Source organism: Primulina eburnea, chromosome 12 (genome assembly GCF_022965805.1).
Source record: "Primulina eburnea isolate SZY01 chromosome 12, ASM2296580v1, whole genome shotgun sequence".
In the NCBI taxonomy this organism is placed as follows: domain Eukaryota; kingdom Viridiplantae; phylum Streptophyta; class Magnoliopsida; order Lamiales; family Gesneriaceae; genus Primulina; species Primulina eburnea.
Window position 1 is genome coordinate 4,984,044 of NC_133112.1, and position 60,887 is coordinate 5,044,930.

The window sequence follows — 60,887 nt, forward strand, 5'->3', positions numbered from 1 at the left end:
TATATCCCAAGAAATTGAATTTAAAACTGGTTTTATGATTTTCTGAGTAAAATTCTTTTTCCCCAATGGAGAGATACCCCATTCTTCAATAGAATAATCTTTTGATAATAAATTAGAGAAGTTATAACTTCCTTTTTGTTGAGTGATTACTGAAAAGGTGAGTTAATATCAACACTTTTTGGGATATGAGAAGATTCTCATAATATCCTCTTTGCTTATATAAGCACCATTATACAATGATGAGGTTAAAATATCTTTCCATAATAATCCAAGGAGTTTTTTCCCATTGGATATTTCTTCTGTAAGAAGAATTAATTCTTTATGTTTTGACTACTGTAGATAAAGGTCTGATTCATTATCATTGCTTTGATGGATTAGCATATGATGCTGAAGACTGAGAATCAGAATTATTTTTTGCTTTTTGTTTCAAGAATTCTTGAAATTCATTGTATAACCTCATTCTGCTCAGTATACTGGCTGATGAACTGATAAAGGTTTGGGCTATTAGCCATCTGTTTTCCATGTTGTTGCTATAATATTAGGGGTTTTCCCCTACCACCTCGCCCTCTATAAGAGGACTCTCCTCTGCCTCGAGAGTACATATCTGTAGATAAAAAACATTAAGATAAATATTCTCGAGTTAGAAATCTGGGTAGATGATTATCTTCACCTTTTTATACAATAATTTCAAAATCAAAGGAGCTAAATGAGCCTGCCATCTAGCAAACATTTGCTTAGACACATCATGTTTAAATCTTTATTAAAACATAAATTTTGCAGATTTGCAATCAGTTTTTATAATAAACTTTTGATTATATAAATCATCTTGAAATTTTAAAATACATCTAACAATAGCTAAGATTTCTTTTGCTACTGTGGAGTAATTTTTCTGAGCATTATTCCACTTCCCAGAATAAAATCTTATAAGATATTCTTGTTTTGTTTGAGGATCTTTTTGTTTTAAAATTCCTCCAAAACCTATATCTGAGGCATCAGTTTCTACAATTTTATCCCATAAAGGATTTGCCAACATAAGACAAGGAAGATTCTTAACTCTATCTTTAATAATTTGAACAGCTTTAGTATGCTTATCTGTCCAAGGTAAAGGATTTTTCTTCAGTCTATCATATAAAATAGCAGAATCTTTAGTAAGATTTTGAATATAAGGAGAAATATAATTTAAACTCCCTAAGAATCTTTGTAACTGAGTTTTATCAGTTATTATATCTGGAAATTTTGAACCAAATTCAATACTTCTTTGAATAGGAATTATTTTTCCTTTTTCAATCATATGACCAGAATCTAAATTAGTTTGAAAATAAAATCATTTTAGTTTGAAATAACAAGACCATTTTGAATAACAATATTTTTAAAACATTTCTAAATGTTTAAAATGTGTTCAATCATTAATTAGAAACACTAAGAGCTATCATCTATATAAACAATTATAAAATGGCGCTCTAGCAAAAGATCCTTTAGTAAAATCAATCTTTGATTTACTATCCATTAAATACTAAAATTCATTTCTGAAACTGTATCAGTTTCTCTAACTTTTTGAAAGTTACTTTTATGAACTATATTGTTTTGATTTATGATTAAATCATCTACTGTATTAGTAGATTCTAATTCTTCTCTAACTTGAGAAGTAGATGCTCTAGAAGTTTGTGGTATATCTACCATATAATCTAGAGGAGAAATAAAAGAGTGACTAGATCTTGATCTAGCATAAACAGAAGAGGGTAATAATCTTCTTTGTTCATTATTAAACTGTATTTGAACAGATCCTTCATTAGTTTGTATAACTTGTTCTAAATCTCTATTTATTATAGGATTTCTAGGAACAGCTTGTTCAATTATCCAGTTTTCTGGAAATTCTATTTCTTCCCATTTTATAGATCTACGAGTTGTAATATTAGATCTATTAAAATTAGTTTCTATAAGAATAGTTTCATTTAATTTTTTATCTATTCTTTTACACATAGGATTTAGTGTAAATAATGGTTTATAATAAATACGATAACAGATACATATAACTTCTGTTCCAGGAGTATAATTATAACCATGAGTTTTAACATTTAATGTTAAAGAATCTAATATATTAATATCAGACAAAGATAAAGATAAATTTGGATAGACATCAAAATAAACTGGACCATGAGCCAGACTAGATTGAATTATTCCCATAAGGGATTGTTTCCAATTCAAATTTCTTCCATCTCTTAAAGCTGCTATGAAGCTTTCTGGTAAACCTTCTAATGTTAAAGGTCTAAAAGCAATTTGAATTAATCCTATATGAATAAATTTTATAATTTTTCATATAAGGGATAATATCTTTATTGTTTAACAATCTTATCACCATTTCATTATTATGAAGAGGTACAGATGATTCTGTAGTTTTAACTACTGTTTAAAACCAATTTTTTCAAAAGTTCCTAACTTATAGATCATTTTAGAATCTATCTTAGGAATAGTCCATTTATTCAATAAATCTAAATTTTCAGGATAATCATATTCTTCATTTAAACTGTTATGAACAGTTTCTTTCATACTAAAAATATTCATTTGAATAAAAAGTGCTAAATTATTAACCAGACTATTTCCATGGCTCTGATACCATCTGAGGCTTGGAATCACAGATGAATCTGATACGTGGCATTGTTTTACCAAACTTTTCCTAGTGGCTTTCGCACACATGGAGGTTATTGGTTTCCAGCCTATATACAATCTTCAACTCAAATTGAGCTAAGAAAAGGAGAAATTTAAACTCCAGAATAATAATGAATATAAGATTCTTATTTGGAATTTTACGAAACATAAAAGGATTTACGAAAGATATACCAGAGAAATTAAACAACAGAGGATTTATCGAGGGCCCAAAGAATCATAAATTCATAAAAAATCACCCATAAACGCCTTAAACGCCATTTCTCGGCTAAGCAGGCTGAAGGGCTACAACATGAATTTATTTTTCTCGGATAAACTCGAACCTTGTGTTAATCATTTCCTGGTTCATCTTCTTACCTTATGTTCTAACCAAAGATTCTTATATTACATTAGATTCCAGAAATTTAAATAAATCTTTTATTATTTCAATCTGATTCCAAGTTACAAATAAATATAGATCATGTCATAGTAAGGAAAATAAATCTATCCAAATTTATCTTTATCTTTGTCTGATATTAATATATTAGATTCTTTAACATTAAATGTTAAAACTCATGGTTATAATTATACTCCTGGAACAGAAGTTATATGTATCTGTTATCGTATTTATTATAAACCATTATTTACACTAAATCCTATGTGTAAAAGAATAGATAAAAAATTAAATGAAACTATTCTTATAGAAACTAATTTTAATAGATCTAATATTACAACTCGTAGATCTATAAAATGGGAAGAAATAGAATTTCCAGAAAACTGGATAATTGAACAAGCTGTTCCTAGAAATCCTATAATAAATAGAGATTTAGAACAAGTTATACAAACTAATGAAGGATCTGTTCAAATACAGTTTAATAATGAACAAAGAAGATTATTACCCTCTTCTGTTTATGCTAGATCAAGATCTAGTCACTCTTTTATTTCTCCTCTAGATTATATGGTAGATATACCACAAACTTCTAGAGCATCTACTTCTCAAGTTAGAGAAGAATTAGAATCTACTAATACAGTAGATGATTTAATCATAAATCAAAACAATATAGTTCATAAAAGTAACTTTCAAAAAGTTAGAGAAACTGATACAGTTTCAGAAATGAATTTTAGTATTTAATGGATAGTAAATCAAAGATTGATTTTACTAAAGGATCTTTTGCTAGAGCAAAGATCAATGCAGAATTTTATTTACCCAAATGGGAATCTTTCAGAAATTGGTACTTTAAAAGTTTTTCTGAAGAAGAGTTTGAATATATTGTTTCAACATTTTATAAATATTGTGAAAACCAGAATAAATTGATACATTTTGTTCCTTGGTTTTTTAAAACATTTATTATAGATTATATTTCTATTCTTGAAAGAAATTATAAACTTTCTTCAGGACAGATTCAAAAATCTGTTTATCCTCCTCAACAATCTTTTATAATTGAAAAAAATAATAAAATTTTAAATTTTACTGCTTTTTCAAAATTATTTGAGAATGATATGTTACAAATTACTGTTAAACATATTAATCAGATAATTGAAAAACAAAATTATACAAATTTATATCTCACGATTATAGGAGAAGAAATAAATTCTCTTAAAGATCGTATTGATAAAATTATTTTAGCTATTAATAAAATTAAACCAGATGTTCATATAGAAGAACCAGAAAATAATATTGTTTCTGTTGCTACTTCATCTATTCAATCCCCTCCTGATATAAAGGATTTTAAATTTAAATCTTCTGTTTCTGATATAGAAAAATTATTAGAAGAAAAATTTAGAAATCTTAATTTAAACACTCTTAATGAAGAATTTGAGGAATTAGAAAAAATAAATAATTCTGAAGATGAGATTAATAAAATCAAATGGGCTGATAGACCCACTACATCCAAATATTACTATAATAAACCTACTCCCATGGATGTTCTCATTGAAGAAAATGAATATATTTATTCTAATAGTTATAATGGGAAAAATATTTATGAATGGAATATTGATGGTTATAGTGATAGGCAAATTTATAATACTGCTCACAGAATGCTAATGTATAGTACTGTGTGTAAATCATCAGGTAATACTGATAAGAATATTGCTAAAATGATAACAGCAGGATTTACTGGCCAACTTAAAGGTTGGTGGGATAATTATTTAAATTATTCTCAAAAAGATGAAATCTTTAATTCCATAAAAATGGAAAATAATATTCAATTAGAAAATGTAGTATATACATTGATACTAACTATGATTGAACATTTCACAGGTAAATTCACTGATAACAGTGAACAAATTAGAACTTTATTAAGTAATCTAAAATGTAAAACACTTACTGATTTTAGATGGTATAAAGATACTTTCTTATCTCGAATTTATGAAATTCCAGACTGTAATAATAGTTTGTGGAAAGCTAAATTCATAGATGGCTTACCTTTCTTATTTGCTGAGAGAGTTAGAAAAGTATTAAGAAAGGATGATATAAATATATCCTATGATAATTATACTTATGGTAATTTGATTAATACTTGTATTCAAGAGGGTTTAGCTCTCTGTAATGAATTAAAATTAAATAATCAAATTAAGAGACAGAATTTACTAGAGAAAAAACAATTAGGTAAATTTTGTGATCAATTTGGTATGGACTTACCTAATAAAGGTAAGAAGAAAATTAAAGATAAGGATGATAAAATTTATAAGAAAAGACATTTGTCTGAAAGACAAAAAGAAAGAAAAAAGAAAAGAAAAGAAATTCGTGAATCAGCTAAAGCTGATAGGAAAAAAGATAAATACAAAAATAAATTAATAATTTGTAGAAAATGTAAAAAGCCAGGACATTATGCTAATCAATGTTGGGCTAAAAACAAAATTAATAATTTAGATATAGATGATAATCTAAAAGAAACATTATTTAAAATAATAATGGATTCAAATAATAATTCTGATAGTGAAACTGAGAATTCTTCAGAATCCTATAATTCAGAAGAAATTCTGGATAATGAATCAGATATTTCTGATTTAGAAGAATGCAATAATTGTATTCAAGGAAAATATTGTATAAATCCTATAGAGGATAATAATAATAAAAATGATGAGTTTTATAAACTTATGTCTCAATTTCAAGATTTAAATATTAATGTTTTAACTAACAATAATATTCTAGAATTCCTTAAGATGATTAAGGATCCAATATTAAAATCTACTATTATAGATCAAATGGAGAATACTGCTTCAACAAGTAATAATGAAAATAATATTCTTGTTAAACAAGAACAAGCATATTCTATGAAAGAAGTTAAATATCTTTTACAGAAAAAATATAGTCAACAAAATCCAGTTACTATACAGGATTTAGTTAAAGAGATTGATAATCTTAAACAACAAATAAAATTTTTACAGGATAATAATAATAGTTTAAATTATCGTATTTCAGTCATTGAAAATCATAATAATTCAATTTCTGAAAGTTTTGAAAATATTCAAGATATTTCATTTCCTGATAATAATCAGAAACATTTATCTGTTTTGAGTATGATAATATCTCAAAAATGGTATACTAATATTACTTTATTAATTGATAATTCTTATAAAAAGAATTTCATTGCTATGATAGATAGCGGTGCAGATTTAAACGTAATACAAGAAGGATTAATTCCTACAAAATATTTTCATAAAACTACTCATTCCCTTTCTCATGCAGGAGGAGAACCATTAGAAATAAATTATAAATTACCTAAAGCTTATATTTGCAAAGATAAAAACTGTATTCAAACCAGTTTTTTATTAGCAAAAGATATTTCAAGCCAACTAATACTTGGTCTTCCTTTTATTTATCAAATTTATCCTTTAACCTATGTTGATGAAACAGGTATAATAGGAACTTATCAAGGTAATCCTATTTCTTTTCAGTTTATAACTAAACCTGTTCATAGAATTTTAAATGAACTACAAGAACAGATTGAAAGAAAAATCTTTCAAATAAACTCTTTAAAAGAAGAAATAAAATTTCTTACAATTGATGAAAAATTACAGAATCCTAAATTACAGGAAAAAATAAAAATTATTTATAATAAATTTTCTTTAGAAATATGTAATGATTTACCAAATGCTTTTTGGAATCGTAAGAAGCATATTATCTCTCTACCATATGAAGAGAATTTTAATGAAAAAAATATTCCAACCAAGGCTCGTCCTTGTCAAATGAATTCTGAATATTTAGAATTATGTAAAAATGAAATTCATTCTTTGTTAGACAAAGGTTTAATAAAACCTTCTCAATCTCCTTGGTCATGTACTGCTTTCTATGTTAATAAACACTCTGAACAGGAAAGAGGAGTTCCTAGATTAGTAATAAATTATAAACCTCTTAATAAGGTTTTGAAATGGATTAGGCATCCTATTCCTAATAAAAAAGATCTATTAGACAGATTAGTTCATGCAATTATATTTTCCAAATTTGATTTAAAATCAGGATTTTGGCAGATTCAGGTAAAAGAATCTGATAGGTATAAAACTGCTTTTAATGTTCCAATAGGACATTATGAATGGACAGTAATGCCATTTGGCCTTAAAAATGCCCCTTCAGAATTTCAACAAATTATGAATGACATTTTTTATAACTATAGCAATTTTATAATTGTTTATATAGATGATATCTTAGTGTTTTCTAATGATATTGAAACACATTTTAAACATTTAGAAATGTTTAAAAATATTGTTATTCAAAATGGTCTTGTTATTTCAAAATCTAAAATGATTTTATTTCAAACTAATATTAGATTTCTTGGTCATATGATTGAAAAAGGAAAAATAATTCCTATTCAAAGAAGTATTGAATTTGGTTCAAAATTTCCAGATATAATAACTGATAAAACTCAGTTACAAAGATTCTTAGGGAGTTTAAATTATATTTCTCCTTATATTCAAAATCTTACTAAAGATTCTGCTATTTTATATGATAGACTGAAGAAAAATCCTTTACCTTGGACAGATAAGCATACTAAAGCTGTTCAAATTATTAAAGATAGAGTTAAGAATCTTCCTTGTCTTATGTTGGCAAATCCTTTATGGGATAAAATTGTAGAAACTGATGCCTCAGATATAGGTTTTGGAGGAATTTTAAAACAAAAAGATCCTCAAACAAAACAAGAATATCTTATAAGATTTTATTCTGGGAAGTGGAATAATGCTCAGAAAAATTACTCCACAGTAGCAAAAGAAATCTTAGCTATTGTTAGATGTATTTTAAAATTTCAAGATGATTTATATAATCAAAAGTTTATTATAAAAACTGATTGCAAATCTGCAAAATTTATGTTTAATAAAGATTTTAAACATGATGTGTCTAAGCAAATGTTTGCTAGATGGCAGGCTCATTTAGCTCCTTTTGATTTTGAAATTATTTATAAAAAAGGTGAAGATAATCATCTACCAGATTTCTTAACTCGAGAATATTTATCTTAATGTTTTTATCTACAGATATGTACTCTCGAGGCAGAGGAGAGTCCTCTTATAGAGGGCGAGGTGGTAGGGGAAAACCCCCTAATATTATAGCACAACATGGAAAACAGAGGCTAATAGCCCAAAACTTATCAAGTTCATCAGCCAGTAATACTGAGCAGAATGAGTTATACAATGAATTTCAAGAATTCTTGAAACAAAAGCAGAAAAATAATTCTGATTCTCAGTCTTCAGCATCATATGCTAATATCATCAAAGAAGATGATAATGATACAGCTCTTTATACAGAGTCAAAACATAAAGAATTAATTCTTCTTATAGAAGAAAAAGATATCCAATGGGAAAAAACTCCTTGGATTATTATGGAAAGATATTTTACCAATACATCATATGTATATGGTGCTTATAAGCAAAGAGGATATTATGAGAATCTTCTCATATCCACAAAAAGTGTTGATATTACTCACTTTTTCAGTAATACTCAACAAAAAGGAAGTTATAACTTCTCTAAGTTTATTATCAAAAAGATTATATCTATTGAAGAATGGGGTATCTCTCCATTGGTGGAAAAAGAATTTTACTCAGAAAATCATAAAACCAGTTTTAAATTCAATTTCTGGGATTATATTGAAAGTTTTAATAAAACTTTATTATATGAAAATGAAAAAAGGAAACATACATGGTTTCTTAAGATTTGTGAAAATGTTTTCCATTATCCTATTCCAAATTGGTTTTTTATTTGGTGGAAAATATTTGGTCCATCAGCAAAGATTTTGCCAGAGGTTTTTATAAAACCATTCGATACTTGGTTGAATGTTGCACCAATTATTACAAAAAGTTTTTCTGAACATTGGATTGATGGAAAGACTTTATGTCTATTCTTCATGGAATTCGGTATTCCATGGATCTGGAAATGGCAGCCAGAATTTGGTTATACAGATGAAGGTATCCCTTGTCTATGGAGAACTAGCTCTACAAAATTTTGGGATAAAATGTTACGAGAAGATCCAGTATCTGGAAAACTTCATGGTCATGACACCTTACTTCAAATGGAAGAAAAAATTTCTTTATATCAGAAAGATTTGTTGAATCAACAACAAAAAGAGAAAGATGCAATGAGTCCATTTAAAATTTTGACTCAAAAATATTCAGAGATCTATTCTAAAGAGAAGATGGTAGAAATCTACATTGATGAAATGAAAAAAGATCTTTATAAGAATATGGGATGCTCCGATTCAAAATCAGACAAATCCATTGAATCAGACAAATCAATGGCTTCAAATTCCAGTAATAATCAATTCATACATCTAATGAAGATGCATGATGCACAGGATCCAGATGAGGATATTCCTCAATTATCTCAAATTGAGGATATATTTGAAAGTCTGAAGAAATCTCTCAAAGATAATACCAAAGATGATTAGAATCGTTGAAAGTGGAATCTCACTATTCAAGAGTTGGTGGAATAACACATCATCATGGCATATCATGACAAAAAGTGGGTGGCATATCACTATTTACTTTTTGAAATTTGTAACTATGTTACTTTTGCTTTAATAAAGCATTTACTATTTTTATTTTGAGATGGAATCCGGGGTTTGATGTCCGGCTCTTCTATCTATATATAGGCTATTTCTGTGTTCTTGGGAGGACACGGTTGAGTTTGCTCCCCCTCTCTATTCTCTCTTGTATACAACCCTTCTGAAGTGAATCAATAAAAGTTTGAAGTTTCTGTTTACAACCTTGTAAGTTTACTGCTTTTATTTTTTGTTTTTATTTTTGTTTTTAATTTATATATTTCAGTGATTAGCCTGAATGACAGGCTAAAGTATTCGTGCTAAATTATTTTCCTTACTATGACATGATCTATATTTATTTGTAACTTGGAATCAGATTGAAATAATAAAAGATTTATTTAAATTTCTGGAATCTAATGTAATATAAGAATCTTTGGTTAGAACATAAGGTAAGAAGATGAACCAGGAAATGATTAACACAAGGTTCGAGTTTATCCGAGAAAAATAAATTCATGTTGTAGCCCTTCAGCCTGCTTAGCCGAGAAATGGCGTTTAAGGCGTTTATGGGTGATTTTTTATGAATTTATGATTCTTTGGGCCCTCGATAAATCCTCTGTTGTTTAATTTCTCTGGTATATCTTTCGTAAATCCTTTTATGTTTCGTAAAATTCCAAATAAGAATCTTATATTCATTATTATTCTGGAGTTTAAATTTCTCCTTTTCTTAGCTCAATTTGAGTTGAAGATGGTATATAGGCTGGAAACCAATAACCTCCATGTGTGCGAAAGCCACTAAGGAAAAGTTTGGTAAAACAATGCCACGTATCAGATTCATCTGTGATTCCAAGCCTCAGATGGTATCAGATGGTATCAGAGCCATGGAAATAGTCTGGTTAATAATTTAGCACTTTTTATTCAAATGAATATTTTTAGTATGAAAGAAACTGTTCATAACAGTTTAAATGAAGAATATGATTATCCTGAAAATTTAGATTTATTGAATAAATGGACTATTCCTAAGATAGATTCTAAAATGATCTATAAGTTAGGAACTTTTGAAAAAATTGGTTTTAAACAAGTAGTTAAAACTACAGAATCATCTGTACCTCTTCATAATAATGAAATGGTGATAAGATTGTTAAACAATAAAGATATTATCCCTTATATGAAAAATTATAAATTTATTCATATAGGATTAATTCAAATTGCTTTTAGACCTTTAACATTAGAAGGTTTACCAGAAAGCTTCATAGCAGCTTTAAGAGATGGAAGAAATTTGAATTGGAAACAATCCCTTATGGGAATAATTCAATCTAGTCTGGCTCATGGTCCAGTTTATTTTGATGTCTATCCAAATTTATCTTTATCTTTGTCTGATATTAATATATTAGATTCTTTAACATTAAATGTTAAAACTCATGGTTATAATTATACTCCTGGAACAGAAGTTATATGTATCTGTTATCGTATTTATTATAAACCATTATTTACACTAAATCCTATGTGTAAAAGAATAGATAAAAAATTAAATGAAACTATTCTTATAGAAACTAATTTTAATAGATCTAATATTACAACTCGTAGATCTATAAAATGGGAAGAAATAGAATTTCCAGAAAACTGGATAATTGAACAAGCTGTTCCTAGAAATCCTATAATAAATAGAGATTTAGAACAAGTTATACAAACTAATGAAGGATCTGTTCAAATACAGTTTAATAATGAACAAAGAAGATTATTACCCTCTTCTGTTTATGCTAGATCAAGATCTAGTCACTCTTTTATTTCTCCTCTAGATTATATGGTAGATATACCACAAACTTCTAGAGCATCTACTTCTCAAGTTAGAGAAGAATTAGAATCTACTAATACAGTAGATGATTTAATCATAAATCAAAACAATATAGTTCATAAAAGTAACTTTCAAAAAGTTAGAGAAACTGATACAGTTTCAGAAATGAATTTTAGTATTTAATGGATAGTAAATCAAAGATTGATTTTACTAAAGGATCTTTTGCTAGAGCAAAGATCAATGCAGAATTTTATTTACCCAAATGGGAATCTTTCAGAAATTGGTACTTTAAAAGTTTTTCTGAAGAAGAGTTTGAATATATTGTTTCAACATTTTATAAATATTGTGAAAACCAGAATAAATTGATACATTTTGTTCCTTGGTTTTTTAAAACATTTATTATAGATTATATTTCTATTCTTGAAAGAAATTATAAACTTTCTTCAGGACAGATTCAAAAATCTGTTTATCCTCCTCAACAATCTTTTATAATTGAAAAAAATAATAAAATTTTAAATTTTACTGCTTTTTCAAAATTATTTGAGAATGATATGTTACAAATTACTGTTAAACATATTAATCAGATAATTGAAAAACAAAATTATACAAATTTATATCTCACGATTATAGGAGAAGAAATAAATTCTCTTAAAGATCGTATTGATAAAATTATTTTAGCTATTAATAAAATTAAACCAGATGTTCATATAGAAGAACCAGAAAATAATATTGTTTCTGTTGCTACTTCATCTATTCAATCCCCTCCTGATATAAAGGATTTTAAATTTAAATCTTCTGTTTCTGATATAGAAAAATTATTAGAAGAAAAATTTAGAAATCTTAATTTAAACACTCTTAATGAAGAATTTGAGGAATTAGAAAAATAAATAATTCTGAAGATGAGATTAATAAAATCAAATGGGCTGATAGACCCACTACATCCAAATATTACTATAATAAACCTACTCCCATGGATGTTCTCATTGAAGAAAATGAATATATTTATTCTAATAGTTATAATGGGAAAAATATTTATGAATGGAATATTGATGGTTATAGTGATAGGCAAATTTATAATACTGCTCACAGAATGCTAATGTATAGTACTGTGTGTAAATCATCAGGTAATACTGATAAGAATATTGCTAAAATGATAACAGCAGGATTTACTGGCCAACTTAAAGGTTGGTGGGATAATTATTTAAATTATTCTCAAAAAGATGAAATCTTTAATTCCATAAAAATGGAAAATAATATTCAATTAGAAAATGTAGTATATACATTGATACTAACTATGATTGAACATTTCACAGGTAAATTCACTGATAACAGTGAACAAATTAGAACTTTATTAAGTAATCTAAAATGTAAAACACTTACTGATTTTAGATGGTATAAAGATACTTTCTTATCTCGAATTTATGAAATTCCAGACTGTAATAATAGTTTGTGGAAAGCTAAATTCATAGATGGCTTACCTTTCTTATTTGCTGAGAGAGTTAGAAAAGTATTAAGAAAGGATGATATAAATATATCCTATGATAATTATACTTATGGTAATTTGATTAATACTTGTATTCAAGAGGGTTTAGCTCTCTGTAATGAATTAAAATTAAATAATCAAATTAAGAGACAGAATTTACTAGAGAAAAAACAATTAGGTAAATTTTGTGATCAATTTGGTATGGACTTACCTAATAAAGGTAAGAAGAAAATTAAAGATAAGGATGATAAAATTTATAAGAAAAGACATTTGTCTGAAAGACAAAAAGAAAGAAAAAAGAAAAGAAAAGAAATTCGTGAATCAGCTAAAGCTGATAGGAAAAAAGATAAATACAAAAATAAATTAATAATTTGTAGAAAATGTAAAAAGCCAGGACATTATGCTAATCAATGTTGGGCTAAAAACAAAATTAATAATTTAGATATAGATGATAATCTAAAAGAAACATTATTTAAAATAATAATGGATTCAAATAATAATTCTGATAGTGAAACTGAGAATTCTTCAGAATCCTATAATTCAGAAGAAATTCTGGATAATGAATCAGATATTTCTGATTTAGAAGAATGCAATAATTGTATTCAAGGAAAATATTGTATAAATCCTATAGAGGATAATAATAATAAAAATGATGAGTTTTATAAACTTATGTCTCAATTTCAAGATTTAAATATTAATGTTTTAACTAACAATAATATTCTAGAATTCCTTAAGATGATTAAGGATCCAATATTAAAATCTACTATTATAGATCAAATGGAGAATACTGCTTCAACAAGTAATAATGAAAATAATATTCTTGTTAAACAAGAACAAGCATATTCTATGAAAGAAGTTAAATATCTTTTACAGAAAAAATATAGTCAACAAAATCCAGTTACTATACAGGATTTAGTTAAAGAGATTGATAATCTTAAACAACAAATAAAATTTTTACAGGATAATAATAATAGTTTAAATTATCGTATTTCAGTCATTGAAAATCATAATAATTCAATTTCTGAAAGTTTTGAAAATATTCAAGATATTTCATTTCCTGATAATAATCAGAAACATTTATCTGTTTTGAGTATGATAATATCTCAAAAATGGTATACTAATATTACTTTATTAATTGATAATTCTTATAAAAAGAATTTCATTGCTATGATAGATAGCGGTGCAGATTTAAACGTAATACAAGAAGGATTAATTCCTACAAAATATTTTCATAAAACTACTCATTCCCTTTCTCATGCAGGAGGAGAACCATTAGAAATAAATTATAAATTACCTAAAGCTTATATTTGCAAAGATAAAAACTGTATTCAAACCAGTTTTTTATTAGCAAAAGATATTTCAAGCCAACTAATACTTGGTCTTCCTTTTATTTATCAAATTTATCCTTTAACCTATGTTGATGAAACAGGTATAATAGGAACTTATCAAGGTAATCCTATTTCTTTTCAGTTTATAACTAAACCTGTTCATAGAATTTTAAATGAACTACAAGAACAGATTGAAAGAAAAATCTTTCAAATAAACTCTTTAAAAGAAGAAATAAAATTTCTTACAATTGATGAAAAATTACAGAATCCTAAATTACAGGAAAAAATAAAAATTATTTATAATAAATTTTCTTTAGAAATATGTAATGATTTACCAAATGCTTTTTGGAATCGTAAGAAGCATATTATCTCTCTACCATATGAAGAGAATTTTAATGAAAAAAATATTCCAACCAAGGCTCGTCCTTGTCAAATGAATTCTGAATATTTAGAATTATGTAAAAATGAAATTCATTCTTTGTTAGACAAAGGTTTAATAAAACCTTCTCAATCTCCTTGGTCATGTACTGCTTTCTATGTTAATAAACACTCTGAACAGGAAAGAGGAGTTCCTAGATTAGTAATAAATTATAAACCTCTTAATAAGGTTTTGAAATGGATTAGGCATCCTATTCCTAATAAAAAAGATCTATTAGACAGATTAGTTCATGCAATTATATTTTCCAAATTTGATTTAAAATCAGGATTTTGGCAGATTCAGGTAAAAGAATCTGATAGGTATAAAACTGCTTTTAATGTTCCAATAGGACATTATGAATGGACAGTAATGCCATTTGGCCTTAAAAATGCCCCTTCAGAATTTCAACAAATTATGAATGACATTTTTTATAACTATAGCAATTTTATAATTGTTTATATAGATGATATCTTAGTGTTTTCTAATGATATTGAAACACATTTTAAACATTTAGAAATGTTTAAAAATATTGTTATTCAAAATGGTCTTGTTATTTCAAAATCTAAAATGATTTTATTTCAAACTAATATTAGATTTCTTGGTCATATGATTGAAAAAGGAAAAATAATTCCTATTCAAAGAAGTATTGAATTTGGTTCAAAATTTCCAGATATAATAACTGATAAAACTCAGTTACAAAGATTCTTAGGGAGTTTAAATTATATTTCTCCTTATATTCAAAATCTTACTAAAGATTCTGCTATTTTATATGATAGACTGAAGAAAAATCCTTTACCTTGGACAGATAAGCATACTAAAGCTGTTCAAATTATTAAAGATAGAGTTAAGAATCTTCCTTGTCTTATGTTGGCAAATCCTTTATGGGATAAAATTGTAGAAACTGATGCCTCAGATATAGGTTTTGGAGGAATTTTAAAACAAAAAGATCCTCAAACAAAACAAGAATATCTTATAAGATTTTATTCTGGGAAGTGGAATAATGCTCAGAAAAATTACTCCACAGTAGCAAAAGAAATCTTAGCTATTGTTAGATGTATTTTAAAATTTCAAGATGATTTATATAATCAAAAGTTTATTATAAAAACTGATTGCAAATCTGCAAAATTTATGTTTAATAAAGATTTTAAACATGATGTGTCTAAGCAAATGTTTGCTAGATGGCAGGCTCATTTAGCTCCTTTTGATTTTGAAATTATTTATAAAAAAGGTGAAGATAATCATCTACCAGATTTCTTAACTCGAGAATATTTATCTTAATGTTTTTATCTACAGATATGTACTCTCGAGGCAGAGGAGAGTCCTCTTATAGAGGGCGAGGTGGTAGGGGAAAACCCCCTAATATTATAGCACAACATGGAAAACAGAGGCTAATAGCCCAAAACTTATCAAGTTCATCAGCCAGTAATACTGAGCAGAATGAGTTATACAATGAATTTCAAGAATTCTTGAAACAAAAGCAGAAAAATAATTCTGATTCTCAGTCTTCAGCATCATATGCTAATATCATCAAAGAAGATGATAATGATACAGCTCTTTATACAGAGTCAAAACATAAAGAATTAATTCTTCTTATAGAAGAAAAAGATATCCAATGGGAAAAAACTCCTTGGATTATTATGGAAAGATATTTTACCAATACATCATATGTATATGGTGCTTATAAGCAAAGAGGATATTATGAGAATCTTCTCATATCCACAAAAAGTGTTGATATTACTCACTTTTTCAGTAATACTCAACAAAAAGGAAGTTATAACTTCTCTAAGTTTATTATCAAAAAGATTATATCTATTGAAGAATGGGGTATCTCTCCATTGGTGGAAAAAGAATTTTACTCAGAAAATCATAAAACCAGTTTTAAATTCAATTTCTGGGATTATATTGAAAGTTTTAATAAAACTTTATTATATGAAAATGAAAAAAGGAAACATACATGGTTTCTTAAGATTTGTGAAAATGTTTTCCATTATCCTATTCCAAATTGGTTTTTTATTTGGTGGAAAATATTTGGTCCATCAGCAAAGATTTTGCCAGAGGTTTTTATAAAACCATTCGATACTTGGTTGAATGTTGCACCAATTATTACAAAAAGTTTTTCTGAACATTGGATTGATGGAAAGACTTTATGTCTATTCTTCATGGAATTCGGTATTCCATGGATCTGGAAATGGCAGCCAGAATTTGGTTATACAGATGAAGGTATCCCTTGTCTATGGAGAACTAGCTCTACAAAATTTTGGGATAAAATGTTACGAGAAGATCCAGTATCTGGAAAACTTCATGGTCATGACACCTTACTTCAAATGGAAGAAAAAATTTCTTTATATCAGAAAGATTTGTTGAATCAACAACAAAAAGAGAAAGATGCAATGAGTCCATTTAAAATTTTGACTCAAAAATATTCAGAGATCTATTCTAAAGAGAAGATGGTAGAAATCTACATTGATGAAATGAAAAAAGATCTTTATAAGAATATGGGATGCTCCGATTCAAAATCAGACAAATCCATTGAATCAGACAAATCAATGGCTTCAAATTCCAGTAATAATCAATTCATACATCTAATGAAGATGCATGATGCACAGGATCCAGATGAGGATATTCCTCAATTATCTCAAATTGAGGATATATTTGAAAGTCTGAAGAAATCTCTCAAAGATAATACCAAAGATGATTAGAATCGTTGAAAGTGGAATCTCACTATTCAAGAGTTGGTGGAATAACACATCATCATGGCATATCATGACAAAAAGTGGGTGGCATATCACTATTTACTTTTTGAAATTTGTAACTATGTTACTTTTGCTTTAATAAAGCATTTACTATTTTTATTTTGAGATGGAATCCGGGGTTTGATGTCCGGCTCTTCTATCTATATATAGGCTATTTCTGTGTTCTTGGGAGGACACGGTTGAGTTTGCTCCCCCTCTCTATTCTCTCTTGTATACAACCCTTCTGAAGTGAATCAATAAAAGTTTGAAGTTTCTGTTTACAACCTTGTAAGTTTACTGCTTTTATTTTTTGTTTTTATTTTTGTTTTTAATTTATATATTTCAGTGATTAGCCTGAATGACAGGCTAAAGTATTCGTGCTAAATTATTTTCCTTACTATGACATGATCTATATTTATTTGTAACTTGGAATCAGATTGAAATAATAAAAGATTTATTTAAATTTCTGGAATCTAATGTAATATAAGAATCTTTGGTTAGAACATAAGGTAAGAAGATGAACCAGGAAATGATTAACACAAGGTTCGAGTTTATCCGAGAAAAATAAATTCATGTTGTAGCCCTTCAGCCTGCTTAGCCGAGAAATGGCGTTTAAGGCGTTTATGGGTGATTTTTTATGAATTTATGATTCTTTGGGCCCTCGATAAATCCTCTGTTGTTTAATTTCTCTGGTATATCTTTCGTAAATCCTTTTATGTTTCGTAAAATTCCAAATAAGAATCTTATATTCATTATTATTCTGGAGTTTAAATTTCTCCTTTTCTTAGCTCAATTTGAGTTGAAGATGGTATATAGGCTGGAAACCAATAACCTCCATGTGTGCGAAAGCCACTAAGGAAAAGTTTGGTAAAACAATGCCACGTATCAGATTCATCTGTGATTCCAAGCCTCAGAGGTCATGACACCTTACTTCAAATGGAAGAAAAAATTTCTTTATATCAGAAAGATTTGTTGAATCAACAACAAAAAGAGAAAGATGCAATGAGTCCATTTAAAATTTTGACTCAAAAATATTCAGAGATCTATTCTAAAGAGAAGATGGTAGAAATCTACATTGATGAAATGAAAAAAGATCTTTATAAGAATATGGGATGCTCCGATTCATTATATTATATTCCAATATTATAACATATGAATGTATTAAACATATAGGATTAAAGGTCTTGTATGTATTTTACCCTCATCAAATCAAGCGTCACTCCAACCACCAACCAAAACACTTGAACTTCAACACAGCATATATATTGTGGATACAATATATCCATGAAGAATTGCCTCTCATTCTCCTGGTTTTTGTTGAATATTACTCGATTCTACAAGCAACGGTTCTTAGCACTCAACAAGAAAATTTGTTCCATAAAATGGAAAAGGTCAATCAAGTCGCAAGCTTTCTGCGAAATTTTGGTATCAAAACAAAGCTTACAACAACATAGAAAACAAAACTCCTCAATCAATTTTGAGTTTTGAGCCGCGGAGGACGGCAAAGGTGTGGCGGTTTTGACAAGGTCGTGATAAAAGTGGGCAAAATTGATACCAATGGATAGCTCTAGTCAAGAATTTTCCCACCATATATTTACTTATATTTTTCGGCGACCAACGATAATGATACGGCCAATTGAAGATTGGTCATTGGTTTGAAGCTTTTGAACCGGGAGAGAGGAAATTCAAATGGGAAAAAAAAACACAAAAACTTTTGTGAGACGGTCTTACGGATCTGAGATGCATCTCCTATTTGGGTCATTTATTTTTTATGCCAAAAATATTACTTTTTATTGTAAATATTGGTAGGAATGAGCTGTCTCACAGATAAAGATCCGTGAAACCGTCTCACGGATCTTTCTTCGTGAAACGAGCCAACTCCGCTCATATATTACTTTAAAAAATAACATTTTTGACATAAAAGTAATATTTTTGGTATAAAATATAATATTGTTTCATAGGTGACTCAAATAAAATATTAGTCTCGTCAAATCAAGCGTCACTCCAACCACCAACCAAATCACTGGAACTTCAACACAGCATATATATATATATATTGTGGATACAATATATCCATGAAGAATTGCCTCTCATTCTCCTGGTTTATGTTGAATATTACTCGATTCTACAAGCAACGGTTCTTAGCACTCAAAAAGAAAATTTGTTCCATAAAATGGAAAATATAACATACATATCTTGAATGTGGGAGAACTGACTTACGGGTTCGAATTCTACGTTGTATCTATGTACAAGTAGTCATTAGTTGAATTCAAAAAGAAAACAAACTTGACATCCATATTCCAAGTGACACTACGCTGATTGTAGCTAGAGCTTGAACCCATTCAAACACAAAATCCTGTTGTTGTTCGGGTAAGTTCTGCCAATCCGTTCGTCTGTTCAAATACGCAGTTCCGAGAACAAGCATTTAGCCAGTGAAAAGAAGACAATAGAATCACCAGAAACAAATGAAAACTAAGTCCTATTACATACCCCATATCAGCAATGATAATGCTCACGTTATCTTGCGAGTATCGGTTCTGCAAAACATATTTTATTTCATGTTCTAGTGATAATTTGATCTTTATACACTGAAAATTATTAAGGTTTGGGGGAACATTACCAAAGCCAACTGGGCTAAAGCTTCAGAAGCCATCTGCTCGGAAAAGAAAAAGAAAAGGAAACAGGTTAAGTTTTTTTTTTTTTTTTTTTTAAAATTCATAACCGTAAACAATTTTAAGCCATGACAGTATGAACTTAGATTACCTGCACATCTCCATGCTGGCGGAGATGCTTTCTAACAAAGTCAACAGCTTCCGAACTGAAATAATGAAAAATTATTTACAATACTTTACTGTTCTAAGCTGTAGAATGTAGGTATATATCTGACCTCTTAATGTAATCCCACAAGCCATCAGATGCTAATAATATAAATTCGGCATCTGGTCCTAGAGATACTTGAGAAACATCGGGTGATGCAGTTACTAAGTCTCCTTTGAATCGTATCCTGAAAAGTTATCACATGACATACTAACACTGTTATCTGCTGAAATGGATCATCCTAGATTGGCATTTATTATCAGAACTTGGAATTTTACAAGTGATTTATCTATATGTACCGAGAAATGAATTTTTCTGTCCACCGGCCTTCCTCAACTCCCTTCTCAAGCATCCTTTCATCAAGAGAAAATTATGTGAACAAACGAAATGGTAGTCACTCGAGAAGGAAAATTGAAAATCCTTACTCGTGTTTCTTGTTCTTAAAGCGCATGTCACCAAAAGCACGGGAGACAGATATATCTCCACAAATTCTTCCATTTACAATCTGCAGACATCTTTCTAATTCAACACCATCCACATATACAAATTATTGGCATTAAAATTCGAAGTTCTGTTCTATTTAGGGATAAGAAGACGCACATTTTTTCATATTTTCTGTTCTGGTAAAGGAAAGTGAGATAATTGCGTGAGTGGAAAAAATCATTGTTTTGGAATCAGGGTTGGTATTCACAAGGATGCAAAAGTTGTCACGAGAAAGAAAATTCCAGATGACATTGAAATATGATGAATTTAAAGTGACTAAAAAGGTAAAAAAAAGAACACACCCATCCACCGGCTTCATTAATTCGTTTGATTTCTTGAAGAGAAATTTTGTTGTTTCCATAAGGCCGATGAGAATTAGTCAAAACTTCAGCCTTCCCGGATTTTGAGAGAACCTAAGACAATAAAGTTTTCCAAGAATCTACTTCATCAAACAAATTGCGAAGATAGGAAATTGAAAATGATAAAAACATAAGCTCCTACCACACATGAATCGCCAACATGTGTAATAAACATAACATCTTCCCGGATGAAAATTGCAGTCGCGGTTGCACCAGACTCGATTTCGCCACTGCTCGTCTCAAGCCTTTACAAAAAAAATCCTTCAATACAATCAAGCATCATATAAAAGCAAAATATAGAATATTTAGACATTTGATGACATGTTCTTCTAGCAGAAGGGAATTTAACTTCTTTTTTCTTTTTTTGGAAAAGAGAATATAATTTTCTTACCATTTCAAGAGTTCTGCATCAGCATTTTCAAAAGCTTCCGTCAGTGCTTTCTTGATTGCTTTGAAATCATTTCCATTTAAGAGATGTCCTCCTTGTAATGCTGCAACACATTCTTTGTATAATTCTTCCCTGCAATTAATAAGTCGTGTCGCGCTCTTATTTGCTATTGGAACCAAACAGAGTATCAAGATATTCATTTTATCGGAATGTGATAATCCTTAGTAGTATGAAATAAAATACCACTCCTAGGAACTAGAAAAATAAACTACTGCAAACGCCTAAACTTAACACCAGATTCTTGAGTTGCAATAATTTCTGACGCTAAAGATCAAGAAAAAAACAAATGGACGAGAAACTACGATCACGAATCTTGTCGAAAGTTTTCATTTTTACCTACAAAAAACATTCATATTTAACTGGAACCCCGTATAATCTGGTAAGAGCTTAAACCACAGGTGAAAAATAATGACTTAAAACCTCAGTTAATTTTTTTGTTAAAACACAAACCTTTGGTATTTTATCATCAAAATACCATAAGATCGTATAGAACATTTAAGGTTCTTTCGTATGTATTACACGAAGAATTTCAAGTATTGGGCAAACCTTAGGAACTTAACAGAAGAGAATCCCGCGTGCCCATCAAAAACAGCTGCATAAGAAAATCCATCAAAAACACCATCAGAATTGATAATCACTACATCGTCTTCCATCTCATCGCGGGCTCCTTTTAACTTCACAGAACCCCACCGAATCTCCGCCACGCTCCCCAAAGAAGACGGCGGCGTGTCTATGGCGATTGCGGAGCAAAACCTTCCTTCTCCTCCTCCACCCTTTACTCTAACATTCTTTTTGGTAGTTATATTACAACCATAATTGCAGCAGATCCTGTGTAATTGAAACTTATGCAGCTGGGAACTGCACAGGGCCATTTGGTACTGAAAGTGTCGTGTGAAATGATGGTGGAATTTCTTGGTGTGGGTGTTATTGAGCGTATTTTACTTTGATTGGTTAAGGTTGGTTAAGGATGATAGGGTGGAGTAACGGCCAGAATAAATGCTACGGATTAAACGGTCTAGATTTAAAGAGCAATTCGCAGCGACGTCGGTTCTTCAATTTGGCCTTCTACAAACTTTCAACCATTCAAATATCAATTTAGTCTATCTATAATTTATTAAATTTTATTTTAGTCCATCGATAATGATAAAAAAAAATTATACACACGTAACGTGTGTGTAGAGTAACTAGTGTATATTATATATACATAAATACTATATTATTAAATTTGAGATTTTTAGAATAATTAATTGTTAGTATCATAGTCTTTTTTAATAATTATATATATTAATAAAATGTTAAAACTTTAATGTAAGTCACATGTAGTTTAGCATATAAAACTTTTGTTTCCTAAGCATCAAGTCGGTAGATCGATTCCTAATTTATTATTTTTTCTCTTTATATCAAAATTACAGTGTAGTTATTCAATTTGATTTGGAAATAAGAGATGTTTTATAATTCACCTGACTTAAATTTATTCAAGTAATTAAATGGATGAATTTGAGATGAATTTGAAGTACACAATTTCAATTTTTTCGATCTAAATGCAATATGATTAAATTTTGAACTAAAGTTTCAAGTTTCAAACATTAATATGTGTATTTGTGTGTGTATAAATTGTTATATTTACTATTGTTATCATAATTATATAGTTTCTACAAATTTGTTCGAATAATTCTTAGATATAGTTTGAGCAAAAATATGGAAACGATAATTTAATTTGATAGTTTAATTTTAGGTTGTATGAAGTACTTACTGAATGTATTATGGGATAAAATTATGAAATGACTTTGTAGACCATTAAATTAGTCTAAAGAGTAAATTATCGAAAAATAGTTATTGCAAGTTCCGTTTCATATAAAAAAAATGGAAAAGGAAACACATTTGTAAAAAATAATTTTAGGATAATTTTTGTGAGAAAATATTTTGTAAGACGATTTCACGAATATTTACTTATGATTACATAATAAAAAAATAATATTTTTTTACCAAATACCTATAAACCGTACAACACAGGTTTTTTTTAATATGCTTCTTCATTGAAGGGTTTCTTAGATTTTATGCGCTGCCTGTTTGCTTAATTATCGAAATCTAAAACCCAAGGCCAACACCGTAACCTAACCTTTCCGCCGTCGCCGTCTCCGTCTCAGAACCGTCGTGTCGCTGCAATCTTGTTTCAGATTATCATCTTTCTTCAACCTTTTTTCTATCTTTGTTTTTAGTTTATAGCTACATTTGGCGGACATTTAGCGTCGACGAATATAAATGGCTTATCTGCAATACGGTAAAAACATTCTGCGGCGGGGATCAAATGAAAGGCTACATCACCCGCTGTTTTTTGCTGCTCAAGGCGTTCGATATCGCAAGCTGGAAGTCATCCTTACAACTGTCAGTGCCTCAATTTCATACATTTTTGAAGTTTTTTTCCCCAAATTGTTACGAAAATGGTGCAGATGACTGTATTTTTTTGTGATTTAGACGATTGAAAAGCTCGGGAAAGCTGGAGAAACGGTTAAAGTGGCGCCAGGGTATTTCCGGAACCATTTGATGCCAAAGTTATTAGCTGTTCCCAATATTGACAAGTTTGCGCATCTCATTCGTGACCAGCGCAAGGTAGCTACTTCTCTATTTTGATTGGCAGTTTTTAGAGTTCATCAACTTATTGTGCAAGCTGTGTGATTGGAACTGGAATTATTTCTCTGTTTTGGTACGGGTTAGTTGAATTTCGAATTGTGCTACGTTTTGAATAAATATCAGTGTGACTCCAAAGATTTTTTATTTTGATTTATTAAGTGTTGCTGCGATTGATGCATCCATTGGCAAGGGTGGATCCTACATATTTTTGGAGGACTTGTGTATTTCGGTGGACATATCTTATATTTTTTTAAAAGATGGCATTTGAAATTTTTGCCTCTTTGCCAATTTCTACCCTCAACTATGTTCAATATTGTAAACGAGTATCATATCTGGTGAGTGTTTGGTAGAAATGCTTTTAAATGTGAATCTGAAATTATTTTTATTTTCTGTAAGAAATTCAGTGAGTGCTTCATATATAGTCACATGATAGTTAAATTACTCCTCAAAGATAAGTGTTTATCCCTTTTCACTCAGACCACTCCTTGGCTTTTATGTTCATGAATTCACATGTACGATGAAAGGGAGAATAATGTGGGAAGAAAGACTTCCTCTTCCAAACTCATTGAAAGAAAATATGGATACACTCTTTCTCCCATTAATTTTATGTAAATCCATGTAGGCACTGTATTCTGTTGGTCCCTTGGAAAGACTTCATCTTTAAGTGAAATATTACTGTAGTACTTCAAGTATTTAATACTTTCAATTGATATGCTATTTTTCTTCTTTTTCCGATAACTGCATGGTCAACATTTTTTAGTAGCTCTCATGCCAGAACTTTATGCATAAAACATGTAACAAAATAGTACTGATTGCTACCTTGTCCATGTCTCTGATCAGATTTACCAGCCTAAGGAAGTTGAAGAGGTTAAAGTAGTCACGAAGACAGAGGAAAACAGCATGAAAGAGTGCCAGGCGGCAGCAAACCGTCTCGCAAATGCAAAACTGGTCAGTGTTTCTTACTTTTTTGGGGTTTGAAATATCAATATTTCTTACTTGAAGATTTAAGTTTCCCATAAAAATTCTGGAAAGGCGTCTACGCTGACTTAAAAGTTAATGCAGTTTCATCCTTAGAAGTTTATTTCCTCTTTATATATAGTTGTCATTATTTGCACTAGTTCTATGTGCAACGGAGCTCTTGTTTCTCACACTGTTTCTCACGCCGTTTTTTTTTCCAATTTTCGAATTCATAGGAAGGTGTATTGAATTCTTTAAAATCGTTAATTTGGTTATTTTATTAGCATCGGTCATCATTGTCTTTCTTGACTTGTGTCTTTGGTTAGATTCTTGGTTACCTAATATGGGTTGGACGAATCATGTCACTACCAGGAATGTTGAGAGTTATGTAATTCAGTTGGTTCCCTTTTCTACGTTGCACCTTTTTTTCCACATATGTTTGAGTTGAAAGTAATCAGCAGTTTAGATTTATTGCATTTCCCCTTTATGTTCTAGAGTATAAGACGGATCATCATAGAAGGGAAGGGCACTGAGGTGCGTGATCCGGTGACTAAAGAAGAAATTTTGGCCGAGGTATTGTTTTGACCTTTCAAACTTGAAACATAAGCTTACCTTTAAGTTTCTGTCAATCTATCCTGGCTATGCTTTTTCATACCGTTACTTGAGGGGGCACTGCTTTTTTGATGTGCTATCGATCTGACTAATTTCTCTGGTAAATTCAGATTGCCAGGCAACTACAAGTGCACATTGAACCTGAAAATTTGCAACTATCCACTCCTTTATCTGCTTTGGGGGAGTATAAGGTGCCTCTTCGGCTGCCGAAGTCTATACCTAAGCCAGCCGGAAATGAGTGGATTCTTAATGTCAAGATAAGGAAAGGGTGATGGATGACGGATCTTTTTGGTGTTATTTGGTTTAATTAGTGTGGAATGAAAATCGGCCTGACTGGGATTGTTTATTAGTTATATTTCAAGAATAAAGTGGCCTTAAGTTTCTCCTATCATTTTTAAATTATTCACAACGTTTTGTGACGGAAGATCTATGCATAGAGACGTTGTTGGATTTTCATTCACGCTTCTATTTCTAATTCAATCGAAGATATTCGTCGGCCATCAAATTCTGCCAAATCATGGAGGCGTTGTTGGATTTTCATTCAAAACACTGAGGCTGGTGAAGGATAAGGTTTTAATTTATATTTTCTGATTATAAACGGATTGGTTGGCTCGGTAAACTAATGGAAATTAGATTCTTAATAATCACTTCATGTTTTCTGGCTAAATATTTCCAATTCATTGTTCAGCATATGGGTCTTGCAGATTGATTAGTTCTAGAGAATATTATTAGGTAATGTCCTACTTTCTGTTCCCAAATCTCATAAATATTTTTCACTCTTTTTTTTAATCCATTATTGTTTGTAATTTATTAAATTTTAGTATCCAATTCACATCAATTTGTTGGTATACTTTGATTGTACCATAGATTCGTTCTCCAAGGCCAACTAGATTTGATTATATTTTCAAGCTGCTGGTAATTTGTGATGCTGTAGTCTTTTGCTTATCTTTACTTTTGATATTTTCAAAGATTTATCTGTTACCATGGTTAGCTTTGTTAATTATTTCTCACACTTGCACATATTTTTTCACGGTTCGCACGTCACTTTCAGAATCAATTATTTCCTTTTGTTGGGCAAAAATGCAAGGGATTGTGTTGAACACTTGAGATGCATCTTGCTGGTGAAATTTCCTCCAATTCGTGTAGGTATTTGTGTTGTGATAAAATTTAGAATTTGTGTGTTTTTTTTATTTAAAAAAAATCAGCCATATTGAATCAATTTATTTTTCATTGAAGGAACTCCACGAATTATGAGATTATCCATAACTTTTGGATGCACTCTTTGAATGAAATTATGATTTTGGATTGTTATTGAGTAACTGATATTCAATTTTTATATTTCCATGGGTTATTCATATGTTACAATCGTTCTCCCTTCGACCCTTGCATAGTTTTCTATAATAATTTTGTATGAAGATGACAGAGATGTAACTTATTTTAATCTATCCATTATTGTCATTTACATGCATTTTGTAATTTGGTAATGCATGTGTCATCACTGATCCTATATGGTAGCACAGTTTTGAAATCCTGTGATTCAACATTTTGTTGTCAACGATTTTTTTTACTATTGGAAATATGGAGTCCATTGGTCTTTTGAGAAGGTGACATACTGGATGTGCCAACATGACAAATCATTTTTTTTAAGCATTTGATTTTGTTTATTTTATTTCGTTGTTGGATTATGGGTTTTTTCATATGGTTTTTGTGAATTATATTTTAAGAATTACACATCTTTTTTGTTTTTGTGTTGATTCTTTAGGTCTCATGTAATCAACTTGGAAAAAATGGAAAGAGTTGAGAATTTAATTGCGATGAAAATAGTAAAGTTTTGTGTTCATTTTTGTAGCTCATTGTGTTGTATTTTTATTTTTGTTGTGATTTTTTTCCAAGATAATTTGTTAGGATCATATAATGATTTAGAGTGGTGAAATAAATAGTCGCAGTAAATTCTTAAAATATTTCGTTTGGGTTAGTAACACTGAATTGTAATTTTTGTCGATTGTGTATCAATAAGCCAACCGTTGGGGATTGCGCAGGAATGAAAGATTACTGATAGGGGTTGAACACAAAATGACTCAAGTGTATGAACAATTTGGCTATCAAGTATGAAGCTAGAACTGAGTTACTGGTAAGTTAATGATATGAGTTTGTTTCTAGATGTTCGAAACTTCAATATTTATACGTTTCTCATTCTTCTTGCGTAAGGATTCACTAAAACACTTTGACAATTACAACACTTTGAAATTGTCCGCTTCAGCAAGACTTCTTACATTGCCTAACTAATACTCTTAGTATCTCACACAAACTTAACAAAATGCGCAGTAAGACTTGTTACTTTTAATTACAAATATTTCTCAAAAGAAATACTAAGTATAAATTGATCCTTAATAATCAGAATACAAAATATCAGCATGTGCTTGTTATGATCAGTTGGGTCTCGAAAATTGCTTTGAAAACGAAGAACTTTTCTTAGACAGATAAAAATGTTGAAGCGAGAATAAGAGTGTTCTTAAGCATGCATGAATAGTCTATTTAAAGGAATCACCTGCAACGGTCATCATTTTGAATATAGAAATCTGTTACAAATACAGACGTCGTTGTTTCATGTCATCGTTCTTTCTAACAAACAGTATATTTCAGTTAGTGCGCATGTGCTTTTACATTTTACTTACTAAAAATTTAAAATTTGTTATATGAGATTTTATTCAATCATCAACTGAGCTCTGCTCTTTAAGAATGAATATCAGATATTTAGAGAATATTTGTTGATTAGACTAACTGGTCTACCGAGCCAGACTGCTCTATCAGATGACTTTTGACCAGCTTATGTTCGGCGACCATTGTATCAGCTTGCCTACTAGTTTCACTTAAGCAATCGGTAGGATATTAATTAACAGTTTTGTTTCGAAAATATATGTACGCATGAATAATATTTTTTTTTGAATTTATTTTAACTAGACTATGTAATTATTCATTGGATCAGTTAATCTTGTTATATCACTAAAACATAAATATTCTAACATAATTTTTCACATGTTGTCATGAAATACATCACCTTCATGGTGGATGATTAATTTTTAAGATAATTTTTATGTTTTAAAGACATGACATTTGTTATAAATCAATAAGAAGGATTATAATGAAATGAAAAAAAATATGTTCACGTTATCATTTAATAAGGAGACATCGTAGTTGTAATATTTATAAGCAAATTTAATCAACCAAGTCACATAAATCATCTTCCCAAAACAACAGATTTTTTACACTACGGAACAATAACATAGTTTGGATCAAATTTATTTGCTCAATAATTCATTTAGTAAATACATTATTGTTAAAATAAAAAAATAACACCAAACATTGAGAGCCCTCAAAATGAGCCGGTCCAAAACTTGTCACAATTCCTCATTTGACGAGGCGGGCTGGTCCCTCATATCGATGGATTGAGAAATTGCCAATTCTAACTTATCTATAAGATGAGTTACGATGGACCAATCCGACAGAATTAACCATTTTTTAGTTATATTAGATGGGTTGAGACTAGGGGTGAGCAAGATTTCGGTTAAATCGAATTAACCGACCGGACCGAGACAATTCGGAAATTCGGTTTTCAAATTAAAAAAATTCGGTTATATCGATTAATTCGGTTCGGTTATGATTTTCAAAATTTTTAAATCGGTTAATCGAATTAACCGATATAATAAATATTATTATTTAATAAATTTTTTTATTAATGAACACAACAAAAGTATAATGAAGATTCAGATATTATTTCATTAACTAATTCAATATGGTTCAAATGATCGAGGAAAACATAAAAAAAAAAAAAAAGATTTATATATGTTGAAGAAAGAAATTAAATATTATTCCTTTGTACATAAACTTAGTTAAAAAAAAAAGGTTATAATTAAATGATCCCTTTCTTGTTGGCAGCTCTTCACTTTGTATTTAAAATTCTAATTTTAAGTGCAGTATAAAAGAAACCTTTCCTGATGGCAGCTCTTCACTTTGTCTAGCGAGCTCTTGGCGGAGCAACCACTCAACGGAGGGAGATACTGGGCGGCGACCAGCAGCTAAGTACCATGGATGGCGAGCCACCTACCCAGGTCCCTCTATCTCTTTTATTCTTAATGATATTGGTATTTTTTTAAGTGATTTATCATTCAAAACTTTGTGGAAATTGGGGTTTAGGGTCCATTTATGGATTTTTCCGTACACATGAAAGTGAAAGTTGCTGTGGAAATCAGGCGGCAGCCTTGTGCATGCTTGTGATTATGCTTAAAATTAAAACTGATGTGTGTGGTTTCTCCTAGAGTCGAAAAGGATTTGGACTAACCAAATTTTATGTTTTTTTTTTTAAAATGTGAATATGCTTTGATTTTGTTTTACAGTGTGAAGAGTGATTATAGGTTGAGATAAACAGGGAAAAGTCTCAGCCTTTGCTTTTGAAAATTTTAGATGATTTTTTTGGCAGTTTTTAGGGGAAAATGAGGGAAAAGGGACTCGTGTGTGATTTTTTTTTTAAGAAAGGATCCATAACTAAAATTACCTTTATGTCCCAGTGTTTTAAGTTTAAAATCTTTAAACACACGATTAAACATACATCTTTGCCAAAGAAACAACAGAGAACCCTATTCCACCGTAAACCCTCCGTTCCCAGAAAAACCCTTCCCAATAGGCGACGCAAACTCAACCGAAGGAATGGCAAACGAAAATGTGGTAATTTTCGTGTTTATTTCGATTTGTTGCTTTTGATTTTAGTCGTTTTTTGTGACTTATGTTTGCTGCGTATGTGTGCGTATCGACCATGATTTTCTATCATGGTCGACCATAAGAATTGGTCGACCAACTTTTGTGGTCGACCATAAAAATTGGGCGACCATAAAAGTTGGTCGACCACCTTATGTTTAGTAAAGTAATGGTCAACCAACTTTGTTGGTTTGGTCGACCAATGTTTATGGTCGACCAAATGTGTTTTCTGGTACGAATGTATTTATTAAGGTATTTTTAGTAACGTTTTTTCCTAACTTTACTAAGGTATTTATTTTTTGTCACATATCTATTTGCCCAGAAAACTAGGCAGGGATGCAATTTTTCGGTGCAAATTGACTATTCAATCGAGATATAAAGATATTGCTGAAAAGATTCATCGTTATTTGAACAACGATGAGAGAACCCATTTTTTTGAACAGTCGCCTTTTGGTAATTTGGTTAGGTATTATAGAGATTTTAACATTTCCAGTCAAATTCTATGGTATTTAATGAGTAATCAGATAATTGATAGTAGTAGTGATGATTTGTGGATGGTGGTGCGCAAAAGGCCTGTTAGATTTTCTTTGTTAGAGTATTGTTTAATAACGGGTCTCGATTGCGCTATAGAACCCGAAGATTTACCAGGTAGAGGTGTATTTGGCACCACACACTTTCCTGGTAAGGCTGAGATTGTTTTGAGTGATTTGGAGGGAAAGATTATTGTCCAAGAGCAGAATGAGACTGGTATAGACATGGAGAAGATAAAGATGGCTAGTCTATACTTTTGTTGTGCCGTATTCGGTGAGGCGACTAGGAAAAAGACGACGAAGATCGACCCTAAATACTTGAGGCTTGTAGATGATTTGGATAGTTCAACCATTATCCTTGGGGTAGAGTAGCCTATCGGGATGCGGTCCGATGTTTGAAGAAGGACCTTTTAGGGCGATATAATTACCTCACCGAGGCACAGGGTCGGAAAGAAGTTGAGGGCACCTTCCTTGTTGGTGGTTTTGTTCTGCCTTTGCAGGTATATTATTTTTTAAATGTTAAAGTGGATTTATTATCTTTATTTCTACCAGTAACACTGTTTGAAATTTATGTTACAGATCCTCGCTTATGAATGTTATCCGAGTGTGGCACAAAAGTTTGCAAGGAGAAGAGATGTGGACGGTTTGATGTTGCCCAGGATGTTTCAGTGGGTGACTAACACGTGGCCGTCAAACCGTGCCCCAACTAGTGGTGATATCGCTGCAGCCTTTGGTGATTGTGCTATAGATGTAAGTAATATAATTTGATTTTATATAAAAACCGTGGACATTAATTTTAGTTAATCTGATCTTTTAGTAATTATATGTAGGATTGTCTTGGATTTTTGACTCCTACTCCTGAGGAGCTAGTTTCACCGTATTATACGACCGGGCTTTTTGTTGATTCTGCGCCTGATGCGGTCATCACTCGTGTACTCGAGCTGTGGAGGCAAGGTCAAACAGTCATATGTAGCGAGCACCCTCTGGAGTCTCCTTCAGTCCAGCACACGCCTTCTGCACAGTCTTCTCCGGATGTTTCCGGCTCCTTTTATGGTGATATTAGTAGATCAGTCCAGCACACGCCTAATGCACATGCATCTCCGGACGTTTCCGACACCCGTTCTGGTGATCTCAATAGATACAGCTCTAGCACCAGTTCTCCTATGCGTACGGGTCCTAGAGTCCACTTTGGACTCGATCTTACCCGCCATCAATCAACCTTGGAGCATCGTTTCGAGAGGCTGTTGACTGCCTTGGAGGATTCCGTGACGTCTATGCATGTTAAGATGTCAGCAGGATTTATTGAGACCAGGGCGTGTATCAGGGGTATAAATACAGCCTTACATGACATGAAATCGAGTTTTAATCTTGCTCTCGATGAGTTGAGATCGAGTTTGACTGAACAGATTAGAGCTGGTTTTGCTGAGATGAGGTCCAACATGCTAGTTCATCAGGACAAAGATTATAGCATAGCCTATAGCAGAGGGCGGAAGAGAAAATCATCCAAGGCAGATTTTGGTGAGTTAATTTTATTAATTATATTTATGTTTATGTAATAGAATGATTTAGTAGAATTGTCATTATTAATTTAATTTGTTTAATGTACGCTGTTAGGTGTGGATGATAATCTGGCTAGGAAAATTGGCAGTAGTAGCCAAACACAACATATATTTGAGCCTGACCTTCCAGTCATTACAGAGGAGTCCTCAGAAGGTGAGTTAATGCACTTTTTTGATTTTATATTTCTGTATAGTATATTAAACAGTATACTTTTTGTTTTTTAGATATTCAAGTGACTCCGGATGCGCGTATGTCAGGTGGCGAGCCGACCACGTCGAGAGGTTATTACACTACGCTTTGTCTATTCATATTTGCTTTAAAGTTGTTATTATTTTAATTTGTTTAATGTACACTGTTAGGTGTGGATGAAAATTTGGGTAGGAAAATTGGGAGTGGTAGCCAAACCCAATAGATATTTGAGCCTAACCTTCCAGTCATTACAGAGGAGTCCGCAGAAGGTGAGGTAATGCACTTTTTTTATTTTATATTTATGTATAGTATATTAAACAGGATACTTTTTGTTTTTAGATATTCAAGTGACTCCGAATGTGCGTATGTCAGGTGGCGAGCCGACCACGTCGAGAGATTATTACACTACACCTTGTTTTTGCATATTTGCATTAAAGTTGTTATAATTGATCAATTTACGCAGCGAGCCGTCAATTTGGGGCAATTATAGATGAAGGTGTTAGGCCACTTGCGACCGTGAAACTGAAGATAAACAACTCGCTGGCGCGAGTTAGGGCATCGATGCTCGACCGTTCGCCAAGTAGGATTCGAGGTTTTTATGCCGAAAATGAGAAGTCGTTCTACGGACCCTTGGCGATCGCAAACTCGCATCTCACTATCTCTCTAAGAATTTATAGAGCGTTTAAATTTGTAGAGTACTTATTTTGAAACATTGAAAACCTTTTGTTATGTTGAATTCAGCACATCGGCGAAGCTCTCCGTGGATTGCTTGAGATGCAGATCCGACATCCTCAAGTGATGTCGCCAGATGTGTCGTTGATGGACATACATTTTTACACTTCGATCTAAGTATTGGCCAAAGATAACGATTTCAACACAAATCTGGCGAGGGTGGTGAGGATAGTGAAAGGTAGTGATCCACTGATCCAGAATGGCCATGTCTCTCGTGGGAAAATGCACGAAGAATTCTCATCCCTGTCTACAGAGATAGACGCTGGTTTTTGCTAAAACTCGTTACAGGGGTGAATAAGTGCATTATATATGACTTGCAGCGAAGGTACGATCCAAATTCAAAGATCTGAATGAGGAAATAGAGCCTATACTTATAAACGTTGCTCGTCTGCTGTCCATTGTTGGGAACAACCCACACCCCGAGATAAAGCTAATGGTCGACCAAAAATAAAACTTTGGTCGACCTTCAAGCTAATGGTCGACCATCAGCTAGTGGTCGACCAAAAATAAAAGTTTGGTTGACGTTCAAGCTAATGGTCGACCATCACAAACCATATCTTCCAGCATAAGATTCTATCTCTTGCTGAATTCACCTATCGAAGGAATTCTGTTTTGTTTTCTTCTGTCAACTCTCTTCTCTAACAAAGGAGGTAACACCAATGGAAAATTAATGTTGCGTGGCCTATTCATTTTCTTCTGGAACGGGATACACAGTCTCTGAGTAAGCCATGCACCATGACATTGTAGAATAGTACTCTGAACACAAATCATATAAATCAATCTTGGCTAACCAACTGGCTGTGATGGCATGAGCACATGGGATTATATCAATATTAAAAACTCGACATGTGCATCTTTTTTATTCCAGGTCCACTATGGCCGAATGACCACGACTCTTAACATAAAACTCCAGACGTCTTAATTCAAAAACTTGCATTCCTTGGGCATCTGTGAACCTGCTACGAAGAATCCCCTCGATGCTAGGGGTCAGATTAGTGTTACTTGCAATTGATGCGTGGCGATATCGGGCAAACCAAGATGAGGCCAGTTTCTGCAAAGAATCTAACAGGGCAATGATTGGCAGCTTCCTCTCTTCAAGTAGTCTAGTATTGATCGACTCAACCCCGTTTGTCGTCATAATACTGTAACGGGTCTTCGGACAATATGCTCGAGTCCATCTATCAACTGAGTCTCTCTCGTCCAAATATTGCGCTGCCTCAGGATATCTATTCTTAAAATCATTGTATGGAATATGAAACTCGAAAGTTTTATAAATTTTTGCAATGTGCAAAAACATTTCGGTTGCACCCTTCTTTTTTCATCTAATTTTCGTGTTTTGGGATAAATACCACGTACAATGACCATTATGCGCATTTCTATAGATAGTAGAAACCGTATTAATGATCCCCTGATGCCTGTCAGAAATTATCACCAGTTCATCCTCGTCTGATACTACTTCTAACAACTTCGTTAAGAACCAACTCCATGAAGAAGTACACTCGACATCTACGATTCTCCACGCGAAATGATATCGGTGATAATCTCCATCTTGTGCCGATGCCACCATTAAAACACCAGTTAGTCTTGCCGTTCAACCACGTACCATCAATTGATACAACTTTTCGCATACTTCGATATCCTCTGACGCATGCACCAAAAGCAAGAAATATATACTTGAATCAATTTTAGTCGTCGACAAATATGTCTGTTATGCTTCCTCGATTCATCTGCTCAACCATGTGCAAATAACAAGTTAATTTAGTAAAACTCTTCGTAGGATCATCTTTCAACATATTGTCTGCTAGTTCTTTCTCTTTCCAAGCCTTGTAGTATGATATATCAGCATTCATAATATTGCTCATCATCGCCATCACCGCTTTTTGGTACAATTGGCACTGGATGACCTTGGAAATTATCCACCAACATATCACGAACAGCAGAACTCGCTCCACGGATTCTCTTTCGTCTCCCAGTCAAACCACATGTATGTGTATTGCAATATGTTCGAACGGAGAATGCACGTGAATCATTTTTAATCAAAGAGGTCCAGATTCTCCACTTACAATCAGACACTACACATTTTACGGCGTACACTTTTTGGCTACTTTTAACCGTCTTAAATTCAAAGCAACCTTCCAAATCTATTCTAATTAGCTCTTTTTTCACCGCTTCTCGGTTTGGAAACTCTTGACCAACAAACAAGTTTGAACCATCCGTGAATGAAAATGTGTCTTTATCAATATCCACGTCCGCAACCAAATTTGCGTCATTACTTGCAACCATATTTGCCTCGACCTCATTTGCGTCATTACATGCTTCATCATATAACTCCTCTGTGTTACTATGATCCACATGCATGACATCCACATTATGTGCTTCGTCGAAAAAATCATTGCTATTATTACGATCCACAGAAACAATATTCAAGTAAAAATAATCATCAAAATGTCTCTGTTCGTTAATATTGCGATTGTTTTCACCAATACCATATCCTGTGCACATTATCAAAAACATCAAAAGAAGCAACACATTCAATTTCAACTTGAAGCACTGGCTTATTTCTCAGACAACCAAGATACAAAGATGCTTTCAAATCATGGTCATTCTCTATATAAATCGGTTGAATGTTGCACGGCAAATCTAGAAGATAACTCAACCTCAAGTTGGCAGTGTCTTTTTTTACTTTCCCAGCTCTATATAGTTCACTTTTTATATTTTCAAAAAAAACAAATATCATCCTCCACTAGAATAGCAACAAACTTCGCATTGGACCTTGGATTCCATTTATATACCAGCTCCTCTGTCACTTCCCATTTCCCATCGAAATGAACAACAATAACTGTTTGCATATCTACAAAATGCACCAACAAATATAATGATTAGAATGAGCAAAATTTTTTATTAATAAATAAAAACATGTCCGCACAAGGTCGACCATAATTGGACAAAAATTTCTTGGTCGACCACAATTAAGTCGGTCGACCAAGAAGAATACATCACGGTCGACCGACTGAACATAAAGAACTTCATCGACCAATCTTGGCCGACCAATAAGAGTGTGGTCGACCAAGAAAATAATTCTTCTTGATCGACAAAACTTGGTCGACCAATAAGAGTTTGGTCGACCAACTTAATTTTGGTTGAAAAAAACTCTTGCTCTAAATTGGTCGATGGTCAATGGCTACATGAAAACAATGAACGACAAAAAATCTCTGTCTTAATTTTGGTCGATCCCTCCATGAAGAAAACAATGAACCAAGAAAATGGAGAAAACTTACTATGATTTTTCTTCAAATACAGACGAATTGGTCTTCAAATACAGAAGAATAGGGCAAGATATGCAGGAGTAGATTTAGATCTAGATCTGAAGAATGAGCACAACAACAGCTGAGCAACAACAGGTCAATTTCGATTTAATGTTACGCGGAAGATGTGGTAGATGAGGTCTTTAAATTTGGGAATCAGGTAATTGGGGAAAATGTGCGTGGAGTGAGAAGAAAGAGAAGAGAACAATTAATTTATGAAGTTAGAAGTTTAATTAAGGTTTAATGAAGTAATCAAGAGTAACTCCTTTTTTTAAAAAAAAGTCAGAGTCTTTGTTTTTTAAATCGTTTATGTCTTAATCCTATTTTTTTAATTGCCCCAGTTTTTAATGGTTTTGTTATATTTTTTGTTTGGACAACTTAGGTTTTTTTTTTTTTTGAAAAATCTAAGGGTCTTGGTGGATTTTGTGAACGGACAGTTGAAACTTTTCTGCATTGAGTGAAAGTATTCAAACGAGGGTGATATCTAGACCATAAAAAAAATGTGTCACGGCTAAAATTGGATGAGTAAATGTCTTTCCTGACCTCCAAATTTGGTGTTTATTATGCTTGAGTTCTTTACAGGCATCATTTTTGCAACGGTTAAAGGGAAAAACCAGAGGTTAAAATTGCAATTTGTGAATGTGAGATGAAACATTATTCTACAGTAGTACGATATGTTTGTCAAAAGGATTTCAGCATGTTACTTTTATTCAAATTGGATGTTTTGATTTGGTCAATCTTGCTTTGGGAATCATTAAATTTATCTGGTCCTGGATTGGAGTCTGGTTTGTTGAAGGAAGCAAATAAGCATAAAGCTTTTTCTGTTTCAAACCTGAATTTCTATTTTTGCTAAATTATTGATGATTTTTTTTTATTATTACCTATAATTCGCTCTTTATATGCAAATGATTGGAACATGATATCTGAGGCTGTGGTTCGTTTGTTATTCATTTGTGATACCAGCTATCAAATAACTCGAGGGCATTAGTTGTCTCTGATCAGACACATGTTGGTCAAAATTCCCCATATATGATTTCAAAGGACGATATCCAGAATGGAGATCTTATTCAGATCGCTGAATCAACTGCAAACCATTCTAAGGTTTGTCCCTAAAATTCTTAGATTTTTAACTGTCACCTTTAGATGGTTCGTGCATATGACTTGCTTGATACTCAACTTTAGTTTTCCTTTTCCTTTTTAATCAGTAAGAGTATTTGTCTATCAAAAGATCTTCTATGAGTCACCTCGATGACAAGATATTAATTAATGTGAAACTGAGTTGATGTAATGTTTGCAGAAACTTCAAGATGATATGCTGGAGCTTGGTCAAAAAATCAAGCATCATGAAGACAATGTTAAATATTTGAAGCATCATAAAAACAAATTGGAGGAATCAATTGTGGACGTGCAAGGTATGTGCATTTCCATAGTTGGTATTCCAATCTTTCGAGTTATGTGGTTGTGCTTCACACCCATCTTTTAGAAGGAGAAAATGAATTGTTCTGGTGTCCATATTGCCATTTGGATGTAATGGTATTTTTAAATCACGAGGAACAAACTCTTGGTGCATTAAGCTGATAGTCACAGATCTAGAATATATTTTAGAGATGAATGAGTTACCTTACAGCTATTTCTTGAAATTTGTACTGCTAAGATGTTTTCTTAACCTCAATCTCTCCATTCTTTGTTTATTTCCTCTCGAACTTAATCATATCTCTTTTCTGATGGAGTTTTGTTTAATTTATCTTTTTTTTTTTCTAACCATACTTGCTCTTCTAGTCACTATTGGGAAGTATCGCATGAGTTCCTTAATGAAAAAGGAAGACCCTTCTCATAATGAGAAGAAAATCATACAGAATATTCTTAAACATGAGGGATCTGCAGCTGCATTGTGGTATAGAATGAAAAATCGACCTGAAACTCAAGCTTCTTACCTAACATTGACAAAAGATGTCCTCGGCATTGTTGCTACACTTGGGATGGTTGATGATGGTAACCTTAGCAGGTGGCTTCAATTCTTTTCCGATGTTCCACTATTTCCTTCTTGCAAATATATTACTGGCTCCAATTTTTATTTGGATGTACTCGCAAATTCGTATGATACTACTTATTATGTTTTATTTAAGCAGCAGTAATATATTTTATGTATTATTTAGTATCTTTGGACAGTAACATGTATATATGGCAGTCTCGTGTTTTACTTCTTCTAGCAATGGAGTATGCACTACTATGTATTGCAAGTTGCCACTGCAGACATATTAATTGTGCTCTATGTTTCGCTGCAGCAGTTGGATGTAAATTTACTCCTCGTGGATAGCGCACTTGTAAATTTAATTTAAGAAAGTGAGTGAACTAACAGTTGACCACTAATCCTAATCTGGCTAACTTATTTGCTATTTAATTATGGGGCTTAGGCTTCTTTCAGAGTATCTCGGCCTGGATACAATGTTAGCAATTGTCTGCAAGACCTATGAGGGTGTCAAAGCCCTGGAAACATACAACAGACAAGGTTTAATAGATAAAAGTTTGGGTCTTTGTGCCCTTGGAGTATCTAGTGGCAGACCCTTGGATGGTCGATTTCGTATCATTTGTCTTGAAAAACTAAGGTGGGTGTTTTGCTGTTATGATCAAACCAGGTCTCATTTAAATTTTACCTCATTTTTTATACTCACTTTTGTGTATGTCTAGACCATGTGTTGGCGACTTTATTGATGATGACCCTCAACAGAAGCTTGATCTTTTAAAGCCAAGATTCGTCAACGGGGAAATTCCTCCTGGGTTTCTTGGATTTGCTGTCAATATGATCACCATCGACAGCACCTACTTAAATGGTATCTCAAGTGATGGACACAACCTAAGAGAGTCACTGTTCTATAACCTCTTTTCCAACTTGCAAGTATACAGATCAAGGGAAGACATGCTTAAGGCTCTCCCTTTTATATCGAATGGAGCTGTATCTCTGGATGGAGGTGTCATTAAAAGTCCTGGGGTGTTTGATATGGGTCAAAAGCGGTAAGAAGCAAGGCTTAAAGTTAGAGCACGAGTAATTGATTTATCTTTTTAATTTACATAACCAATGTCCATATTTCGCTTTTCATTATTCAAACGAAGACAAGGATTGATGTGGAGAATGTTTTATCCATTTATATTTGGATTTAAATATCAAGCATGTTTTTAAAATTGGAATTTCTCTAATTGAAGGGGAGAGATGGATGTCATGTTCCCAAACGGCTCCGATAGATTCAACATGCCCGTGAACTATTTCGAGATTGAAAATCGTTTGAAGGAGACAGAATGGGAAAAAACCAGAATTATGGGTGATCTGCAGATAGAGCAGTCACTGTTAGATCTCGCAAGATTCAATTATGAAAAAAAGAAACAAGAGTTTGTCCAGTTTCTTGCACAAAGCTCGTCTTATGCAGCGCAGGTAATGACTCGATCGTGCTCTACACACTTTTATGGTTTTCTTGGCTGTCTCCCTCTTGATGACAAGCCAATAAAATATATACTCATTTTGATTCCTTTTTATTTGTAACTATCATGAACAAAAACTGAGTTTCCTTTGTATTGTAATCAGCATCAGATGGGAATCCACTCCGAGATGATCACATAGAATGAGTATTCAAGAAATGGCTTGGAAGCATGGTGACCGTCCTTCACCTACATTTTTTCATGTACAGTTGAATTCTGGTTTGCGCCAACGCTATTCTGTTTTCGATGGGATAACCAGAGTATGTGTATTCAAATTTTAGGGTAATTTATGTTTGATAAATACCCCGTTTAGCAGATATATAACCATGATCTTGTTAGAGGGTGTAAATCGATATATCAACCAACATATACTCAATTATGTTAAATTTTTTTGGCAAATATTTCTGTGAAACGGTCTCATGGGTCGTATTTTGTGAGAGAGATATCTTATTTGAGTCATCCATGAAAACGTATTATTTTTATGCTAAGAATATTATTTTTCATTTTGGATATCGGTAGGGTTCACCTGTCTCATAGATAAAGATTCGTGAGACCGTCTCACAAGAAATTTACTCAATTTTTATATATTTTTTAATCTATGTATTTTTATTTTAACTTTTGATACCAATCTGGCTCATACTAATAATGATAAAATAAACTAAATTTCATTTTATTAATATTTTAAATTTTATTATGTCATTATTGTTCTCTGAATTTCAATTTAAAAAACATTATATTATATTTTAACAATTAAATCTTGTTTTAAAAACAAGTGTGAATTTTAAATTGGGCAAATAAATATTCCTTCTCAGAGTTAATATTTGTAATATGGTGTTAAATTTTGTAAATTCAATTTATATTAACTTACCACGGTTGATACATTGTTCAAATTATGTCACTTATATAAATGTTTTTACATTTTATGAATCAAATCAATAAAGTTATGCCGAAATTAAATAATTAATTAACTTGAGCAGACCTATTAGTAATATAATTTTATATTTAATTAACATATTTATCATATTGTTTCATATCCAACACATTATAGCCAATTTATATTTTGTACGAGTTCATCACTCTACTATAACCAAATTAAAGTCCCATGAAATAATGCACAACCCATATTTATTCAATTATTTAACTAGAGCTTAATATATATAATATATTGTTATGATAATTGAAATCACATGTCTCAACAATGATATTTTTTTAATTTGGACCTAAATCTTTATTGATTTTCGTTACTTTATCGAAGAAGCTTCGTACTGATGGAGACAACATTTCATCTTATTAACTTTTAATCTTCTTCGTGTATTTCTAATGAATTTTTTGAATGAATTCCTAACATATATATGGTCTATATGACTCTTAGAATTTTTGCATATCTCATAACACACAAACGGGACTTGATCTAGAGTTAACCACCACCTATCTCATCTATTTTTCTCACCTTATTTTTCAGATTGTGTGGTTTACAAAAAATTATAGTTGACAGTAGACCTAACCACAGGAAGAGTTCGGTCCGTGTCAGGATTACCTTAACATACTCTCCCGTGGTCGGTTACGGTTCGGGTCTGGTTAACCGCTGGTTCCAGTTCTGGTTTTACCCTTTTATTTTTTAAAAAATATTAAAAAATTTAAAAAGTAGAAAATAAATTTTAAAAAAAAGTTTGCACAATTGAACTTATAAAATATCTATCAAATATTTCATTATCTCAATAAAAATTCTATTATATTTCAACTTTCAACATCTTATATAAAAAATAAGATTTCACTATGTTCAATAACACTCACTCGCATTTTGTCTCATAGTTGTTCCGGATGTTCCCTCGATTTCGTCTTGATCTTCTTCATTACTTTTAATATGTTGTGTTCGGCTAGCGACTTTTAACCAATCATTCAGCAAATATTGGGCTTCCAAATTTTTCGATTTGAGGCTAGAATTTCTCCTATTCAATATATTTCCTCCAAAACTAAAATCATACTCCATTGCAACCGTTGAATGGGTCAGCTAGAATTCCTTTTCCCATTATAAACAAAATTGGATATATTTGTATTTTGCAACCACCATCGCAAAATGTCGAAAGCTTCCTTATCTGTATCACTGAAATCAAAAGTAGTGGTAAAATAATTATCAAGTTCTTGACTAGAACTCGAGGATTCTTGTGGACGTTTCGTCCATTCTTTTAATAAAATTTGTGATTTAGTAAGTTTAGAAGTAATATTATTAGTAGAAAAGGATTGCGTTGTGTTTCATATGGAATAATTTATCCGCCATATTCGATATTCTATTAATTATAAATACTATATAAATGAGTTTTATTAATAAACAAAATCAATTAGATTTTAGATATTAGAAATTGTTTCCATAACATAATCAAAATATTCATAATATAATGTTAATATTTCTCGTAAATCATTTAGTTTAATTCTAAGATCTAAAACAGAAACACATAAAATATTTCAGGAATTTGTAAAACATATTTTTCCTATTTTCTCTCATGACATAAATGCATTGAACTAAAACATCATCATTAGATTTAATATGTTAGCTGAAAAAACATGCAATGTTACAACAATTTGTTAAAACTAAATGTGAAGTAAGATAATAACACCAAATAATTGGTCACTGACATCATTAAAAACTTTTAAAATTTCACAAATACTAGTGCATATGTTCTGTTGATTTGAAAATAAATAATTATTATAAACTTGAACATATTGATGATATAATATACATAATAAATTTTCATATTCAAAAGACGATAATAACAATTTATATGTTGAATTTCAATAAGTTGGAATATCTCGTGCAAACTGTTTAGGCTTCATACCATTTATTTTGCGAAATTTGCCCTATTGTGTCATAAAATGAAAATGTGTCCATAAATAATGAATTGCGTTCCTAATTGGTTGAAGGCAAAAAATTGTGTGAGACGGTCTCACGGGTCGTATTTTGTGAGACATATATCTTTTTGTGTCATCCATGAAAAAGTATTACTTTTTATGCTAAGAGTATTACTTTTTATTATTAAAATCGGTAGGACTGACATGTCTCACAGATAAAGATTCGTGAGACCGTCTCGCAAGAAACCTACTGTAGTATCCCGATGCCTAATTTGAGTTAATTATTGGATTAATTATATTTCGGTGGGATCGGAAGGACCGAACCGGGTTCGAATCGTCCGAAGAGGGTTCGGATCGTCCGAAGACAGGTGGCTGGACACGTGGAAGACATGCAGAGTTCGGATCGTCCGATCAGGGTTCGGATCGTCCGAAGACAGGTGTCTGGACACGTGGAAGACATGCAGGGTTCGGATCGTCCGATAAGGGTTCGGAAGGTCCGAAGGGTACAGGGTTCGGATCGTCCGAAGTGGATCGGATCGTCCGAAGAGGATCGGATCGTCCGATCGTTGTCTATAAATAGAGGCGCGAGGCTTCACTTTTTACTCGCCAATTCCGAGTGTTCCAGAGCGTTTTAGTCGTTTCTGATGGGTTTCTAGTCTTTTCCCGAGGTTTAGGCACTAGCGGGGAGCTACTGGTTTTGTAGCGGAGCTGTGCTCTAGTTGGGAGCTAGCGGCATCAGTGGGCTGACTACGGACGCAGGCTTGATTCTAGGGCTGATTGCTAGGATCTACTGATTTGAGGTACGAAAGTACTATCCGAGATAGCAGGATTGGGTATGCTTTACTATGTGTTGCATGTTTATATGTTGCATTATTATCTGTCATATGATGCATGGTTTATTATGCGGCATTTGCATAATCATGTTGAGCCTGACTATTTTTGAGATAGCATGTTGAGAGGGTGCTCAGCCCTCGTTTGTTGTGGATGGTTGGACCCCGTTGGCCGACGGTGGTCAGGTCACCGGTATATCCACAGGTTTATTTTGGTATGGGAGCCACCTCCTGGTGCGACGGCGCAGAGTGCTACATACCTTGACGTCATTTACCTGAGCAGTATTTCGATATACCCAGATCCTGGTATCCAGTACATTTTGCATACATGCATGTCATAGTCTTGTATACTCATGCTTTCGGTGCTGAGCGTTTTATGCTCACGTCCTCGGTTTATCTGTTTGGACACCGACCGTTGACTGGGGAGGGACAGGAGTGGCAAGAATGCTGGATTTGTTCTGGTATTAGTTCTCTTTGGTTTAAGAATCTGTGCGTTATGATTTTTAATTCATGCTTGAAAAACACAACATTTTATGAATATTGATGATTTTTTCATTTGTAATATGACATGTGCACCTAATATGAATATATTCACCACATAGTGATAGTTTTCATATTTCAATAAACTCACTAATACTTGAAGTATTTACAATGACATTATCAAATAAATTAAAGAAACTTGAGAAGTTAGACTATATTCTTCTGAAACAACAAATATAAGTTGAGAAATATTTTGTCATGTGTAATTTGTTAAAAAAGCCTATATGCAAGCAATTTTTTTTGAATGTTCCCAGAATCATCAATCCAATTACATGTAATACTTATATATGAACAACTTTGTAAATGATCATTCCAAATATCGGAATACAAAGAAATATTATTATTTAAACTTCTTTTTTATCAACGACTAATTTTTTTAAGTGCTTTTGAGAGTATTTCCAGGAATACATGCAATAGAAATATTTGCACTTGTAGAGAGCCAATTTTTAAAAATAATTTATCACTAAAACTTAAAAAAGTTGTTCGACAATACAAAATCAGTTGTTTCGTCTCTAAATTTAGATTCGTTATATTGAAAAAATTGTGGATCATTACCTAATTGAGAAGATAATGCAAGAATTTGAGTTTGAAAACGATTAATACCAATTTCCAAAAGACGATTTTCTCCACATGCCACGTCAAAGTTCCATAACCATCTTTTTATTGAAATTTGTAAGTTTTCGAACAATATTTGCATTTAACTTGCATATCACAAGAGGAAAGTGTCACCTTTTTGAAATGTTTGGTGAAGAATCAGATGTCGGGTAAAGCACCGCTCGAGTTTTACTTTTAGACTTTATTAGATTGCTCATATCTTGACTTTAATGACGACATGTTTGTTGAGCCTTTTTTACACTTTCTTGAAGTTCTGTATCGGTAAAATTAAAATCATAATCATCAACATTGAATGAAGGAAATTCATGATGCTCGAATAACCCGTGTGGCATGATGTCATTTCTCTTTCCTTTGCCACCCCTATGACTTGATCCAACTTCGGCCATTTGCATAAATATGAAATTGAAGTAATTATGAAAATAAACCAATAAGTAAAATATAAACCAATAATCGAGACTTGATATTTTAATAATCAAGAAACAATTAATAAGTAGAGATTGAGAGAAAATTGTGTGAAAAATATGAAGGATTTGGGGGTATTTATAGAAAAAAATTTGGGCAAAAAAATTAAAAATTGTGCAACGATCGACCTGCCAATCCGGGTCCGAGTCCAGGCAGACCCAATAGGTAGACCGTTACACAATGGCCACGTCATCGTGGCTGTTGACCATCAATGACCACAAAATCATACTCATTGATTTAAACAATTTTTAGAAAAAAAGAAAGAAAAAGAATGATCGACCCGACGGGTTGACAATGGTCACTTGATCAATTGATCTTAGCATTTCTATAAATATTAAAAAATTTGATAGACCCGGCTGGTTGACTCGTCCATCCAGGTGGGTTGACGGGCTTTACACCCATAAACCGTAACCAGATCGCCTTAGGGTGGTTCCGCTCATGGTTCCAAGTCAAAACCGTTGACCCGGTTAACTGACTCGTTGACCTTGAGCCGGTTCTGGTTCGGGGTCAGGATTTGACCCAACCTTTTGCCAGGTCGAGCAGATGGTAACAGTGCAACTCCAACTTTTAAAATAGTATAATAACTTAAACATCATATTTCGATTCTCCTATCGAATAAAAATAATTATTGAATCTCGACAGTTTTGTACATGATTCATAACTTTTGCTTATTAACGTATCAAGTAGCTACTAGCTAGTTGCTGGCTTGGGCTTCCCAAATATTTAAGATCCAATAAAGTTGTCCATAAGTACACAACAGTTGTAACGCCCTCGCTTCTTGATCTTTTCCCTCTCTATGTTTGTTGCCAGCATGCTCTCTAACGTTGGTCACCATATTATCCATACCAATTCGATACAAAGAACATATCATGTGCCCTAGACATGTTATGCTATGGCGAGTCCATGAAATCGTGTGCATGCACGATCGAGTGAAGGGTGTGAAACGACCCGATTATCATGCGGTGACATCTTGTAAGGAAGCCATTATGTTCACCATATATACACTTTGTTGGATCATATATATGAAACATACCCTACATAAAGTAACTGAGCAATTGATTTACGTGATACAATGATATGAATAATTGGTTTAGAAAATATATATATACCCGTTGCAGAATGTCCTGCATCAGAGCAAAATATGGATTATTTCAACTTGTGGAAGAACAATGGAAATAACATGAATTGTGATGAAGGGCTCTGTATCTAACCCCATTTCCAAAGAGCTAGCATGAATGGTCGGTGAAATGACCTTCAAAACCAGAATCAATAATTGAGAAACCCTGGCTTCTGATGGGAAATCCGTCAAACATTATTTATAGTAGTATAAATTGTACTTGAACTCCAATTCTTGTTTCCACCATTGTTCAACCCCATGAGCTTGCCTGATACCTTGAGCACTGCTTGAGTTTACGGTCAAATATGCAGAAGGAATAAGATGTATTGCTTCAAAATCATTTTCTCTGCCAGCTGATGCAATGCTTCCTATTGAATGCTGTGTGGCTAGTTTTCCTATTTTTCCTGCACCAATGAATTCCATGTTCTCTCTATGCTTGAAATATCCGATGTACTCACAGCAGATAGGATCAAACGAATTGAGAAATAAGTAAGGAACCCACGAAGATAACAAGACAAATGGGTGTTTTTCGACAGAATCTTGGCTATGATACCCGTTAGACACCATAGCCAGTCCTGCCGTGATGACACTGTTTGCAAACCTCAACCCGTGCTTCAACTTCTCGTTCTGTATCCATTCTACTGGAAGAGATATAAACGGAGGGTTAAAGAGGTATGTTTCCAGATGGATTCCCGTATTTTTCGCCAACTCCCTTCCTATTATCAGCGCCATAGATGATCCTAAAGAATGTCCCGTCAACCATACGTTACCTAGGCCGACTCTAGAGACGATTTCTAGTGCTGTTTCTATTGCATTATGAATACGTGTGCTGTTTTGAAGGTCATTTAGAACACAGTGAAGATCGAGCTTTAAATCCTCCGCCCTGTTTTTTGAGTTGGCCATCGTGCCACGAAATGCAATAACATACTGTGGAGGCCTTTGGGTTGGGTGATTATGCTGGAAATCACATGGGAATTGGAACTTGAGAATGGCCCCGAAGATTGAAAGATCATGTTCATCTACAAGAATTTGGATTAGTTTGAAATTGAAGAATTCCCACCACGGAGGGGCGTTGCCCGTAGGGCCTTGCCGGTGATTTTGCCTATCATGTTCGAGTACGTACACACCTTGAACCAGGCTTGCAGCAATGGATCTTCTGTGGTATGAGTTACTCCTGGCGGTGGAACGAAAGTTCTTGATTTTACTTCTTAAAAAAATATACTTTTGTCATGTTTTCTTGAATCTAGAAACTTAATTTTTGGGAGCAAAATCACAGAAAATGATCTTACCAATCAACAGAAGTCAGAAACGTTGGCCCCCGAAGATGAAAGATTTCAGTTTGCGACGTTTCCATCACTCCCCTTCTCCTCCAGCCTCGGATTATCCGGAAAACCAACTTAGTGACGTTGTGTCATATTCTTTGAGATAATATATATAAATTTCATTATCTATGTATTCTTATAATATAGTAGGTCTCTTGTAAGACGGTCTCACGGATCTGTATCTATGAGATGGGTCAACCCAAACGATATTCACAATAAAAAGTAATACTCTTAGCATAAAAACTAATATTTTTTAAATGATGACCCAAATAAAAGATCCGTCTCACAAACGACCCGTGATATCGTCTCACATAAGTTTTTGTCCTTATACAAATAAGTAGGTGATGTCATTGTTTTTTATAATCAAATAATATTTATTATATTGACTAATCAAATAAAATTCATCGTAGAAACAAAAATAACAATAGAATCAGATTTTAATGAAAAATAAACAATCATATAAATATATTTTGCTAAATTGTCTTAGTTATGTATGCGAGTTTATAAAATTATTAATTTATGATATTGACATGGCCATAGTTTCAAACTAAATGTTTTTTGAAAAGTTATTCTTTTATTAATTTATTGAAATTATTAATTCGTAAGTTGAAACCGACATAAATATTATCTTAGAGATGTTATTAATTTATAAATCAAGTGGTCTTAAAAAATTTACTTGTTTACTGTCTTAATGATGCAATAAAATTTTAGACACGAGCTTGCTAAAACAATTCGAACAGTTTTCATATAGGGATGAAAATTTTGAACTTGAAGGAAAAATTATGCGTTTTGTTTAGTACATCCAATATTAATATTTATTCCATTAAATAAAGATTTGAAATTCATTATAATTATTTAACAAAAAACTCAAATAAAAATTGTTTTATTTTAAATGTTACATGATTGGGAAAAAAATGAGAGATTGTGTCTTATAATTAAAGAATTATGGCAAAAACTTGTGAGATGGTCTCACGAGTCGTATTTTGTGATACAGATATCTTATTTAAGTTATCCATGAAAAAATATTACTTTTTATGCTAAGAGTATTACTTTTTATTGTGAATGTAAGTAGAGTTAACCCGTCTCACAAATAAAGATTTGTGATTCTGTCTCATAAAAATCTTACTCAACGATTATGGAATTATTTCAATACTGTACGGTACAAATTCTCGAGTAAAAAAAAAAAAAGTCTACTAGAGAATCAAGTCAACTTAGGATGTACAAAACGTCAAAAGTCAACTTTTGGGAGAGTATAGATAATCACGTTAATTTAAACTTTTCGAGGAAATCTTTTGTGTTTACAATTGAATACCCATATTTTTTTATGGACTGAAATGGGTGATATTACAAAATTTTGATTAATGATAGATAATTGAGGAACTAATTCTTGTAAAAAATAAATAAAAAAATTAATAAATTCATATTTTAATGATTTGGAAAAGGATGCACATATATACGAACTAAATCATTTGCGAGCTATTTGAAGATAGATTTGATAAAAAGCTGATCGTTTGAATTCGTTTGTTAATCATATCAAACCAGGCTCAACCTCGATTTCGAATTCGATAATTTAATCAAACACAACTCAAATCTGAGGATATTCGGGTCGTGAGCTTGCAAACATGTTCCTTAATAAGCTTGCGAACAACTCCGCTTGACTTATTTGTTGAGTTGATAAATAAAAATATAAATACTACTAAAATTTACATTTTTATTTGTGATTTAAAATTAGTTCATAAATATATATTTAATCTTTACCAAGCTCAAATTTGAGCTCAACTGTATGTTTTAAGAGCTCGAAAACGAGCCGAGCTGAAGCCAAACTTGTCAAACATGATAAACGAGCTATTAAATAATCAAACTCGAGCTCGAGCACTGCTTGATTAACATGATAAACGAGTTTTTAACGAGCCGATCTCGAGCTTTATGCGAGCTTAGTAATTTTTAAACAATTCGAGCTCGAGCCTAATGATAAAAGCTCGAATCGAGCTCGATTCTCTATCAAGCTTAGACGAGTCAAGCTCATACCTAATATTGTTTTGTTTAATTTAAATTGTTTACCTCCCTAGACGCACATTGAAATGTGGCTTCTTTATTCCTCTCTGATTATGTTCCCACCTGTCTAATATATATATATATATGTTTCGTCGCCAATAAATCCATTATTTTCACTTTGGGGAAAGGAAAAAAAGAGTCATTATGATGATATTAACCATTCTGCTCCTTTACCTTTATTTCCCTATCTAACCAATCACCATTGTCATGATTCAAAATTCACAAAAATGTGTTTGTAAAGGACCTATTCGCGAATCTACACGGCCCAAAAAACAAATATTTAATTATAAAGATATTCTGTTATATTTTTTATTTTTAATATTTTACTATATCGAATAAGATGGCAGAAATTTGAATACATCTGTCCAATTTTAATCTGATTTTGATGTTCACACAAGTTTTTGTTTTTATTATTTCAAGAAACTCTAAGGACCGTGAAAGGTCCTCAATGAAATGCATTTGCATATATATATATATAGTTTTAATATTTTGTCTAATCATCGTATCAATTTCTGTGTTCACCAATATTTCATCACTCAACTTGGAGTGTGACATCTTAATTTCTAACATAATTTATTCTATAATTTTATATTTCGATATTTCTTCTTATGCTTGAAAAAATAATTATTTATTGAGATTTCCTAAAAAGGAAGCTAAAGTTTGTACGAGTGTCCAATAAGGAACTCCCGTCAGTCAACTGCAAAGTGGCCCTAAACTCCACTTTCTTCTTGCTAAAGAAAGCATGGCTCATATTCCCATTTCCGTACATATGCCCTCTCGATGCTTTAATAGCTGGATGACAAGTTTAGATTATTTTGTCATATTTCCATTTAGACACGTGTATAGCCACTCCGTATTTTTAATTTATGTTCACGATTTACATACAAATAATATTGAAATTTTATATTCTTGTTATAAGGAGTTTCATTTTTTTTATCGACATTTTTTTTTGTCCGAAATTACTAAATCCATCTGATATTATTTACTCGACATTGATTTTTTTATTTGTAACTCATGTTACAAATAAAATTTATGTTATACACATGAAAAATATATATAAATAAAAGGAATGTCAAACCATTTTCCTCCTATTTTAAAGTATTGATGTTTATTTTGCTTTTTTTTTCATTTTTTTATTAGATGAATTTTAATGTGATAATACGATTTTCGTTATTTTCACGTAGGAGAGAATTACGTACTCTCAAATAAATCATATTCTATTGATATAGTAGTATAGAGCAAAAAAAAAATCAGACAGAGACCAAAACACAAAAAACAAAAACAAAAACAAACAAACAAACTTTTACTAGTTACATTATTGAAACTAAAATATGTCAACTTATCAGAATAAAATTATAATTTTCCTAAGCATTTATATTAATATTTCTATTATAATATGACCTTTTACATTGATAATATGCCAATAAGCATCCCACGGTACTAAATATCTAAGCATCACATATTATTAAACACAAGTGCACAACCAACTCTCTATTGGTGACACTTATGCTTATGATCTTTGAGTCGCCATGACAAAGCTACTTTAAACCACATTTGAAACACAGTGAACATTATTACAGATTCACTAACGTCTTTTACTATTTTTCACCAAACTTACTTGCTTGGAAATAATATTACAAGTTTTGCGATAAACAAAACTATAGGCTGCCTTGTTAAAATTTTATATTGGGTGAAATTAAAAAAATCTCATCCTAAAAAACTACCACTCTTAAGTGGAATTTTTTTAAAAAGAAAAGAAAAAAATAAAGAAACATTCAATAATAATTCCAAATATTACCTTGCCTATCCGAGTGGAAATAATTATTTTTATAGGCAAAAACTTATGTGAGACGGTCTCACGGGTTGTATTCGTGAGACAGATCTCTTATTTGGGTTATCCATGAAAAAGTATTATTTTTAATGCTAAGAGTATAACTTTTTATTGTGAATATGGGTAGGGTTGACCCGTCTCACATATTAAAATCCGTGAGATTGTCTCACATGAGACCCACTCTTATTTATATATAATATTTAGAGTGAGTCTCATGTGAGACCGTCTCACGGATCATAATCCGTGAGACGGGTCAACCCTACACATATTCACAATAAAAAGTAATACTCTCAGCATAAAAAGTAATATTTTTTCATGGGTGACCCAAATAAGAGATCCGTCTCACAAATACGATCCGTGAGACCGTCTCACATAAATTTTTGCCTAATATTTATCGATACAGCTGTATATTTTTATTTGCGTATTGCATAAAATTGAGTAGCATAACAAACATGAACGTAAATAACGTGGAAGAAGGATCCGAGCACAGAATCCGCCGTCCACTACATGAAAGCACGACATATTATAAAATTATATATTTTTTTCCCACTTTAGAATTTGACAAAACGTAATATCCCATATTTGTATCGTAGGCACAAAAATGATATATGATTGTAGTTTTTCAAAATATTTTTTAGGAAAGGGTTTTATGCAGGGGCAGAGGTAGATCCTCTTGTACCCGGGCTAGGTCCAAATTTTTTTTAAAATTTATATGTAATTTTTTGTATAATTTTGAATAAATTTGATATTAGTCCGGGTAGATCAATTTAAAATATTAAAGGATGTTAGAGTTTAAAATTCTAGCCTGAACAACGCCAGATTCCTGGCTCCGCCACTGGTTTTATGCAGAAATGGATTCAGACTTTGGTAATTTGTTTTAAAAAAAACACTATTATTCCTAGCATATTCGAAATAGGAGAGTTAATTTTCAAAACAGAAGTTTAATAAATATCATTTTTTAAAATTTATATATTATTTTAATTAATATGTAACTCGTGTAATATAAGACAACTTTCAGTTAGATTCAAAATTTACATTTTAAAACTATTTTTACTATATTTTAAATTTACTTTAAAATAAATTCTATTAAATAAAAAAATTGATAAAATAAATTTATCACTTTTATGAGTTATTTGAATCAAACCCCCATTTGAAATATCGAAAATCTACATTTATTCACTGTGAAAGTTAAATAGGTATTCTAGATATTAACTTTTATGAGTTATTTACACCGTGATATCTTTTAAAAAAATTAAACTCTGCTTAAATCTCTATATATATTTACCAAAAAATATTAAAATTAGCTCGAATCTCTATAACTCCTTGTAAAAAAAAATTGGGCTGAGCTACAGCCTAGGACATGCCAAACTAGGGGTGGAAAAAAATACCGAAATATCGAAATACCGAAAAAACGTACCGAAAAAAATACCGAGCTTACCGAAAAAATCGATATACTGAAAATTTCGATACAGTATCATATCGTACCGAAATATTCGACTCAAATCACATTTACCTCGTCTGTAAAAAGTTTTGTCTATGATTTTTAAAAACACGACATTTTAAATGAATGTAATGAGATTTTACATTTTGATCTCCTTGAAAAGTCAAATCTCATTTGTGCCTAAAATCCAATATATTAAATCTTGCATAAAATAGCTACCTTATTAATGAAATAAGTACCGGACAACTAAAAATAATTATATAAAATATTTTTTAAAATATCGAGATAAAGCCAAATACTACCATATGTTTTAGGTTAAGGGTACAAGTATAAATAAAATTTTGACCAAAACATGAGTAAATCTTTTGTGAAAAGGTTTTGCGAATTTTTATCTGTGAGACGGGTCAACCATACCGATATTTACAATAAAAAAGTAATATTTTTAGTATAAAAAGTAACAATTTTTCATGAATGACCCAAATAAGATATTTGTATCACAAAATACGACATATAAGATCGTCTCACACAAATTTTTGTCCTAAAAAATTCATTAAATTTCTTCCTCCCCATTCTTAAAAGGTTACCTATCTTTTTGAATGATTGAATTTAATTTTTAACTCGCATTTTTTATATGAGATCTCAAATCAAATTTTATTTTATTAAATAAGATATCTGTCAAAGTTCTAATAGAAAACAAATGATAATAATGAAATAATAAAATAAAAGAAACTAAAAACAATAGCAACATCTGTTGCCTTTGGCCACGAGGGCTTTTGTTTCCTCATTGATATTCGCGTTTTGTATTATTTTTCCAAAATTTTTCTATTGAATTTAATTTTTTTAAAATCCATACAAATCTATTGTAATTTAAAAATTTAACAAAAATTCACACGATGGTATTACGAGAGACAATTTGTGAGAATATATTTTATTTAGATAATTTATAAAAAAATATTATTTTATATTAAAATATTATTTTTATATTAAAAATATTATTTTTATCGACGATATGATAAATTTCAGAATAACGCAAAGATTCCCTTGTAGAATTCTCTTATCTTGAACCTTTTCTTTTTCACACGGCTGTTGCTGTTTCCCCTCTTTCTACTACACCTATAAAAAGGACCTTTGATTCGTTCCATAATTTCTATTTCAATCTATATATTTAAACTAAATAAATCATACCAAGTGCGGTGTGCTTATTTCCATCTGTCTCGATTCTCGAGTGTGTTTACACAGCTCGCGGAGCGAGAAAGGAGAGTGTAGTGCAGCAAATGTATGCTGAAACTGGCCTAATGTTTCCATCAATGCTAAAATTCCCCCAGCAGTTTGATGAGTTCGTGTGCTGTCACAGACCAAATGGTTCATGGGTAATAATCCATTTGTTTTTCTCATTTCTCAATAGACATTTTTTGGGTCAGTATCTTTGAGCGAAGCTTTAGTGCTTTTTGTTGATGCTTTAGGATTTTGTTAGCTTTCTTGAATTGGGTCTTTCTGATTTTCTGGAATTGTTCGTTTTTGGAGTTAATCTTTTGTGGGTTTTTATTTTATTTTGACTTCGTTTTGGGAAAAGAAATCTCGGCCATTTCCTAGAATTAGGTGAATGAATTACTGTTATGATTTTCTAAGCAATTATTGGCAACATGGAAGAAACAAGGGCTTTGTTCTCTGTGTTTCTGGAAAAAGTGATTTGAGTGGCGGATTTGGTTTTATTTTGTGATGGAATAAATTTTTTTTATATGTTATGTTACTTTTGAATATGTTGATTAAAACAAAGTTACATTATTTATATTTGCCTATAAATTTTTAACCACTTGTAGTGAGATTTCAAAAATGTATTTTTGAACCAGAAGATAATATAATGATATAACATACTAGTTGAATATTTGTTAAATGTCGAGGAGATGTGAAAAGAGGGAATATATGTATTTTTTTAAGAAGAAAAAATAAGGTATAGATAAAGAATTGCCGAATATGAATCCAAGCATATGCTGTAAAATTTAATTGTAGCGATGAAGAATGGAAATTGATGTCTTTGCTTGAAAGATTCACTGTTTGTTATGTTTTTCTGGCATCAAAGGAGCATAAATAGAAAGCACTTTTTTTTTTAAGAAACACTTGAATTCTTCTTTGATCGCCAGGATCTATTTTCGAAAAATAATTTATTTTTTCTAAATTACTGCCACATATACCAGGATCACACCCTCTGTTATCCTTTTTTTTTACGAACTGCTTAGTTGCTTTTGGATTGAGGAGTTTGTTTTGAATATGGAATTCTTTTGTTCAAATTCTTATGACACACTTAGAAGTATGTGAATTCTTGAACTTCCATGTTGTGATATCATATTCTAGCTCTATTTATTTATTAATTCTTTGGTTAAACCCAAGCTTTTTGAGTCACATTTATTCTCAATTTGTCGTTTGCTGGGCAATATGTTTTCTCCAGCCAAAAATTTTCTGTAAATATATTACCAGACTTGATTTCTCTTGACGCTGCAAACTTTTTCTTCCTGAATCTTTACAAAGGGAATGCCGTGTAGCCTCATCCAAACACCCACTATATCAGATTACTACCTTGGGGGAGCAGGAGATCTCTTCAAGGCTCCTGAACCAGTAATTGAAGTACCATCGATGAGCCTTGATCCAATGAATGTGGGCATTCCAATGATTTCTGCTCTGGATGATTCCATTTCCCCTCAACCTTTTGTGGTTTCTGATTCCGAATCATCAGTCAAGAATGGGCAACTGCTCGACAAAGTTTTCTATGAATGTGAAAGGGATCTTTTGGCAAAAGAAGCAATTGAAGCACCCTTGTCTGAAGTCCCCAGTATCTTTAATATTCCTGTCATTGAGAGCGAAGCAAAGGTGACTGCTAATGAAGAGTTGATTGCTGGGAACCTGTTACAGGAGAATGATAGTTCGAGTTGCCTAAGGTCGATGGAGTCCGTTCATGAGGCTCCATCGAGGCTGAATTTTCTTAATTCTCCAGTAATTGACTTTGATGCTGCTTGTGGGATCCGGAGAACTTTTAGTGAAGGAGATGTCATGGTACTTTTTTTTACCATCTTCAGTTCCATTCTTGTGTTGTCCCATGATGCTATTTGATACTTTGATTAAAATAATTTTGTTTTGCTCATGTTATTACTACATTGGTAAGAAACGAGGACCTGTATGACATGTATGTCACGATCGTTTTCACTGTATTATGGTTTAACTTTTACCGTGCTCCATGTTAACTGATCCAGCCACTTGCATCTATTGGTTCCACGAAAAACTACATGAACTGAATCCTGTATAGATGTTTCTGGCCTCTTCGACAGGATAGGGGCAGGGTCATTGATACTGAGTTTTTATGACAGACGATTGGCAATGATAACATAACCTTTCTGCACTCCACACTGGGGTTTCTGAAAACTCGTGTTTCTGAAGTTCGCAAGGAACAGCTGTCCAGGTACTGGAATAAGAAGGCCAAGAGAAATTTTGGCCGAAAGATCAAGGTTAGTATTTAAATGTGTCCTTCTGAAACAAATATCGACTGGTATTTTGTGTCTTTGCATGTAAGAATTTATAATCAAACTTTCTTTTTCCCTTTAGAATATATTATCAAACTATCTTTTTCCCTTTTAAACATACGACGACAATGATCCTTTTTTTCGCACATTTGGACTAACGAAATGTTTGATATCAGTATGCCTGTAGGAAAGCACTGGCTGACGGCCAACCCAGAATTCGTGGAAGGTTTGCTAAACCTGAAGAGATCGTGAGTTTAAAGAAGCAATGACTGTTAACTCTTTGAGGTTGAGAATTTGTTCGTTGATTAAAGCTTTAGGCAGGATCCACTCAATGAATTGAACTGCTTAGTTTGTTTGTTCAAAGAAATAATATGATGTTTAGATTATAGATTGTTTTGTTGTGACATGAATAACATATGTTCGATTGTTTCAATTGAAGTACAAGAGGATTTTGAAGGGAGATTACGATTTTTTGGATTGGAAATCACACCAATATTGGATATTTGAGCTGAACCCATTATCATTATGGATGCAAAAGTTTGAAGTAACAAATACCTAAACAAGTAAAACATATTTAAATTCATGAGTTTAAAATTCTTCATTTTTCCTCTTTATATTTTCTTACCAATCGTCGCAATACTTCAATTCTTGGTTAGTAAAACTTGTAATCAAAGACTTTTTCCATCATGAATAACATTACAAGTTTTCTTGTAAAAAAAATTGCCACTTTTTATTTTAAAAATATTGAATTAGGACCTAGTTATATGAATTTTGGTTGGAAAAGCTCACTAACTAAAAATGTTTTTTTAGAATATTTTTGGTCACAAAATTTGTTAAAAAAATAAGAGTAAGTTTATTGTGAGACGGTCTCACGAATGTCTCACGAATCTTTATCTGTGAGACGGATCAACCCTACTGATATTCACAATAAAAAGTAATACTTTTTAATGGATGATCCAAATAAGATATATGTTTCATAAAATACGACCGGTGAAACTGTCTCACATAAATTTTTGTCAAAAAATAATTTAAAAAAAGATAGTTAGAAATTATAATTTTAAAAAAAAATTCAAACATTTATCCATACGTCAAATAGCATCTATTTAATAATAAAATCAGTTAAAAAAATGACTTTTTATAAACAAACTTTCTATATCCAAAAGTCGACCATTAATCGGGTTTAGTGGATTTTTGGGCCTGTGTAGTTAAAGTGCCAATTATTATTCGTTCCACCTCGGGCGAACAATTTCAAGCCAAATAATATAGATAGCTCCCCACCGCCTGTAGCTGGAGGCGCCGCCTGCTCCATTTAATAAATTCTACACGCCGCCCTGCTGGTACGATTCTCGAATCTGGAAAAATCAAAGAGTTTGATCACAAAATGGCCAGAAATCTAAGCCGTGTTTTCTCACCAGCGATCGTCAGATCCGAGTTCTCCAACTCCATGATTCGCCGCTTCATGTGTTCAACGGCTCAGAAATTAGAGAAAAGGGAAGAACTAGATCCAGAAACCAAAGAGAAAAAACAGATGCAGATGGAGGATGAACAGACACATAATTTAAATTCCGAGGAAGATGAGGCTGAGGAATGGGTAAACAGAGACACCGGCGAGATCGGAGGGCCTACAGGTCCGGAGCCAACTCGGTACGGGGATTGGGAAAAGAACGGTCGGTGCTCTGATTTCTAAATTTTCCATTACGTTCATCAATAAAAGGTATTTCCGACTTCTGTCCGATGAGTAGTACCCAAATTTGATCCTGTGAAAACACGCGTGTCACCCTGTAGGCACTGTCTGCATGGTAAATTCAAGCATCAGAATTTTTTTTTATCCAATTTTTTTTTTTTTTTTTATTCTCTATTATATGAATCTCAAACCTTGATCCTGAGAGTGAGCACTGCTCCCACACCCAAGATCGAACCTTCCGCGTGCGTGAGCCGCATACATTTTCCTTCTCGTATTTTCTTAGTTTAAAAACATGTAATCTTCTGTAAGAATAAATCTTAGCATAATAATATCTTAATGCTACGATGTCGTATACCATATTTTCCTTATGTTTTACAATTTTGCACCAAAACGTAATCAATTTTGCATATTTGTCCAGTGACATCACCATCTTTTGTTGTGACGATTTCTCAAATTTTGTGTTTCAAGTTATCAATATCCCACCCCAAATATATATATACACTAGCATCATAATTCAATTGTTTTTTTTTTATTTTAGTTTCTTCAGATTTTGTAATCAGTACATAGATCACAAGTAGTTTTGTAATTTGTAATGTAACAAAATAATATTTGCATTTATATATTATCAAAATTTACAAAGGTCATGTGATAAATGAACAAGAGTAAGTATCTTGTGAGAATTGAGATCGTCTCACGATTTTTTATCTGTGAGACAGGCTAATTCTATCGATATTCACAATAAAAAATAATATTTTTAACATAAAAGTAATATTTTTTATAGATGACTTAAATAAGATATTCGACCCACGAAATTGATCTGTGAGACCATCCCACGAGAGTTTTTGTGAATTAACCATTAGACATGACGACTAGTTCATATACATGATTCTATACTAACTAACTTTTAATTGATGCAATAAAACTTTGTTTAAAATTTGAACTTATAATTATATCTTTATATATCACGATGAAGCTTTTTTTTGTGTGCCTCAAATAGTATTTTGTTAAATTTCAATTCTATTTTTAAATTAATTTTTTAGATTCCTATTTATCTTATCTAGATATTTAAATCTTTAGATGATTTTATCACTCCCAAAAAAATAACAAAAATTAAAAGTATATAATTATTCTAAGCATAAGCACCCAACACCACCACGTGCAAACATGCATCAAGTATATAATTCATATTTGGAGTTGCGAAGGTCGAAATTAGTGGGATTTTGACAACCGCTATCCACATTAATAATATGTTACGGAATATCTTAATTATATACTAGCCATCGAGACACACGCGTTACATGTGTCATGAATATATTAGACTAATACATTAAACATTCATGATATTACAACATCATGACACCAAAAAATTTTGTACTTGAATCATAAAAGACAATGGATTCCAAAGCTTAAATAAATTTGTCAAACTTAATTTATTATCTTACATTATATAGGTTTTGATCATAAAAGATCATTATTACTTTTAAAGCCGTAATATCATGTAATGTGAAATAATTATAAATTTCAATATAAACGAAGTAAACAAATAATCAAAATATTTTCCAAAACATATCAAAATATCATCAAACTATTATATATATCACAATTCAAAGACTTCTCAGAGAATCCAAATAAACTATAACAAACTCTCAAGTGATACATAAGTTTTGAGTTAATGCACCAACTATATGAAATCAAGAAGCTGAATGCAAGAACATCATCTTTTTAGAACATATCTATGAATTCAAGACATCTTAATGCATTACAATTCGAAATCGGCACATAAACAATTGGGCTGGAAGAATGTCACCCCGAAGTCTCCTAATGTGCATGTTCAAGCAGGATATCACGTGTCACCATAACCGCTAATCAGTACATTAATGACATGTCTACACCTAAAATTTATTATTTATAATAAACTGTCAAAATCAGAATAAAGTAACTTTTTTCTCATACTTTCCTCAAGCTCACTTAATTGAAGAAAGCATCATCCATGAACATCTGACGAAGAAAAGAAAGAAGTCATTGTTCGCCAATAAAATACTGTAGAATTGTAGAAATTGTATGTACCCAAATGAAGCATATCATTAGCACAAAACAACTTTTTTTCAATATAAAACACATAAAACCGATTGAATGAGGAAGCATAAAGAATTTAAAATAAGGAAATTTTAATTGAGTGGGAATTTGTTTTTTGTTTTAGAGAACAAATTTTCCAGGTAACTTTCTTCCTATGCCTTTATCCATGTTTACTGCAAAATTTTTTTTATGGTTTATTCATATGTACATGTATAATAAAGAAACTCCAGCCCCTTCTTCTCTTTGCAGTAGCAAATAATCCATAGCCTTGAAAATTGAATAATAAAGAGTTTGTGATAATTTTCTTTTATTTAAAGCTTATTTACTAAAATAGATTGCAAA

The 60,887-nt window shown here is 31.7% G+C and overlaps 5 protein-coding genes across 5 annotated transcripts; 3 read left to right on the plus strand and 2 right to left on the minus strand.

The window, feature by feature from the left end:
* Positions 1-19,519: 19,519 nt before the first annotated feature.
* On the minus strand, positions 19,520-22,444 carry LOC140808029 (protein phosphatase 2C 57). The gene is made up of 11 exons (XM_073165026.1): positions 22,021-22,444; positions 21,418-21,546; positions 21,169-21,271; positions 20,970-21,080; positions 20,610-20,689; positions 20,484-20,537; positions 20,255-20,371; positions 20,131-20,185; positions 19,988-20,020; positions 19,858-19,904; positions 19,520-19,760 (listed from the first exon to the last, which is right to left on the minus strand). The coding sequence occupies exons 1-11, from the start codon at positions 22,344-22,346 to the stop codon at positions 19,637-19,639; spliced, it is 1,179 nt and encodes a 392-aa protein (XP_073021127.1). The 5' UTR covers positions 22,347-22,444; the 3' UTR covers positions 19,520-19,636.
* Positions 22,445-23,518: 1,074 nt separating this feature from the next.
* On the plus strand, positions 23,519-26,052 carry LOC140808271 (uncharacterized). The gene is made up of 5 exons (XM_073165346.1): positions 23,519-23,859; positions 23,950-24,084; positions 24,946-25,053; positions 25,558-25,635; positions 25,785-26,052. The coding sequence occupies exons 1-5, from the start codon at positions 23,737-23,739 to the stop codon at positions 25,944-25,946; spliced, it is 606 nt and encodes a 201-aa protein (XP_073021447.1). The 5' UTR covers positions 23,519-23,736; the 3' UTR covers positions 25,947-26,052.
* A 6,404-nt stretch (positions 26,053-32,456) lies between these two features.
* On the plus strand, positions 32,457-40,360 carry LOC140807920 (protein DEFECTIVE IN MERISTEM SILENCING 3-like). Its single transcript, XM_073164877.1, has 11 exons — positions 32,457-32,474; positions 32,571-32,669; positions 32,741-32,797; positions 32,876-32,974; positions 37,706-37,843; positions 38,040-38,154; positions 38,522-38,747; positions 39,157-39,348; positions 39,431-39,754; positions 39,944-40,215; positions 40,320-40,360. The coding sequence occupies exons 3-11, from the start codon at positions 32,759-32,761 to the stop codon at positions 40,358-40,360; spliced, it is 1,446 nt and encodes a 481-aa protein (XP_073020978.1). The 5' UTR covers positions 32,457-32,474; positions 32,571-32,669; positions 32,741-32,758.
* Positions 40,361-46,711: 6,351 nt separating this feature from the next.
* On the minus strand, positions 46,712-47,993 carry LOC140808359 (GDSL esterase/lipase At4g10955-like). Its single transcript, XM_073165459.1, has 2 exons — positions 47,914-47,993; positions 46,712-47,798 (listed from the first exon to the last, which is right to left on the minus strand). The coding sequence occupies exons 1-2, from the start codon at positions 47,976-47,978 to the stop codon at positions 46,820-46,822; spliced, it is 1,044 nt and encodes a 347-aa protein (XP_073021560.1). The 5' UTR covers positions 47,979-47,993; the 3' UTR covers positions 46,712-46,819.
* Positions 47,994-54,331: 6,338 nt separating this feature from the next.
* On the plus strand, positions 54,332-57,281 carry LOC140807836 (uncharacterized). Its single transcript, XM_073164798.1, has 4 exons — positions 54,332-54,643; positions 55,800-56,321; positions 56,633-56,770; positions 56,962-57,281. Exons 1-4 carry the CDS (start codon positions 54,548-54,550, stop codon positions 57,052-57,054), a joined length of 849 nt encoding a protein of 282 aa, XP_073020899.1. The 5' UTR covers positions 54,332-54,547; the 3' UTR covers positions 57,055-57,281.
* The last annotated feature ends 3,606 nt before the right edge of the window (positions 57,282-60,887 follow it).

Excerpts from the sequence above, each read along its gene's own strand:
- LOC140808029 (XM_073165026.1), bottom strand. The coding sequence starts at position 22,346 with ATGGCCCTGTGCAGTTCCCAGCTGCATAAGTTTCAATTACACAGGATC. Across the intron at positions 21,081-21,168 it reads ATGTTGGCGATTCATGTGTG|GTTCTCTCAAAATCCGGGAA; the intron begins GTAGGAGCTTAT and ends TTATTGTCTTAG. Across the intron at positions 20,186-20,254 it reads TTGTGGGATTACATTAAGAG|TTCGGAAGCTGTTGACTTTG; the intron begins GTCAGATATATA and ends TCATTATTTCAG.
- LOC140807836 (XM_073164798.1), top strand. The coding sequence starts at position 54,548 with ATGTATGCTGAAACTGGCCTAATGTTTCCATCAATGCTAAAATTCCCC. Across the intron at positions 54,644-55,799 it reads ACAGACCAAATGGTTCATGG|GGAATGCCGTGTAGCCTCAT; the intron begins GTAATAATCCAT and ends ATCTTTACAAAG. Across the intron at positions 56,322-56,632 it reads TTAGTGAAGGAGATGTCATG|ACGATTGGCAATGATAACAT; the intron begins GTACTTTTTTTT and ends TTTTTATGACAG.
- LOC140807920 (XM_073164877.1), top strand. The coding sequence starts at position 32,759 with ATGCGCGTATGTCAGGTGGCGAGCCGACCACGTCGAGAG. Across the intron at positions 32,798-32,875 it reads CGAGCCGACCACGTCGAGAG|GTGTGGATGAAAATTTGGGT; the intron begins GTTATTACACTA and ends GTACACTGTTAG. Across the intron at positions 40,216-40,319 it reads CTTTTATGGTTTTCTTGGCT|CATCAGATGGGAATCCACTC; the intron begins GTCTCCCTCTTG and ends TATTGTAATCAG.
- LOC140808359 (XM_073165459.1), bottom strand. The coding sequence starts at position 47,978 with ATGGAAACGTCGCAAACTGAAATCTTTCATCTTCGGGGGCCAACGTTT. Across the intron at positions 47,799-47,913 it reads TTTCTGACTTCTGTTGATTG|GAGTAACTCATACCACAGAA; the intron begins GTAAGATCATTT and ends TTCCACCGCCAG.
- LOC140808271 (XM_073165346.1), top strand. The coding sequence starts at position 23,737 with ATGGCTTATCTGCAATACGGTAAAAACATTCTGCGGCGGGGATCAAAT. Across the intron at positions 24,085-24,945 it reads TCATTCGTGACCAGCGCAAG|ATTTACCAGCCTAAGGAAGT; the intron begins GTAGCTACTTCT and ends GTCTCTGATCAG. Across the intron at positions 25,054-25,557 it reads GTCTCGCAAATGCAAAACTG|AGTATAAGACGGATCATCAT; the intron begins GTCAGTGTTTCT and ends TTTATGTTCTAG.